The sequence below is a fragment of the Crinia signifera genome, chromosome 6 (assembly GCF_055691185.1).
Source record: "Crinia signifera chromosome 6, ASM5569118v1, whole genome shotgun sequence".
In the NCBI taxonomy this organism is placed as follows: Eukaryota; Metazoa; Chordata; class Amphibia; order Anura; family Myobatrachidae; genus Crinia; species Crinia signifera.
Window position 1 is genome coordinate 179,463,249 of NC_139222.1, and position 72,089 is coordinate 179,535,337.

Sequence of the window (72,089 nt, forward strand, 5' to 3'; positions counted from 1 at the left end):
TATCTCCGCTCGTCCTGTCATTTCTATTTGTTAGTCCTGTTATTTATTTATTTTTTAATCTTTTAATTGCTTATTTACTTTTTGCCAATGATGGATTTAACCTAGTTATCTAGGTTCAGTCCCCTGGGTGAGAATGTCTTCAGTTTGTACATCCATTTTAACTCAGTATTATTGATTTTGTGTATAAAGTCTCCTCCCCTCCAGTTCGGATGTACTAGTTCTATTCCTACAAATTCTAGCGTCTAGGGGTCACTGTCATGATGAAGTTTAAAATTTTTTGAGAGGTTGTGTACATCATATCCTTTCTTTATATTTCTTATGTGTTAACATATTCTTTCTTTCAATTGTCGTGTCGTTCTGCCTATGTATTGTTTGTTACACCCACATTTTAACATGTAAATCACCCCCCTGCTGCTGCATGTAATTCTTTGTTGTATTTTAAATGTTTCTTCACTGCTTGAGGATTTTAAATGGTTAATTGGTTTTGTACTTCTTTGTTTTTGATTTTTGCAACCCATGCAGTGCCCACAAAAGAAAAAAAACCTTTGCTTGATGGGCCTGAATCTATTGTTAATTGTGTACTGGATTTTGGGGGAATATGGTTTCGTGTAAATTTGTTTAACCCCTTCATGACAGAGCCAGTTTGTGCCTTCATGACAGAGCCCTTTTTTTCAAATCTGACATGTCTCACTTAAGTGGGGATAACTTTTTTTTGCTTTTACTTATCCCAGTGATTTTGAGATTGTTTTCTCGTGACACATTGTACTTCAAGTTAGTGGTAAATTTTCGTCGATACAGTCTGTGTTTTTTTGTGAAAAATACCAAAATATCGTGAAAAAATGGAAAATTTAGCAATTTGCAAAATGTTAAATTTTCTGCTTGTGAGACAAATAATCATACCACTCAAAATAGTTAATAACTAACATAGACCATATGTCTACTTTATGTTTCCATCATTATTTCAACTTCCTTTTAATTTTTTTGGACACTAGGAGGCTTACAATATGAATAGCAAATTCTCAAATTTTCATGAAAATTTCAAACACTGATTTTTTTAGGGACCAGTTCAGTTCTGATGTGACTTTGAGGGACTTGTATGTGAGACACCCCCATAAATGATGCCATTTCAAAAACTGCACCCCTCACAGTATTCAAAACAGCATTTTGGAAGTTTGTTAACCCTTTAGGTGTTTCACAGGAATTAAAACAAAGTGTAGGTGAAATTTCAAAATTTCTTTTTTTTTGCAGAGTTTCAATTTTAATACATTTTTCTAACGAATACAGTAGATTTTACTAGAGAAATGTGACTAAAAATTGATTCCCCCAATTCTTTTGTTTTCAAAAATATCCTATATGTGGCCCTAGTGTGCACGTTGACCAAACCACAGGCTTCATAATAGAAGGAGCACCTACTTGATTTTGGAGCCTCCTTTTTATGAGATTTTTTTTTAGGCACCATGTAGGTTTCTAGGCACCATAAGTGCTAAAAGTTAGGAACCTCCCCCACAAGTCACCCCATTTTGCAATCTACACCCCTCAGGGAATTCATCTAGGGGTATAGTGTACATTTCAAACCCCCAGGGGTTTCACCAATTTTGGTACAACTGGGATGTGAAAATGGAAAATTACATTTTTTTACACAAACATGCAGTTCTGGCTCAAAATTTTTCATTTTCACAAGGAATGAAGGAGACAAAGCACCCCAAAATCTGTGCCCCAATTTCTCCCGAGTACGGCAATGCCTCACATGTGACCAAAAAATACCAGTTGGGTGCATGGCAGGACTTAGAAGGGAAGGAGTGATTTTTGGATTTTGCAGCTCAGATTCTGGTGGAATTTTGGTGGGTGCTATGTCGCATTAGCAAGACCCCCCAAGCACCAATACAGTGGAACCCCCCCACAAGTGACCCCATTTTGCAAACTACACCCCTCAGGGAATTCATCTAGGGGTATAGTGTACATTTCAAACCCCCAGGGGTTTCACCAATTTTGGGACAACTGGGATGTGAAAATGGAAAATTAATTTTTTTTACACAAACATGCAGTTCTGGCTCAAAAATTTTCATTTTCACAAGGAATGAAGGAGACAAAGCACCCCAAAATCTGTGCCCCAATTTCTCCCGAGTATGGCAATGCCTCACATGTGACCAAAAAATACCAGTTGGGTGCATGGCAGGACTTAGAAGGGAAGGAGTGATTTTTGGATTTTGCAGCTCAGATTCTGGTGGAATTTTGGTGGGTGCTATGTCGCATTAGCAAGACCCCCCAAGCACCAATACAGTGGAACCCCCCCACAAGTGACCCCATTTTGCAAACTACACCCCTCAGGGAATTCATCTAGGGGTATAGTGTACATTTCAAACCCCCAGGGGTTTCACCAATTTTGGTATAACTGGGATGTGAAAATGGAAAATTACATTTTTTTACACAAACATGCAGTTCTGGCTCAAAATTTTTCATTTTCACAAGGAATGAAGGAGACAAAGCACCCCAAAATCTGTGCCCCAATTTCTCCCGAGTACGGCAATGCCTCACATGTGACCAAAAAATACCAGTTGGGTGCATGGCAGGACTCAGAAGGGAAGGAGTGATTTTTGGATTTTGCAGCAAAGATTTTGGTGGAATGAATGGTGGGTGCTATGTTGCATTAGCAAGACTCCCAAAGCACCAATACAGTGGAACCCCCCCACAAGTCACCCCATTTTGCAAAGTACACCCCTCAGAGAATTCATCTAGGGGTATAGTGTACATTTCAAACCCCCAGGGGTTTCACCAATTTTGGTACAACTGGGATGTGAAAATGGAAAATTACATTTTTTTACACAAACATGCAGTTCTGGCTCAAAATTTTTCATTTTCACAAGGAATGAAGGAGACAAAGCACCCCAAAATCTGTGCCCCAATTTCTCCCGAGTACGGCAATGCCTCACATGTGACCAAAAAATACCAGTTGGGTGCATGGCAGGACTTAGAAGGGAAGGAGTGATTTTTGGATTTTGCAGCTCAGATTCTGGTGGAATTTTGGTGGGTGCTATGTCGCATTAGCAAGACCCCCCAAGCACCAATACAGTGGAACCCCCCCACAAGTGACCCCATTTTGCAAACTACACCCCTCAGGGAATTCATCTAGGGGTATAGTGTACATTTCAAACCCCCAGGGGTTTCACCAATTTTGGTATAACTGGGATGTGAAAATGAAAAAAATACATTTTTTTACACAAAAATGTACTTCTGGCTCAAAATTTTTCATTTTCACAAGGAATGAAGGAGACAAAGCACCCCAAAATCTGTGCCCCCATTTCTCCAGAGTACGGCAATGCCTCACATGTGACCAAAAAATACCAGTTGGGTGCATGGCAGGACTCAGAAGGGAAGGAGTGATTTTTGGATTTTGCAGCAAAGATTTTGGTGGAATGAATGGTGGGTGCTATGTTGCATTAGCAAGACTCCCAAAGCACCAATACAGTGGAACCCCCCCACAAGTCACCCCATTTTGCAAAGTACACCCCTCAGGGAATTCATCTAGGGGTATAGTGTACATTTCAAACCCCCAGGGGTTTCACCAATTTTGGTACAACTGGGATGTGAAAATGGAAAATTACATTTTTTTACACAAACATGCAGTTCTGGCTCAAAATTTTTCATTTTCACAAGGAATGAAGGAGACAAAGCACCCCAAAATCTGTGCCCCAATTTCTCCCGAGTACGGCAATGCCTCACATGTGACTAAAAAATACCAGTTGGGTGCATGGCAGGACTTAGAAGGGAAGGAGTGATTTTTGGATTTTGCAGCTCAGATTCTGGTGGAATTTTGGTGGGTGCTATGTCGCATTAGCAAGACCCCCCAAGCACCAATACAGTGGAACCCCCCCACAAGTGACCCCATTTTGCAAACTACACCCCTCAGGGAATTCATCTAGGGGTATAGTGTACATTTCAAACCCCCAGGGGTTTCATCAATTTTGGTACAACTGGGCAGTGAAAATGAAAAAAATACATTTTTTTACACAAAAATGTACTTCTGGCTCAAAATTTTTCATTTTCACAAGGAATGAAGGAGACAAAGCACCCCAAAATCTGTGCCCCCATTTCTCCAGAGTACGGCAATGCCTCACATGTGACCAAAAAATACCAGTTGGGTGCATGGCAGGACTCAGAAGGGAAGGAGTGATTTTTGGATTTTGCAGCACAGATTTTGGTGGAATGAATGGTGGGTGCTATGTTGCATTACCAATACAGTGGAACCCCCCCACAAGTGACCCCATTTTGCAAACTACACCCCTCAGGGAATTCATCTAGGGGTATAGTGTACATTTCAAACCCCCAGGGGTTTCATCAATTTTGGTACAACTGGGCAGTGAAAATGAAAAAAATACATTTTTTTACACAAAAATGTACTTCTGGCTCAAAATTTTTCATTTTCACAAGGAATGAAGGAGACAAAGCACCCCAAAATCTGTGCCCCCATTTCTCCAGAGTACGGCAATGCCTCACATGTGACCAAAAAATACCAGTTGGGTGCATGGCAGGACTCAGAAGGGAAGGAGTGATTTTTGGATTTTGCAGCACAGATTTTGGTGGAATGAATGGTGGGTGCTATGTTGCATTACCAATACAGTGGAACCCCCCCACAAGTGACCCCATTTTGCAAACTACACCCCTCAGGGAATTCATCTAGGGGTATAGTGTACATTTCAAACCCCCAGGGGTTTCATCAATTTTGGTACAACTGGGCAGTGAAAATGAAAAAAATACATTTTTTTACACAAAAATGTACTTCTGGCTCAAAATTTTTCATTTTCACAAGGAATGAAGGAGACAAAGCACCCCAAAATCTGTGCCCCCATTTCTCCAGAGTACGGCAATGCCTCACATGTGACCAAAAAATACCAGTTGGGTGCATGGCAGGACTCAGAAGGGAAGGAGTGATTTTTGGTTTTTGCAGCTCAGATTCTGGTGGAATGAATGGTGGGTGCTATGTGGCATTAGCAAGACCCCCAAAGCACGGTGAAATGATGAACCTAATAATCCATAGATGTGTGGTATATTTTGAAACACTCCTTTATACATAGGCCGGGTTTGTCGGGGCAAGTTTCACAGTGGAAAATAGTTTCCTTTCTTATTCCCTTTTTATAGCAAACTTTGCACCTTTTTTGTGTCCTGCCCTTTCTTGCAGTGGAGGGGATTTCGTTGGGAAAATGCTGCCCTGGTACAATACGGGGGCCAGTACTAGAAGTACTGGGGCCCTCTGCCTGCTGATTCCCAAATGTTAGGCTCTTTATGACTTCCTCTTGAAAGTGCATAAATGTCCCCCTCTGGCCGGTAGAACGGAATAGCACGTAAGCGTTATACAGTGCCATCTGGATGATATACACGGCCAGCTTCTTGTACCAGATATTTGTTTTCCGCAGGGCACTGTACGGCTTCAGTACCTGATCTGAAAGATCCACTCCGCCCATGTACTTATTGTAATCTAGGATACAATTTGGTTTTGAGGTGTGGGTACTGGTACCTCGTACAGGGATGGAGGTGGTACTGTCTCCATGAATTGTTGTCAGTATAAGGACATCCCTCTTGTCCTTATATTTGACCAACAACATATTTTCGGTGCATATTCCCCTGCTTTCACCCCTTCTCATTACTTGGGCAATGTGCGTTTTGGGGAGGCCTCTTTGGTTCTTGCGCACAGTACCGCAAGCTGCTGTACCTCTTGAACCAAGGGCCTTAAACAGGGGGATGCTGGTGTAAAAGTTATCCACATAGAGGTGATAACCCTTATCCAGGAAGGGGTGCATTAAATCCCAGACAATTTTTCCACTAACACCTACGAGGGAGGGGGGGCATTCTGGTGGTTCAATTCTTGAATCCTTCCCTTCATATACCCTAAACTTGTGGGTGTACCCTGTGGTGCTTTCACACAGCTTATACATTTTTAGGCCATACCTTGCCCTCTTACTGGGAAGGTACTGGCGGAATTTAACCCTTCCTTTAAAATGTATAAGGGACTCGTCGATACTAATACATTTATCAGGGATGTATAGCTCTGCAAATTTGGCACTGAAATGATCAATGACCGGCCTGACTTTGAATAGCCTGTCAAAGGTGGGATCATCTCTGGGTGGGCACTGTGCATTATCGGTGTAATGTATAAATTTATGGATTGCCTCAAAACGAGCCCGGGGCATGGCCATACGGTGAAATGGGGTGCTGTACAGAACATCTGTACTCCAATATTGCCTAATTTGTGGCTTTTTTACTATGCCCATATGTAACACCAGACCCTAAAACGTCATCATCTCTACTGCATCTACAGGGGTCCACCTAGCAAATGATGACGTGGGGTTTTGAGCAATAAACTGCTGGGCATATAAATTAGTTTGGTCCACCATTAAATTTATAAAATCATCAGAGAAAAATAATTTGAAAAAGTCAATTTCTCTGAGACCTGTTGAATCAAATTGGATTCCTGGGATGGCCAAAAACTCAGGAACCTGGGGCTCAAAATTGTCTGGTGGTGGGGTCCATACGAGATCAATTATTGGGGGGGGGTGTCTCAGCTGCTCTACGGGGGCGTCTTTGAGGGGGTCCCTCATCATCAGAGGAGGAAGAGGAGCTTAAGACAAATCCTTCAAATTCCCCGCTTGCCTCACTGGCTGTGTCAGAGTCAGAGGCAAGCATGGCATATGCCTCCTCCACCGAATACATTCTCCTGGATGACTGGGATGACATTTGGGATGCCATTTATATTTTTGTGTTACTGGTAGTGAAATGTTTCAACACGTGTATAGTGTAGGGGGGGGGGTACAAACTTTATTTCAACCCGGCAGGGGAATGTAGTGTGTAGTGTGTATGTAGTGCAGAAAAAAAAAAATACAAAAAAAAAAAAAATTGAAGGGTTCAAAAAAAAAAAAATGGAAGGGGTTAAAAAAAAAAAATGGAAGGGGTTAAAAAAAAAAAAATGGAAGGGGTTAAAAAAAAAAAAAATGGAAGGGGTTAAAAAAAAAAAAAAGGTCCTGCGCCAAAAATTGAGCACAGATGTTGGTCAGTAACGTCCGTCACTGAACAGCGCTCAAAGGCAACAGGAATTTGATCCAAAAAAAAAAAAATAGATCAACCCTGTGCCGAAAAAGCTGATCAGTGATGTACGTCACTGATCAGCGCACAGTGGCCACAGGACACACACAAAATCACAGTGTGTGTAAAAAAAAAATGTAAAAAAGACCCCACAGCACTCACAAAAAATAAAAAAAGGTGATCAGTGATGCGACACTGATTACCAGTGAGGGGCAGCAGGTGCACAACCTTTGGTGGTACTGACAGGTATATATAAAAAAAAAACCTCTGTACCCCCAAAAAGTTGCTGATCACCTCAGATATAGTGATCAGCACAAAAGGCGGGGGCAGCAGACACAAAATTTAGCACTCTCTATCACTCTCTGTCACTATCTCTCTCTATCTCTCTATCTCTCACTATCTATCACTCTATGACACTGCAGCAGCAGCACTGACAGGTATATCTATATATAAAAAAAAACCTGCGCCCCCAAAAAGTTGCTGATCAGTTAATTTATACTGATCAGCACAAAAGGGGGGGCAGCAGTCAGTTATATAAAAAATATATAGCACAATCTGTCACTATCTCTCTATCTCTCTCTCTCTATCTCTCTCTATCTATCTATAGCTCTATCACACTGCAGCAGCACAAAATATAGCACTAGGCCTCTCTATCTCTCTCTATCTCTCTCTATCTCTTTCAGTTATATAAAAAATATATAGCACAATCTGTCACTAACTCTCTCTCTATCTCTCTCTCTCTATCTCTCTCTATCTCTCTCTATCTCTCTATCTATAGCTCTATCACACTGCAGCAGCACAAAATATAGCACTAGGCCTCTCTATCTCTCTCTATCTCTCTCTCTCTAACTCTCTCTCTATCTAATAAATCGCAGCAGCACAAGATGTCACAGGATGTCACAAGATGTCACAAGCATAAGCAATATCAATGATCAGGTAAGTATTTTGGATGGGTTCTGGTCAGTATAGGCGGCAGCTGGGCACGGTGACCGCACTGCACGCTATTCCAGACCGGAATGGCGTCTGCAGTGCAGTCACCGTTAGTTTAAACCCCCCTCCATGGCTGTGATTGGTCCGTCGGTCCGACGAACCAATCACGGCCTTTGGGGGCGGGAGGGGTGAGGTGGGGTGACACCAGTGTCACCCTTACACCCCGCGGTGATTGGTGCTGTACTTTACAGCACCAATCACCTCCGATCCCGTGTCACCGGCGAACGTTATTCGCCGGTGACACAGAAAACGCTGTGAATGGCTGTTCACAATGAACAGCCAATCACAGCGATCGCCGACGGGGGGGCGGCATCGCCGCCCCCCCTGGGCATGCACGGACATGTCTGCTGTCAGGGACAGCAGACATCGTCCCTCTGTCACTGCGTCTCTAGACGCAGTGACAGTTTTAAGCCATGACGTATATATACGTCAACGGTCGGGAAGTACTTCCCGGCCATGACGTATATATACGTCAAATGTCGTGAAGGGGTTAAGGTCTGGTGCTTTTTAAAAACTATTTTTGGTTTCAGTTGGAGATGATCAGCCAGGGTGTCATCCTCTAATAATAATGGCCAGTGCTTGGCTATGATTTTTCTTAGTTGTCCTGACTGCTCAGAATACTATGTGATGAATAGTACTTCATTTGGATTGCCATTTTTATCTGTTTCTTTATTTTTGTATTGTAATAGATCCTCTCTATTTACTTGTTTCATTTGTTCAAACGCTTCATTGATTTTGTGGTCTTTATACTTTTTTTCTTTGAATTGATTTCTTAATTCCTTCCCTTGTTCAATGTAGTCTGTTATTATGGAACAGTTTATCCTGACTCGCAGAGCCGGCCTTAGGCATAGGCCAACTAGGCAATTGCCTAGGGCATTTGGAATGCCTAGGGGCATCAGCAGCTTCTGCTGATTAAAATGATATGCAGCATGCCTATATTCTGTGTGTGAGTGAGGCTGTATCTGCATATGACATAGTGTATTCATGGAAATCACTGTAACATAGCATTCCGTATGCAGGTACAGCCACAGTTGCACACAGAATATAGGCATGCTGCATATCATTTTAATCAGCAGAAGCTTCTTGTGTGTGCTGGTCATAACAATGCAAATAAGACGAATTTTCAGCAAAAAAGGCATCGAATGGTTGCGCTGATTCTATTTAAAATATTGCGGGTAGGGACACCAAAATGATGACTGCTATGATGAGGGTTGATGGTGCTGGGAAAGGGGAGCAGGGTCAGAGACGGAACTAGTGGTGGTGCTAGGGGGGCAACAGTCAAAATCTTGCCTAGGGCATAATTTAGGCTAGGGCCGGCTCTGCTGACTCGCATAAATTGGCTGGTGGGGACTGAATCTAACCAACTGGGGTGGTGCCAGCTCGTGGATAATATGTAGCTATTTACGTCTACGGCCTTTTTGTATGTTTTTGTGTGTATCAATGTGTCCTCTGTATAGATGTTCAGATCAAGGAAATTGACTTCTTTCTTACTGTATAAGGTTGTGAAAATGAGATTATTTTTATTGTTGTTTATGTGTGATATGAATTTTTTTAGAGAGTCCTCGTCCCCTCTCCATATGAAAAGCACGTTGTCTATGTATCTTTTCCAGAGCACGAGATTCGCCTCCAGCTACCATCCACCGCCCCATATATGGCGATCTTCCCACCAGCTCATGAAGAGGCTGGCATAACTGGGGGCGAATCTCGTGCCCATCGCTGTCCCAGTGGTTTGTAAGAAGAAATTGTTCTCGAACCATACATAATTGTGTGTTAAGATGAAGTTTATACTGTCCAAGATGAATTTTGTCTGTTCTGGTGTTAGTTCTTGATCTTGCGTGAGGTGGTAATTGATACTTTCTAAGCCTTGGTCGTGTCTTATTACTGAATATAAAGATGTTACATCTGATGTTACCAGCCAGAGATCTTTGTCCCACTGTGTGTTTTTGAGTATGTCCAATATATGTGTAGTGTCCCTTATGTATGATTTTTGTTTGTGTACATATGGCTGTAGCAGATTGTTCCCACATCTCCCAGACATCTGCTGACTCGTGACTTTGAATTTCTCTGATTCCCTTTTGTAACCAACTTATAGAAACTGGCCTAAGATAGTGTGGGGGACGGTGTTCCTGATTGGCCCGAGGCTTGGATCTTGAAAGTGATCACATGGCTTTTCTCCAAATATAAGAAGTTTATTTTGCAACACATGATTAACTATGGGTGGGTGGTTTTTGGCTAGGTTTTTGGGCGCTGCTTATGGTATTATGCTGCCTCACTGTCACAATAGAGACTATTCCTTAAAGTCCCCACACAATAATTTCATTGGGAAAAGAGAGGGGTTAGTGACTATGTGAATGGACCCTCCAACAGCAAAAAGGTTTCTAATATATAGCATATTTTCTGCAATAAAGAATTTCATATTTTGCATGTATGTATGTCCAAATAAAAACCTTTAAAGACAAAGATAACTTGATGAATGTCTCTCTTTGAGAATAACCGTGAGTACCGGTACGCCAACTAAAGATACCTTGATACGAATATTATAACGTGTTTTCATGTAAGTGAGTTACGCCAAACAACATAAACCTCTCACCCAATTGAACATTAAAAAACCCAGATAGGCTTCATTGCTATTTAAAGTGGGCACTTGCAAACACACAGCACAAACTGAGGAAGCCGCTGACTTTGATTGATTGATTGATCAAAGGTGGAGAAACGCGTTTTTGTAGCTGTGTTTGATCCAGATACCGCTGAACCACAACTCTTCATTGCTGCCAACCACGCCAGCTGAGCTGCACTGTTCTTTAGGCTGCTACTCATATCCCTCCTCGGCCTCTTCAAACATCTAGCTGAGTGGAGGGTGGACTGAGTTTTGGATACCTACTAAAGGCTAAACTGTGGAAACATCTTTGCAGCCTAAAGCTCTATTGAATGAGCGGGACTGGTAACTATAAGATCTGACTTGCTTAAATTATGTCAAGATTGAGAAATGAGCCATTTTAGTCTATTACATATGCCAAGCATTTTATGTCTTATGTTGTATGTCTTGTCTGTTGAGTGTTGTACATGAAGTGCACCTCTCTGAAATTTGAAAAATATTTTATTTAATATATGAATTGTTTTATATGTTTTATTTTAATAAATATTTCTATTGAGGAAATTTGCATTTGTTATCTCCTTTCTGAACACAGCTGTGCTCCTTGGATATGCATGTGAGCCTAGGCAGCATGCATTATTTCTAAATCAATTTTGTCCGCACAGAGGCACACAACCTCTGATATAGGGGAGCTGCAACAGTGTTCAGGTGCTTTACGATTAGTATTATAAGTGTGCCTATTCCTACTATCCTACCAGCGCCCCTAGGTGACCCCAGGGTCACAAATCTATAGAAACCCAGATAGGCTTCACCTCGCTACATAAATGTGTAAGTGAGGTAGAAACCTTCCGTCACCTGGGACAAAAAGAACATTTTTGTCTAAATTGATGAACCTATCCTAATCATTTTCCCTGCAAATCTCTTGTCTTCACATATTCAATGAGGACACACCTACAGAACACAGGAAAAGAATAAACAGGGACAGGACCAAGATCTGAAGCTAAGTATTCAAGACCACTATGATTAAGTTGGTATAGCGCCATCATAGCCACATGATTAACTATGATGGCGACCCATCCTCCCATTCCTTCCTATTCCTATACTCCCTTCCTTTTTTCCACCAGGTTTAGTTACACTTACAAATGATTGGTCCACATTGTACATGATCATTGTTGCTTCCTATTTTTCTGCCGACTGTGTTTTCTTGCATTGTACATGTGCATCTTTAAGTAAAAGATTATTAAAAATAACGTTTGCTTGCTATAGTTCTAGCAGCTAAAATAGATTTTTCTTTTCAAAGAAACTGGAAAAACCTTTTTTTTTTAACCTTTTATTCAAAAATGGAATTGCAGACTTTTCACAAAAGGGCATAACATATTTTACATGGTTTTCATTTTTTAAAAACTGGAAAAAATATACATAGTTTTTTAGTTCAACACATACCTTTAAAAAGTTGCATAAAATATATATATATTATATATTTTTTAACAAAGTAAGGTAGGTATTAGGATAACCCTATAATTTATATTACAAAACTTGCAATGAACTGGCCTGGAAGAGAAAACAAAATATATTTATATTTAAGGCATAATCTATTTCCCTTCATGACCTCTTGTATCTTTGTATTTCATTTTGTATATCCACTGAGAAGATTAAGGCACACACTTGATTTATTGCATAGACTGAAGCCAACTATTACCACCAAAGACCAATAAAAAAATATTAAAAACAAAAAATATTTTGCCGTCCCCCTCAGTCTTTTAGAGATTTTATTCATCAGAACTATGAATGGTCAAGTCCCATCACCACACATAACAGGGATTACTAATATTTATAATAAACTGCAAATGCTATTAAACACTACAGGTGGAATATATATATATATATATATATATATATATATATATATATATATATATATATATATATATATATATATATATATATACATCATTTGCCAAAGAAAGTGCTTCCAGAGACATGTGGAAGATGTCTTTACATGCAGTGGAATAATACTGTAGGGGTTTTCACATCCAGATGTGTATTCATACACTGTGGTTACAATCATAATTTTGTTCAAAATGTGCATCCTATTTGCACAAACAGAACAACCGGAAGTGACCTAATTACTTTGTTTGATTACACTAATCAATTTGATGTAAGACCCTTGTTCATCTTTGTGCAAATGATCCTGAATCTGTATACAAAGTGCCATGATGCAGCCGTAAGTTTCAAATGCGGCTTTGTGCATGCTAAAAACTAATTCCTGTGTGGTTAAAAATGGAGCCCAGCGGCTATAGAACAATGTTAGTAGTATTTTATATGTGTCTGTGATGTGAATATGATGCAAAATTTTAAGAAATAGATGGTACTCATCCATAAGAGGCTCAGTCGCTCTGCATGTCTAGCGCCTCATGGGGTATTAAAGTATGACATCACACCTATAATAGACTTTACACCTTACTGTAGTTTTAAATAAAGCAATATATATATATATATATGTGTGTATATATATATATATATATGTATACATACAAATAAATCAGGAAAGTAAATGTCCTGGGCCCTGGTTGTGGAGAACATGTATCATGTTAATAAATATGACACATGAAGATGGAATTTCTACACCACAGTGTTTAGTTTATTAAAAAGTATAATTGTGTCCAAGAAGGACTTGGTCCCCTAATATATATCATAACATGCCTAGCTTTTATTCCAGTAACACCCTAACATAATATTTAACAATGTCCTCTTGATGGTTAAGATTGATTACATGGGAATTGTAGTGGTGGTGCACATTAAGTCAGTATTGTAAGATGCACCATAATATTTTCTATTTACTGGTGGTAACCTTTTACACAGTGGTACTGCAAAACAAAAACATTGATAAAAATTCTATTTGAAAAAAAAAAAAAAAAAAAACAGAAACAGGAATTGATTAACAGACTGCCACTACAATATTACTGATACTTAAAATATATTAATGAATACTTTCCATAGACTATGAATTCATATTTATATTAAGCTCATAATTTATTTCTTTTACAACTACTACAAAATGCAATGTAACTTGTAACAAAATTGTATAATGTACAGACATTTTGTATTTTCTAATAGAAAACCTTCTGTTCATGTTAATAGTAATATTGGATCTGAAAGTAAAACAAAGTAAAACTATATCAAAACCATCTCCCAAGCCTTTTTCTTCTTCTTCTTCTTCTTCACGGAAATGTTGGCAAAAAGGACAATTTTTTTTTCTAATATAAATGGAACAGCAATATTCTAAATTTTAATAAAACTATTTTCTGACAATATTATCCAATTCTGAATTGCACACATGTAAATACATTGACACAATTTCCTTTGGAGATTAGATCCTTGACTTCATAAGACTAATGTATCAAACCCTTTAAAGATGTTCTACTGTAGCTATCATTTTATAGAAATTATTTGAAGGATGATAAGTAGAAGCTGATTGGCTGCAATGGGCAACGTCTCTGCTTCTATAGGAGGTTTACCACATCTCCCCTAGAACTGAGATGGACATTTCATTTTAAAGCCTTCATAAGAAAGTAGTAACATTTTGTTAAACTATTTTAGTATGGTATGGTCATTGTGAATTGCAGTAATCACATCAATCTTAAGGTGCATACACACACAGTGAGATTTTGGCTGTGTATGATTTTGACTGTGATTTCCCTTAAACTCTGTGGAGCCCAGAACCATGCAATCTTAACTAAGGGGGTTATTCTGGTCCTTTCGCACAGACCGTTTGTCCACAGGGGGACTGATGTTTGGCCTATGCGCATGTTCAGCCACATTTCTGTGCACCCAAGACAGCATGCGGGGGGCATGGGGCGGATAGTCAAACCCATGGGAACGTTCAGCATTTCATGGGCATTCCCATGAAAACGCTGGGCGTTCCCATGGAAATCACCCGGTAATGTGGGTGTCGGGGGCTTGCAGCTGACATCACTGATGTCAGCTGCCCACCCACTTCCTGACAAAAGGCCACACATTTCTAAGGTTACCTGAGTGTAACCTTAGATGTGCGTGGGCCTTCCACATCTTTCGATGGTTGGCGACCATCAAAGGATGTGGGTGTTCTCCGACAGTCGGCGAATGGATGTTTATGTTAAACATCCATTCGCAGCCACTGCGAATGTACGTGGCATGTGAGGGCATTTGTCCATGCAGGTGGCAGGCGCCATCTGGTGGACATGCAAGGCTGCGAATTTGCAGCCTTGCGAATCAACCAGAATAACCCTTCTATATTTGCTTGAGACTATTGCAGATTTTGACTGTACTAGAGCACTAGACTATATACAATCTAGTCAAAATTGGCTTGCCTGCAGTCTTTATTTTCTAGAGATGATGATCTCACAGGGGCGAGCATTGGCATCGAAAGCTGTATACACACTGTGCGATTTGTGCTAACTCTTTTTCCCATTTTGACTGTATAGTCAACATTGGAAGCTCAAATCGTACCATGTGTATGCAACTTTATGGTTATAGTCTGGTATCTGGATTTTTTTGGAGAGGCCTGTGTCTATAGCCTATTTCTTACCTGTCAGTGACAGCTGCCTTTCTCCTTAGCTCAGCACAGGCTGCTGTGTGCTGCAGTCCGGTAGACCACTGAGTGTTGCAGCAGTCTCCTCTTCATGCACCTGTATGATGTATGAGAGGGCATGTCAGGGTAGCAATAGCATTGATCCCCCGGGTTGGATCTGCCCCTGGCTGAGGTGTGTAAGGCATAGACCTGTGTAGCGCAACAATTTATTTTCATCTATTTTTGTAGGGGGTGTGCACACACCTCCATAAGTAGGCCACACCTTACACCCTAAGCCAGTACCCAGGGATGTCCCTAGCTCTCTTTGAGCCTTGGTGCAACTTTGGGCAGAATGTAATTGAGTCTCTGAATACATCAGCCGTGCCATTCCTGCTTGAGCACTACAAGAGAGTATTATCATTTCCTTAGGCTTAAGTTTAAGTGTATGACTAAAATGGGCTATAATTCAATATTCTTGAGAGCATGAGGAAAGATAATATTTTTAGATACTATGGGCCAAATGTAATAGGGTGTGACAATCAGAAAGTGAGAGATTTTGGAAAGTTTTCCAATTTTTTTAAAGCAAATTTGTTTACCAAACAGCGCTACCTTGGTATGTTCCCATAAGATAATACACCAATAAGTGATACATTAGTGATACATAACTTTGTAAAAGCAGGTTGAATTTCCAATATCAGGAGTATTCAGTCTGAAATGACATAAAAATACCCTTTGTTCCCTAATAATGGGACTCACAGTAAGGGCACACAAAAATCATGGTGTAGTACTTTAAACAAATTGATATTTTAATGTGTGCATTAAACTCACAAGAGTTGATGATTTAAAAGCATGACAAGTAGAATCCCGAGCACAAGCTGCTACCAGACTCCCAGAGCTCCTTTCCCAGAAGATGTAGGATCCAAATCTGGAAATTGGTCCTCCACAGGTTGCTGGAGATGGATGATAGCAGTCAGCCGGCACAGACATCCAAAAAGAAATCACCACACACTTAATGCATTTCGGACCCAAAGGTCCTTCCTCAGAAGTGTGGTGCTATACAGTAAACATAAGTCTTTTATATCCCTACACCAGACATTAATGTCTGGATGTTCCATTAATATACATGGCAAAATCAACCCGTTTTTCAGTGTAAATGATTACACTTTAAAAAAATGGGAAAACTCTCTTAAAATGTTTCACTTTCTGATTCTCACACCCATTACATTTGGCCCTATGAGTTACAACCTAATTCTACCATATACAGCACATACTTTTTTATTAGCCTTATCAAAAATTTAAGTTTATTGGCTTTAGTGGGAGACAAAATGGATGTCATTATTTATTTGGCCCTAGTAACGTTTACTTATGGCATGGTAACAGTATCCAATACTTTATTTTTACTTATGTGCATAAACCCTTTTGAGGATCATTCTGTGAATTGATCGCTAAATAAAAATATGCAAAGGATTCTGGGAAATAACTAATGTGCCTCAAGACTTCTCTACTGACAAACTATAATTTTTATTTTCTGTTTCAAATGGTTAAAACAAAATCAATAGAAACAAAATATAGGACTTTATCTTAACTTAAAAAAAAACGAATGTTGAAACACACGGAAATGTTTTTAAACACACGAATAACTGTTATATATCTATGCTGACATAAAGTGCGATTCTTAGAACTGAATGGAATGGCTTCTAAGTAATTCTTAAAAATAAAATCTGTAGGCGCAATCTGTGATCATGCTACAGTAAGTCTTAGCAGTGCACAGTGAACATTTATACAATAAATGAAATGAAAAATGGTGTAGTCAACCTAAAAAGCTACTTCTACCTATATACAGCATGCAGAAATGTATTGCTAATTTGGTGAACATAACGATTTATTTTATAAACACTTCCTGTAGTTTAAAAAATGCTTTGAAACACATACAAAAATTGCATCATATATACATTATAAATGTTACAACTAGGTGTAGAAGTTTTTGCTTTTACTTTTACTTTAAACATTTTTGATGGACTTAAATGTGTTCTATTAAATCCATTACAAATTCAGGAATGGGGTTAAAGTTAAACAGTCAAATTCAAACAAAACAAAACCAAAAAAAGAAACTTAGTGTGTACTTTCTTCCAGTAGCGTAAATACAAAGTAAATTTGAATGTAGTTGTCAACCACTTATTATTTGGAGTGATGTCTATACAGTATCTCTATAAGCCTGGCTAACAGACTACATTGTGTATTTACATTTTTCTATAATTTATACAGTCCAGAAAATCATACATATATAGGTAACAATTTCATGCACATGTTCATACATACATTTCAAAACTTATGTTTTGTAGTTTACATGTACAGTACAGTATGCATGGGTTGGGTACATTAGATATACAGGAGCTTGTTTAAATTCAACATTGGACATCCAGGCTAATAACGCAGTGTGACAAAAAAATCTTGCCTACAGTATGTCCAGCTTACATTTAGAAGAAAACTTCCAGAAACAGAAGGAAAGGTGTATCAAGAAGTGTATATAGCATAAGGGGATAACTACATGATACTGGAGGAGATGTATAAAGCATTGGAGGAAGATAAAGTGAAGTAGTTCCCCAAAACAACCAATCAGCTTCTAACTGTCATTTCAAAGACCAAGATGATTGTTTTGTTTTGGCAACTTCTCCACTTTATTAATCTCCAAGGCTTGAAACTTCTTCCCCACTGTCGAGCAATACAGTAGTAGTAGTAGTAGTAGTAGTAGTAGTTTCACCATTGGTTCCAAGCAGTGAGTTTTTCCCTACCTTACAACATTTAAGAAACTTAATATCATCCATGATTTAAAATTTAGGGGAATTTTGTAATAGGTCTCATAATCACTGAAAAAAACAATTTTGACACGGTACAATTGCTGGGTGTGATGAGATGCGTGCTCCCATCACACATCTCATCGCACAGCTCAAAAAAGTATGTGCTTCACATACTTTTTGTGCTAGATCTCATCTCATTGCATTGCAAAACCGATGCAATGCGATCTAGTCCAAATTGTATACAATGATTGTACCGTGTATGGGCACCTTTAGAATCAAAATAACCCAAAACACGGACAATTAAGTGATATATATATATATATATATATATCTTATTGTTGTGCAGTATCCACAAAATGATAACTTAAGGGGATTCCTTAAGGCAGGCGGAAGCAACCTTTGGCTCTCCAGCTGTTGTGAAATTACAAGTCCTAAAGCATGCCCTGCCACAGATTTGCTATAAGGGAGTGCTAAACGGTGGCATGTCATGCTGGGACTTTCACAACACCTGGAGGGTCAATGGTTGCCAATGCCTGCATTAAGAAATTTTATTTTGACTTATATATGTATTTTAAGAGCTAGGTTCAATTTTATGCAATTTAGGGGCACATGATTGTCTAAAAATAAGTTGTGTTTTTTTTAACTAATAAAGCTAAAATAATGCTTTTAAAGGGACTCCTGCTTAACTATAACACTGCTACGCAGGAATTAAACCGTATTAAAAGCACAATGTCTATAGACAATCTTTGGTCTAATGCCATCTGATGTAGTTCAGACTTCTCTCTACTGAACAAACATGAAAGTTTAAGAAAGAGCAATGCATAAAAAAAGTTTTTGCACACGTTTTGTACTTTTTGGTGTGCATATTTGGTAAATGGGAGTTACTCCCTTTTTTGGTTTGCTTGTTTTGAAGAAAATTGCTGTGCTTTATAAAATCCTAACTTGCAGCATTAGAGCGCAATACTGCTCTTTTGCAGTAAAGGCAATATGGAGTTTTATTGCTAGTTACTGTAGAACATTTATGGATTATGTTTAACCCCTACCAATTGCATACAAGCCTAAATGTCTTGACAGAGCTGGTTATTGGTAAGGTCACTATCTGGTATTTTGCATTGATATCTGTTTAACCGGAAATTCATAAAGCCTCTACCACTGTTCTAAGTGCAAGTCCATTGCATTATTTAAGTTGAGATCTGTAACATCTAGGAAGTCGGTATTGAAAATGTTAGGACCAGTAGTGGCAAGTGACCCCAAACCTGTGGCTGAACTTGGTGGCGTTAAGTCCAACCACTCCATAGTTTCCCAAGGAGATTCAGTAAAACTCAAATGATGGAGGGCAGTGCTTTCTGCAGTTGATGGGGACATTTGGGTCTCCATGGGAGATAGAGAAGTTTCCAAGATTTCTCGGGATGGGAGTATATCTTCATTAACTTTTCCTTGAAACCCATTCATAACCCGGTCAAAATGTGCGTCTTCATTCCCAATCTTAAGCAGTGGGATTTCAGTGGATTTTCCGATGGGGCTGTGAGAATTTAGTAAGACTTCAAGGTGACTGTCATTGTTTGAGCAGTTGTCATATGGAAGGTGAGAGTTTGAAGCAGACACATTTGAGTTTCCAGTTGACACACTTAGCTGAGTAAGCTTCTGCCCACATGGCCTCTCATCTTTGGCATTGGCTGGCATTTCTGAAGCAATATAATGGAGAATGAAATGTAATCATACAGTTATGACTAAGGTAACAAAATGTTATGTCAATTCCAAAAGTCACTTTTGCATTTCTATTAAGCAGCCAGTACTACTCAGATGCCCCAATATCACAGATGTGTGGACAATGTGACACACACATGAATGGTAAAATACAGGTGTAGTCCAGTGGTAAGGGTAAGTACTGGATCAAACAAATAATGAATACATTTCTGGTTTCTGGACAACCTTTTACACTGTACTCAGGTTCAACAGATTGTTTCTATGAATGAATTCTTACTTTAGAGTGACACATTCAAATAGTGTAATTGGCAACACAGAATCTAATGTCAGTTCAAGTTGGTTGAAACTGACTACATTGGGACCAGGTCTACATGTGTTTTATTTTAGAGGACAGAAATGGATTCTCCAGATAACCATTTCTCATCAATATAATAAAACTAGCACACATTTTAGACCTTTCACTTCAATCTGATTATCAGCTGCTTATTCTTTATATAATCTGGTAATACACGTGTGTCACCACATTGAATACATATATGCAGTTCTCACAACAGGCTAAACGGAAAGATTCCTTCAGACAATGAGCGGAATGCAGCAAGCATCGCAAGCAAATTGCGATGCTTGGTGCCAGTCTCTGCACCAAGCAGAGCCAGTCTCTGGTTCTAGTAACTGTGCCAGTCTCTGGTGCCAGTCTCTGCTTCTAGTAACACCATAAGCGTGAAGAATTTGGCAAAGGACTGCTCTTGCGGAAAGTGCCGTCCTTTGCGATGATAGAACTTCTAAATTTTGGACCTGGAGGCCTATCACGCTCTGCCTGGGATGCTGGGAGGGATCCGGTTGGATCCATCACAGCAGAAATCTGTGATAGAAGCCCATAGGCTTCTATGGCCAACACCAATTTGAAAATGGCATTACCCACCACATCCAAGCCCCAATAATGTATTGCGTTCTGAGCCAGGTGCATATGCTGACCATGGCCAAACCTCAGAGAATTGCATTTTCTGAGGTTTGGCTGCATTTTTCCCTTTCCTGCATCTCTCCCTATATGTGGTTCAATTAAGACTGAAATGTATTCATGTACATATTTGTGAAAGATGCAATCTCATGTTGTAATCTTTTATTTGGTTGCAGTCTTACCTCCACTCTCAATCAGGACATCAAGAAGTTCATCCATCTGTTGACTTCTTGTGATTTGCTGTGGAAAGACATGATTATGGTTAACTAAGAAAGTTTTTGTCAAATTATTGTATGTACAGTATGTATCGTCTCTCTATATATATATGTCTAGTGTCCGTTAGTCTCCGAAACACTGCCATCTGCTGGCAGAGAGTTAAACTACATCTCTTTCTCACACATACACAAACACAGAAGGTAGCAGACTAGCTTTCAAAGCTTTTTCTTCGAGTGGGCTTACTAATTTCATAATAATGGTTAATGTAAAATTATTTCAGCCACATTAAAAAGTTGATGTTCTCAAATTCAATACATTGTGTATTCATGTATCTCCAGCTTTAGCTATCTTTCCCCAGTGCTCCTCATCCATAGCCCAATAAAACAGGATTCCCAAATCTTAATATGTAAACAATGGGACACCATTTTCTTACATTTTTATAATATCATAATTTATAAATTCCGATTTGCAAGAAAAGAGAATGCAAAAATATTCGCTGGTGTTGAAACAAGCACAGTTCTAAAATGTTTGTAAAATGGAGTAACATTGTATATGCTTTACAATCAAATATTAAATAGGCTTGTATACCAAATAATTAAAGTTCAATAGCTAACTACCTATCAATGACATCACTGGATTCCATGGTGACATTTTTGGACCAATTATTCAAGATTCCAAGACAAAGAATAGTGATATTTAATTATGTGATTGTATTTTAACATGTACTAATATAATGGTCTTGTTAATTTCCCAAAACCTTTTTTTTATTTCTTGAAAAAATAAAAAAGGCTTACAAAATATAATAAATTACCTAGAACTTATTACCTGTCTGACTGCATCCTCATAGGTGGGGAGCTGCTTGGAAACTGATGAGGTTGCGTTAGAGAAAGTCGTACATGGGGTTGAAAGCTTTTGACCTGCCTGGGGAAATGGTTGTAAAGCAGTTATCTGCAAGTAAATACAGTATAATTAAATATGTGTATTTTAAATTTGATACTTAACTATGAATTTTAAGTTTTTCTGTTATATTTATTAATATATATTTATATTTATAAAATGTGAATGCAGAATAAATTTACTTGTACGGAGTACTGGATAGAGTACACTTTGTTTTAAATATTTTACTTTTGATTACAATTTGACAATTTTGCACTTTTGGAACTGGCTTCAACTTTTATATATAAATTTAGCTAAGATTTATTTTCATGCAAAATAAAAAAAGGTCCAAAACTCGATAAATATCACCATGGTTTTATCCATGTGTCATTTAAAAATAAGTACTTTTTTCAAATTGAATGGCAATTTCTAAATGTGAAGACATTTCCAAACACCTCCAGCACTTTTAAGCGATGCATGCAATAGTTTTTATTATTTATTTCCATAATTTTCTTGACCCCCTTTTTTTAAATTTTGCCTCATTTCAAAATTATTTGTAATAGGCCTCTTTGAAGCACTAAGGACACAAAGTCAAGTTACTGTAAGAAACCTTGAATCTGTCACATGGAGGAGCCTTAGAAACTTTACATTTACTCCTCTGTTATTAAATACACATATATTAATTAGAACAAAGTAAAATTGCAGTGTCTTTTCATGCAAACCGAGTTTTCCAGTGGAACTGTCCTTTTTTGCAATGATTTCCGTAGAGTAATCTTCAAATATTGTGTGTGTTTTATCATTCTGTGCATTGACATTCTGTACTTTCTTTGAAAATTTCCATTTCACTAAATTGATATACTGTGAACAGAGCAGTGAGGATGTTGGAGAAAATTTATTAAGATGTGAGTTCTATTTCAGATGGGTTGTTGCTATGGGCAACCAATCAGATACTACCTATTGGCTTCTGCAAGATGCAAAATAAATAAGAAGTCGATTCTGATTTGTTGCCTATAGCAACATCCTATGTGAAATGGAACTCCCTCTTAGTAAGTAGTCCTCTGTTGTGTGGGTTGATTAAAGATGGACCTGTAACACTTTTTTGAAATTTAGTTAGTATTTATGTCAAATTTTCCAGCCAAATGAGGAATAAAGTGACTACATTGGGGAAAAGTTTTGAAAAGGTTGCTCATTCTAGATTTGACAACATATACACTATAAAAATTGCAATGACACTTAAAAAGGTAAATGGCTTAATTTCAGTGGTTCCTAATTGCATATTTCGGGGGAAATCCCAGTGATCTGCTGGACACCCTCATACATACTCTATGGGGGGTATGCAATCTGCCACTGCTATTTCCGACGGGGGAAATAGTGGTGGCTCCCTATTCGATTCTGTCTTTAGCGTCAGCATTGAAGCGGGATCACGGCAGAACGGGCCCGACTTTATATGGCTGTCGGGCCAGTTCTGACAATAACAGCCGTGGATTGTCACGATCCCGGGGGCAGATCGCCAATCCATGGCCGTTTTGCGGCCACGCCACCTTTGCACCGATCGACAGGCGGGACATTGAATCACGCTTGTCATTCTGCAGTCGATCAGACCGCAAACAGGCCAGGATCATGGTTGTCAGGAGGGATCGACAGCCGTGATCCTGGATTGCATACACCCTATAAATGTTATGAGTTGCTTAATGTATTCAGAGTTATTATAATATGGTTGCAATGATTAGAAAATGGCAGAATCATAACTTATTTAAACTTTTTCTAGTCACTGTTATATTTTTTCCTATGTTGTATTAATAATTCTAGTCACTGTTATATTTTTTCCTATGTTGTATTAATAATTCTTGCCAAAAATGTATGAAACACCTTAAGATATGAAGGGTTAGGGAATCAGGTACAGATCTTTCTATTTACATGTTACTTGTTGCTTTTTGCATCTAGGAGGCACTAGTTTCTATTACTCAGAGCCATACATTATAATTATATGGTTTACGCTTTATTTAATGACACAATGGTTATTAATACAATTTTGCCATTTTTATTTAGTTATACTTTTTTTCATCGTTTGTCAATAACCTTTGTTTAGGAAACTAAATAAACTTCTATAAATAAAATATATTGACATTTTAGTATCTAGAACCAGAATACAGCATTAGGTTCACAATCAGATACAAACTGCAATGTTTTAAATTCTCAGCTGAATCAAAATGGTACACCCCTGAAGATCCTACCTTTCCCAGCACTGGTGGACTCTTTGGAGGTACTCCATCTTTATTACTCTGCTTATTTTCTGATTGTTCAATATAAGGTGGCTGTAATGTGTTCTGGTTTGGAGAAAAGCATACGGTGCTCCCAGCATTCTATGAAAACAAAATTGTAAGACGAAAGTTAGTTGTACTTCTTTTAGTGATAGCAGTAGAATAAATATTAGACTTCTATTTAATTATGTTCTTGACAGAGTTAGAACCTACTAGTTTAATAAAAAAATCTCAAAAAGTCAACATATATACTTATACAGTATTTACAGTAGCTACAGTTATCTTCCTGGCTAGTTATTTTAATATGGGTTCCCTAACAGAAGTGCATTTTTTTACAATTTAAAAAATATTCTGTAAGAAATACATATTTACCCATCAATTTATTTAACCAAAATAAATACATACACATTTGCCATACTGTATAATGTAAAGGACATGTCACTAAAATGAAAGCATATATAAACTAACATCTTCAAGTAAATATGAGACAACCAAAGTGCACATACATGTACTTTACTGTTTTTTTTATACCTGGGCTGTGTGAATCCGATGGTTGATATGTGGCGATACACTGCGTGCATCTCCTTGAGTGCTTGGCGATACAGACAATAGGTAGTGGTTGTTAGGAGATGGGGGTAGGCTGATGTGCTGTGGACTATTTGTAGTTCCAAGTGGAGAGTGTTGAGGAGAACATTGGGGACTTAGGAATGTGGAAGACATGATAGAGTTTTGGTTTGAAGTCTCCATGCAATGGTTATTTATCAAGCAAGGCATGGGCTGCGTAGTGCATGATCCCATCTTCTCATTTGTAGTATGTGTCTGTGTTTTCATAGCCATTTGCTTTGATGCAAAGGGACAACTTGACACATTTTCCTGTTTGATAGGTGCCCCAAAAAAGTGATGAGATGGCAGAATCTTGTCTTGAGGCCCACAGCTCCCTTTCCGTTTTTGTAGCTGCAGCCTCAACTCTTCAACTTGTCTTTGTTCCTGCTGAAGCTTCCAAGTCAACTCATTGATGACTTTCTGCTTCTCCACCAACATTTTGTCTTTTTCAGCATCAATGCCTTCCAGTTCTACTTGGTAGCTACCACTGTTGATACTGCTCATTAGACTTTCCTCAGCACTTAAATGGATAGGGGAAGGGTGTAGACCAAACTGTGGAGAAGACATTTGCCCATCACTGAAGGTATCAGGCAAAGATCCACTAACAGAGAGGTCAGACGAAGCTGGCGATATTGGTGGGGTGGAGCTAGTGCTACCAAACTGATAGAATCCATTTGACATAACTCCTGCTGATGGGTGTGTTTGGTAACCAGAAAGTGAGTTATTTGGTGTTACTGGGAAAGTGACTGTTGTAATTTCACCGAATGTTGGAACACTGTTACTACTGCACTCCTGGAAGGGTCGAAGTCGTTCCATCAGTGATGTCTTTGTACCAGAAACAGGCAAACCACGTATTCTAAGTTGTTGTCTTAACTCAGAAACCTTTAAAAGAAAAGTATTCTAAGATTTAGCAATTGTGAATCTAAATGTTTACTTTAAAAAGTTTTAAAATTATTATTGACATTATTTTAATAAAACATATTTCAGACAGATATTCTGTAGAACCAAAATGTTTCACTAAAAAATAATTTGTTAGCAGAGTCATACAATTATTAATACAATGTTTTTAGGCATTGGCAACATTAATTATTACAGTTCATGCAGTTCCTTAGTCAACTTTAAATTATTTTCTTAGAAACATACATTTTCAGGCAAAATGCATACAGTGTTTTGGTTAGATAATCCATAGACCTACTTTTAAATCATCCAGATTGGAGGGCAATAATCCTGGCTTCATAGATGATACATTGGTCTGGCCAGAAAAGGTGGTCTTAACTGGAGACAAAGATGGACTGTGAACTGTTGGCGTGTTGGCATTCCGAGTCATTTGATCATTTGGCTGCCTTTAAGCAAATACATTGTTACACGAAACAGTCCAAATTAGGTCAGCAATTTATACATTGCATTTTTCTAATTAGTGTAATTGTGTATTTTTATTGTACTGGTATTGTAAAATTATTTAGGAATGAGTAAGTTCCCTTACAGTACTAGTGACTATCCAACTCATAATATAAAGCATCTTAGGTTTATCAATGAAATGAAAACCCCACCATGTAGCTTAGCAACCACTAAACATACCTACAATCTTTAACCATTAGATCATGCATGACCAAAGTATGGCCTCTTTGCCTGTTCGGAAACTACAAGTCCCATTATGCCTGGCCACAGTTTTGCTATTAGTGACTGCTATACTATGGCAAGGCATGCTGGGATGTGTCGTTTCACAGCAGCTGGAGGGCCACAGTTGGCCATGCCTGCATTAGATGGTATGCATTCAATCTACACGTTGTGATAAGGAAAAATAATATATTAAATGGAGTTGAGCACGTACTTGAGATGTGAGTGGTGCATGCCTTGGTAACTGAAATGTTGTTGCTGTTGTTGACTTAGGATCTGCAGTTGAAGAAAGAGCTGCTGTTGTTGGAGGAGCCGGGCATAGGCAGAGTCCATGGGTGGAGGAGATTTCTCTGCCTTCTGATCTGGAGGAATGTACTGGTGATATTTCAGCTTTTTCACCTTTGGCTTGATGTCTTTTGGCTTCTTGTGCCTGTTCTTAGAATCTGCTGCAGACTTCGTCTAAGTATACCAAACAACATCAAAGGATATTGCTGTACAGTAGTTCTACATTATATAATATTGTATGTATTACCCAGAAACCCTCAGAGCTATATGCTAGTACTTCATTGGTGCATTTGTTTTGCATCTATTGTACTCATAGGCGTGCGCAGCACATTTTATTAGGGGGTGCACTGTCAAAGCAGTGTGCCTAACATGCCTATTGGGCGGATTCAGTATTGAATCCCGGCGGTCGGGATCCCGGTGTTCAGAATCCCGACGCCGGAATCCCGACAGCCGAAATGCCGACAAGGGGGGGACGTGGATCGCCCCCCCTTGCGGGCTCGCTGCGCTCGCCACGCAGCGGGCCCGGTGCCTCGCTACGCTCGGCACACTAATTTATTCTCCCCCAGGGGTGTCGTGGACACCCCAGGAGGGAGAAAGTGTCGGCATTTCGGCGGTCAGGATTCCGGCGTCGGGATTCTGAACGCCGGGATCCCGACCGCCGGGATTTTAACTGCATCCCCTATTGGGCATGTCTAACACCGCCAATCAGGCGTGCGCTCACTACAATATAAAACGTCTCTCAGCCACACCATTATATCGTGCCTATTTCAGTTTTAATCTTCTAATTACTCTGTAACAGTATGTGCAAATAAAGTCAACATCATATCTGGATGACACAGATATGTAGTGATATGACAATGGTGTAATACAATTAATAATGCAAAACACACATAATTGATTGGGGGCTTATTTTAATGGAATACAGGTCTAAAAAGTATTTGGTAAAAGGTATTGCTGGTATTATTAGCAGCAATAAGTGTGGGGGTGGGGGCACAGCATTAGGGGGTGCCTGTGCACCCTTAACACTCAATGGGGCAGATGTATTAATCCTTAACAAGAGATAAATGCAAGGGTGATAAAGAGAGATAAACGTCCAGCCAATCACCTAGTAACTGCCATGTTACAGGCTGTGTTTGAAAATAGTCAGTAAGGAGCTGATTGGCTGGACATTTATCTCTCTTTATCACCCTTGCATTTATCTCTTGTTAAGGCTTAATACATCTGCCCCAATGTGCGCACGCCTAAGATTGTACTCATCTGCTCAGTTTACTTGTCATCAACACAGATAAAATCAACACCTCCCATTTTAATATGGTTCAAAGGGACCCTCAATGCAATATACAATTATTGAAAAAAAAAATATTTTTCATGTTGATCATGTTAAAATTTTTATTTTTTAGCTGACTATAACCTAAAATAAATCACTAGAGGTTTTAGGGCCATTTAAGACAACAGTTATTAACCCTTACCTTCACTGCTGTAGAGATAGGTGTCTGAGGTCCCGTTGTAGACAGCTGGTTTTCAGAGTGATGTGAGCAGGGGTGACTCTGGAATGCACTCATATCCTGGACATCATTTTCATTTTCTTGGGTATGATTCTAGTATAAGTGGAGAACAAGATTCTTTCAAAATGCTTTTATTTATTCCACCATACAGCGAGACAGCAGACATGCCAGGTCTCTCAGACACCGCACCAGGATTAGAGGCAGAGAGTCTAAGATGACAGTCACACACAGCCGGCTACAGATTTATGTGCAGTTTATACTCATGCTTTCCCTATTCTACTGCAGTAATATATGGCCGCTTGGAATAAACTGCAAAATAAGTGTTCAAGGCCACAGGAAAACAGTTAGCGTTCTTTAAATATAGGAGCCAACTTTTACATTTAGGTTACTATTGTTAACATGGGGTCCACAGTCAATCGGTCAACACCAAAAGGTCGACATACACAATCATGGCACTGGAAAAAGGTTGAAACAATTAAAAGGTTGACATGAAAGAGGTAAACATGAGTTTTTCAGGTTTTTGGGTGTCAAAGTCCCCACTTGAGTACATTAACCCCCAATTAGTGTACGGTGTACCCTCGCATACATCACTTCACTCGCCATGCTCCATTCTCAATCGTAGTCCACATGGATGGTAAAGTATGAAAAAGTAAAAATAAAAATGTGAAAACATGTTGACCGTTTCATGTGTTGACCATTGCCACCTCAACCTTTTGCTTGTTTCGACCTTGTGATGCCAACAATATAGTGCTGACGAAGACAGTGTTGTTCTATCTTCCAGATACCCTACTAGGCTATTCCCATAGAATATTGTATTGTGAGAATTATTGCACGCTAGTCATACTAACAGGTCTCCACCAAGCGGAGATTACATCTACTGAGTTATGAATTCTGGATGTTAATTACAATATAATTATGCAGTCATGCATAGGTAATTATTTCCAGTAAATAGGTGTAGAGAGATACAGTAAGGACTAAGAGGTACAACACTAAATCAAAACAGAATAAAATAAATGTGTTGTTTGGAATTCATCCTATTTTAAGTAGTTTTATAAACAAGTAAGGAGTTGACAGTCAAAAATCAGGTTGGTTACTTAAAACCTTTATGATGCTTACTAAATGTATTGGTTTGACTTCCAATACTGTAGTTATACTATAGCTTCTGCCTGAAACTACCTGTTGAGAACTGAAATAGAAAATATTGCTACCATTTGTTGACTAGACTCTGATGAATTCACCTACTTTAGTAATATCAGTAGTCTGTCAAATATTCACTTGTCAAAGAGCACTAGTAAGTGCTCTTTGACTGTCACAGTATTACTGTTGACTTTGACAGTATTACTGTAAGTAATAAGCACTTTCTAAAGGAGTCCTATTTCCAATTCATGTATCAGGATTTACTATAGTAATACCGGTACTTATGTAATATCTGGACTCCCGTTTTTCTTATGAGACAGCGTCCTCTCGCGGGGCTCGCTGTGCTCACCACGCTTCGGGCACGGTGGCTCGCTGCGCTCGCCACACTATATAAAGTCAACTCCATGCGTAGTTGGATAGTAGGGGTATGAAAAAATGGGGTGCATTTAACATGGGAGTCCAGATAATACATAAGTACCGTAATACCAAATATGATGATTTGTTATATTTTTTAAATATCATATTTGAGTGTAGTTACCATTTAAGAGTAGGTATAGACATGAGAACCAAATATATTCTTCAGTAATTCATATACAGAATACAGTAAGAGTTTTTATATTATGTATGAGGAAACTAGGAAGAGACAGAGGCGACAATTCGATAATCTGTGCAGTGTCTGGAAAATGACATAAACACTGATATTCCAACTCTGTGCAGACCAGATGAGACTAAGCATCTAGTGATTGCGTACTTGGCAGACACCTAGTAATAAATCTGGAGAGGGCATTTCTTTTAATCAGGATGTCTTGAAATTCTGTCCAGCTATGGCTACTGAAAAGATATTCACAAAGGCTTTTTTTTGTGTGCAAACTGTTAGAATTAAAATTTAACCCAAAACAAATATGCTATACAGTATAATGGTCTAAAAGAAAAAAAAAGAGAGATAATGGAAACAAATGGTCACAGAATGTGTATTTTATAAACATAATTTTTTTTTGGCTATAACGAAACCAATTTTTTATAGTTTTCTTAATTTTTATAGGTAGAGTTCTAGAAAAGTTCTAGAAAAGAATATGGAGTACAAAGGGCTGTGGTTCAATAGATCTACAGTAAAAACATAGTCAATTAAACACCAAATGTTCCGTATACAAAAGGTCAACAAGGTGAAAATATCAACATTGACTAGGTGGACAGTGTATACTATACAGTATATAGATATAGTCTGAATAGAAGGGGAACAGTTTTATATAATGAATAATACTAAATGCAAGGTTTTAGAAGCACGTGATTGCCTCTCAGCATAAGTGGTATATTGTATATTACAGACAAGGTAACAACTGCTGTCGATTTATGTAGTTCTCGTATAAATAAATTGAAAAAAAAAGGTCAACCATTCACATAGATTTCAGGGCAGACAGAAACTCCCCGGGTGGGCTGAAAACATATTTGTTTTCAGATTTGTGCGACTTTGAATTTATTTAGGTGGGCCTTAGACCTCCAAAACAACAAAAAAAACATGATATAGATCATAAAAGTACTTTGTGACGAAAAATAATAACTGCTAGATTGTGAGCATGATGCCCTCACTACAAGCCTCCGAGACCAATCATATTTTATTAGCTCTCTGCAAGTAGACATAGCACGTAGACAATACTTTGGCTGACTGCCATTAGAGCCTGGAAAAATCAAAGCCTCTTATGCCAAGTACACTGTGTAACAAAGACACAGGAATGAAGAGTAAGCCGGCTGAGCCAAAGGTCTGTCAAATATGGGTTAACAATCCCCCTATATACCCTGTGCAGAACATTGCTATCTTATGAAGCATTATTACAACGCAGAGCGTTTACTAGCCCCGTCTAATTTCAGTCAGTAATCCAGATTTCTAAACAAAATGATGGACATATTTTAGTTTAATGTGCTTTATGATGCAACTGATTTTATAAATTGATAAATTCACCTCTTCTAAAGGTCAGCACTCTAGGCATTAGTCATGCAGTCCAAGAAGATTTGGTCTATAGGTTTTGTGTCAGTTTTGTAACTGCATGAGAGCTTAATGGCACATTTTAAGGAACAAATCAAAATGTATACAGACAGCCTTGTGTACCGAATATTTATATTTCAGAAGCTTTCACTATCAACTATCAATATAAAAGTCTATTATTGTGAACATGTCACTTCAAATAATTTTTTTTTACTTACTAGTATATTTAAAGCTTATTCTATATTTTGGCTGCCAATTGTTACAGAACAGATGAGCAATATGCATTTTTATCTGCCTTGTTATATTCTCATTGATAATTTTGCCTTAGTGCCAATGGCATCAGTATGTAAATGAGGGTGTGAAGGCATAACAACCATGCATTCTATGACAATTAGCATTCTAGTTTAGGAATAGATAATGAAAGCTTTTCTTTATTTTTAAAATGTTTTTCTTATAATTTTTTTGTTCCTTTAAACCAGTGGTAGTCAACTCCAGTCCTCGAGAGCTACCAACAGTTAACATTTTCCAGGTCTCCTCAAAGAATTACAAGTGAAGTAATTAGCTCCACCTGTGGATCTTTTAAAATGTGTTTTTTGATGGGAAAACATGAATTACAGTATTGGTAGCTCTCAAGGACTGGAGTTGGCTACCCCTGCTCTAGACAAATGTTTAAGGCTGGACAACACTAGAATGACATATAATTTGTTCGAACAATGAACCATTTATCGGTAGTGGGCTGTCTGTTGTGTATACACAACATGTCTGTAAACTACCGTATTGGGGTAACTATAATGGGTCGAGGTTGTGCTACTCACACAGGCCCCGGGGTCCAAGTGTCCCACACCACACACTTACCTATTCGTATCCCTGCAGTGGCTGACTGAAAAATGTTGTGGTGTACACAATAGAGATGACTCTGGGAACACGGCACAGTGCCATGTTCATACACAGGCTGCAGGGACTGACATCACAGTCCGGCAGGCAAATTGAAATGCTCCTTCAGTTGTAAAATCTGCACAGACATATCAAGTGGCCACTTGGTAAGTGTTTAAGCTTACCACATTGGCTGATATTTCGACATATCCAGCAGATGGCCATGGCCATGTTTTTCGTGGTCCCATGCCTAGACACACTGATGAAATGGCCCCTTATACAATATCAACAAGTCAGAGATACCAAGATTTTACATTCTTTTTGTATTGTAGCTTCATAACCTCAACAAGGACTACAATATATTAACAGTTATTAATATAGCACAGCTATATTATGTAAGCGCTTTACAGATAATATTCAAAACATTCACATCAGTCCCTGCCCCAGGAAGCTTACACTCTATATTCCCTACCACATGTACACAAGCATACATAAATTGTATGGTAAATTTTGTTGGGAGCCAATATACCTACCTGTATATTTTTGAATTGTGGGAGAAAACCAAATTACTCGGAGGAAACCCACACAAACATAGGGAGAATATACAAACTCCACACAGTTAGGGCCATGGTGGGACTGACCTCAGTGCTGGTGAGGCACATCTCTGCTTCTGAACAAAAATGGTTGGTGATATTTGTGAAACTTTAGAATAACGAACCTGGTAAAGATAGCCTCTAAGGAAAAGGTTTCTTAAATGTTAAGATTGGAAATAAATCGTACCAGCACCGGAGCAGAGTGTGGAGAACCAATGGCATCCATATGTTTGGTCTCTTGCGGAGATGAAGATGCAATTCCCTGGGAGTCATCACTTCTCTCTTGTTCAGGGGATAAAGCATCATTGCTGCTATCTTCTTCAAAAGCAAAGGCATCCACAGGCTTGGAATATGTGGTTGGACTGCCTTCAGAGATAAAAAAGAAAACAAGAATATCAATAAAAGTAGTCTATGGCTAAATATAAGAAGAGTGAAATAAACAAAATATAATAAATACATTAAATACAATTGCAGATGTATAATAAGGTACAGATGCATTATAAGGTTCCCTCAATAAATTGTACATATTATTTAAGAGAGTGCTTACTTAAATAATATTTACTATATATATACAGATTAGTGGTTAGAAACGAACTAACTTGGGAGCTGCTACTTATATGCTTTGCATGTGAGAAGTGTACATTTAGAAATTCTCATACGTTCTTGCCCCTGATTTAGTCTTTTGATTTTCATTTGTGTCCCTCAATAAATTCCATGGATATCAAAAACATGTGCAAGTTTGTAGGATAATTTTTTTTTAACCAATCTTTTTAAATATATTTAAAACTGTAAACCCCCCCCCCCCCCCCCCCTCAGTATCTGTCTAGATCAGGCATGTCCAAACTCTGGCCCTACAGCTGTTGTGAAACTACACATCCCAGCATGCCTTACCATAGTTTTAGTATTCCCTAATAGTAAAACTGTGGCAAGGCATGATGGGACTTGTAGTTTCACAACAGCTGGAGGGCCATAGTTTGGACATGCCTGGTCTAGATCGCCATTAGAGCCAGTGGGAGACATACGTGGTGGACTTTGCAGGGCTTCCTTGCAATAAATGTATTATCAATGCAAAAACAAATAAATTGTCATGTATCATTTCTCAACCTCAGTAGATTCATAACCTTAATGACAGGCACTACTGTGTGGTATATTTTGTATGGTCACACTCTACTTTGTGATAATGGAACATCCATCTTAAGTCTAATGTAATGGCCAGTTAGGAAGAATATATAGTGAGTTCCGAGGTATCATGGCCTTGGAGATAAACATTTTTTCCTGACCAGCACATCAGGAAGTAATGTGACCCAGAGCTTAGATAATCCTGCTGCTTCTGGATCAAACTCCATTTTGTTCTCATTAAAGGAGAGCTCAGAGTGCTGAAAGGAAGTTGGGTAAATGTGTTCATGATATCAGCCCTCAGCTATGTGCCAGCTCGCAGCACAGACAAAGCTGCCTGTTGCATTAAACATCCTAGCATCTGATGTGTGTGACCTCTAGCATGTATATACATCACATCTGCATAGAGAATGTATATACATCACATTTCAAAACTTACAAACCAAACCTGAAATAAAGACTCGGAGACTTAGGTTTGGCAGAAATTGTTAGCTGATTTATTTTAGCACTTTTAAGCTAGATTAATTTATTAATAATTAATTAATGGTGGCCCAGAAAGAATGGCTAATTAACTAAGCTCCACCCACAAAATCTGCATACGTAATCAAGCCTACCCTAACAAGCGGTATCCGCTCGACCTACTGCATTCACTACCCACCCATCTGGGTGGGGTCACTGCCCCCGAGCGGTTGATCGAGCGAAGGCCTAAGCCAATGAGAGACGAGCGCACCGAAAAGCAAAAATATACGTAGCATCATCATTTGAATAAGAACTAATTCTATTAACCTGACGTTCTTTCCCGCCTATCAGCCAACGCAATTAAACACCCACCCAACCATGATAACACAAGGGAGGGAGGGCGGGAAAACCTTCAGGAAAGAGAGGAAGACTCCTCCCTTTGCTGCCCTGATATCCCAGCTAACACTGCCCTTCCCTGAGTCCTTATTGGACCCCCAAGTCACATGCTTCCCTAGGTCACACTCCAACCCTATTGCAGACATTACGTTAATCGGAAATTAGTGTGGAAAGGAAGAAAAACCCTAATAGTCAATGAGATTACATTAATAACTCGACTACACTTTGCAGTATCAAACACTATTTATCTGTAAGAAGTTAAAGGCAGATATTTATACTTTTTGGACTAGTAAAAATGTAATTCCACCGAGACTGTTTATAAGAAACAATCCAAGCATCTCAATTTCTGGACTTATTGCAGTAACCAAAACTACAGCCAAATGCCAATTTTTTTTAATATAATGATCAGTGCAGTGCTTTTAAATATACAGTAGTATATATGTTAAATATCCCACTATGTATTAGTCCCCTCCCCTTTAGAATGTAAGCTCTCACGAGCAGGGTCATCTTTCCTCATGTGCCGTTCCTTAAACCATCTCCATACTTCCTTCGATGGCATCTAATCCCTCAGTTTTATGCAATTTAATACTTATTTCAGTGCAGTCTGCTGGAGCAGCTATGTTTATATACCCTGTACTTGTCTGATACTGTCTTGAACTTGAAGTCACAATTTGCTTACTTGCTTATGAACTCTGTTATTGGGAGCTGCTGATTTTATGTGGCGCTATATAAATAAATTATAACAATAATAATAATAATAATAATAATAAATGCATTAAGTACTGTATGCAGCTTCTAATTGCATACTTCTCTGTTGGATTACTATAGGTGAAGGCCTTTTAGCAGCACCTAGAATCTTCTAGAATACATACAGTGGTTGATGATAGAGCCCTAACAATGTGGATTCTGATGCTAATTGGTACTGGCAAAATATTTGTAGTCACTCATCTAGAGACTACTCAACAAGTACTCTGTTGGAGACAAGAGTAGAAGAGAACATGATTTACCTTTCATGGCATCTTTCACAGTAGATTCCAAAGGAATTATGTTCTTTTCCACCAATTCCAAAGGACCAGGTCTGAGAGCAATCCTTTCATTAAGGTCATCTGCCAGGCGAGCCCTTTTCATTTTCATCTGGGTAGCCTGAGCTGAGCCTTCAGCTGCTGAATCTAGGACAAAATTAAAATGTAGGATCATTTTGGTACAATTTGTTTTCTTGTTTGTTTGATAATTAATTTGGAATATTTGTTATACTTTTATCTACTAGAAACAAGCATCAGACTTACCTGGCAGAATTTGCATATTAATCAGATCAGACCTTTCTGGCCTGCTTCTGACCTTGTGCTTCAAATAATCTTCACTCTAGAAAAGAGTCATAAAATAAAATATATATATATGAACATAAAACATAAGGAATAGGGAGAATCAGTATATCAACAAAATAAAGTCCATAGTAAGCAACTGTTTGTCGGTTTGTTCAGGATAATTTTGATTAAGTTTTCAATAATTTATAGAGCATTTGTTGGGAAATGTTTTTAGGTGTATTAAACATTCAGGGGAGCTAAGCAGTGATGATTTTAGTGATGAATGGCAGTGCTCTGGAGTGCACACAGTGGCCAAGAGTGGTACTGCAGTAGCTCATAGACTTCAGGCAAAATTAATGCCCCTGATTTACCTGCTTCCATGAGTTATCAGCGATATATGCAAGTCTTTCCTGTGAGTGTTTCTGCCCCCTGCCTCCCCCAAGTGCCCCCAGGTGTCTTCATTGTCTAAATGCATTATATAGTAAAACTGTGGATGCGAGCATATGCTACCTGGTGTGGCATAGTGACGACGCAATATGTGCGCCCGGCAATGTTGGACATTAGGTTCATTTAATAAATCAGAGATATTCCATTACTTTTCGTAAGTAGGAAATGCTTGGAATTAGGAATTTGCCATTTCTTATATATCCCTTGAGAATGAAGCTAGTCTTCTGCCTTGTGACTGCATCTGTGTTTTTGCAGGTGTGAGAGAGATAGAGATGTACTGTAGTTTCACTCGCTGCTAACAGATGGCAGTGTTTCAGAGACACAAGGCATATACTGTATATAGATAATTAGATCACTAGGTACTAGTCAGTAAACATAAACTGTGTTTCACAGAGATATAATAGTGCTACTCTGGGTAGGGCAAGTGAGAGTATCACTCCATTGACTACTATACTCCCTCCCTCTATTTAATGAAAAGTAGGTTAGTAATAAGTTCTATTTTGCCAATCTTATGGGACCCACAGGGTTACAGATGGATAGAAAAGGGTAAAGAACATTTTATCGACATGACATCTTTCTGGTCTTTGGTTTCGGCTACTGTATACCTTCATAATTTATCCACTGATTTAAAAAGCAGGAGGTAAAATATTATGATTAGTGGGAGAAGAGTGAGGGACGCATTTCCTGCATTCAGAGATCAGCAGTCCCAGAAAGAGACTTTATTCTCTCTAGATAGACTGGTCATCCATGTTGTAAGGATGCCTATTTAATAGGGTCAGATTCTTTTCCCATCTCCCCTCCTGTCAGACAGCCAACTTCCTTACTGCCCAACTAGAAAAACAGATTTCATTTAACAAGGTACATTTAAGGTCAGTGAAATACAAAGTACAAAGTTACAAGGGTACATATGCATTTTTGTACATAAAAAACGCTATCCCATTTCCACAAGTAAGTACTAAACAATATAATTTATGGTTAACACTACTGCATTGGAATAAACCCAAAAATAATGTCATGGTTTGCAGAGTTTATTTCTGTTCTTTTTATGATGAAGATATTATTGCTTTGCTGACTACAGATTATATACACTGTTTCACAAGCTGGTCCTTACATGAAAGGCCAAATAATGTCACAGTTACTAGAGGCATGGGACATTTTCATATGTGAAATATTCACCTCATCCTGCACTTGGCAGTGACATTTCCCACAGTACTCTTGTGGAATTTGACTTCAAGTGTTCCCAGTCCTATCAGAACCCAAATATGGGACAGAATAAATAGGTCATCACTGTGTAAGTAATGATATAATGCACATTGTGGGGCAGATGTATGAAACAGAGATAAGGTAGGAAACGTGAGCCAGTGGAGAAGTGGCCCAGGGCAACCAATCAGCTGCTCTGTATAAATGTATATTATGCCAATTATAGATGTTAATTCAGTGCTGATAGGCAACTTGCCATTGACTTACTTCTCCTTCCTTATTATCACTGCTTAATACATCTGCCCATTTGTGTTAAATGTGATTTATAAAAAAAAGGGTACTTGTTTCTTAGCAGGGCGCCCAGATTTCCTATGTACGCTTTGGGCTCGGTGTCTCCCTGCGCTCGCCACACTATATAAAATCAGCTCCACGCCGAAGTGGATAGTGGGGGTATGAAAAGGTCGGAGGACACATTCCGCCGCACCTCGCGGGGATCGCTGCGCTCGCCACGCTTCAGGGTGATGTGGAGAATGGTGTTTTACCATATGAACATCTCACATCTCACGCCACAAAAAAGGGCGATGCGATGTGCGATGCGATTTCACTCAGGGTGCAGTGAATAAATTAACTAAATTAACTACTAAGATCGCATCGCACATCGCATCGCACGCATCGCAAGGCACAAAAAGCCATGCGATGTGATGTGCGTTGCGATTTCACTATGCAGAATAGCCCACTAAGCAAATAGCTTAGTGGGCGCCCTGCTAGGAAACAAGTTCCAAAAAAAGTATACAATACAAGCTTGTGGTTTATTCTCTGAGTGCTACCTATATATTACATACATCCAGGGCCGGCGCCACCACTAGGCAAATCTAGGCATTTGCCTAGGGCGCCGGCCACTGGAGGGCGGCATTTTGTGCCGCCCGGGTACCTGTCCTACGGCGCTGTGTATTTAAATCTGGCGGCGGAGGCAGCGGGGGTCCCTGCAGTTCATTAAAAATCACGAGCGCTATCCGCCGGGCTATGCGGAAGCGCTTCTAGTGTGAAAACTCTGGCAGCACGGCGCACGCTGATCTCAGCCAATCAGCGTGCTGCCAGTGTTTTCACACTAGAAGCGCTTCCGCATAGCCCGGCGGATAGCGCTCGTGATTTCTAATGGACTGCAGGGACCCCCGCTGCCTCCACCGCCAGATTTAAATACACAGCGCCGCAGGACAGGTACCCCCCCCCCCGGCACCGGGCGCCCCCACCCCGACTCGCCTGGGGCGCTCCGGTGCCTTGCACCGGCCCTGCATACATCTGTGATTTATCTGTGCTGAGGTTGCAAGGGGTAGAGGCATGTCTATGGTTCTAGTTGATTTACTGTTCACTAATCCACTTCAGTATTTCAGATATACTGAAATGAATCTGTCATTTAATTTTTTATTTTTTATTTGTCTGACTACAAATCCACCTGTTCGCCTAATGGATTTGGTACTGTATATACACATGGTAACTTTACCATAACACTATGGGGTCTATTCATTGAGCAGTGAAAAGACCTTTATTAGAGTACTTATCGCTTGGCCATACAGTATCTCCCTTTCCCAGACTCTGCTATTCCCCCACCCTCCACAGACTTCCTCACTGCTGCCCTGACTTGTGAGGTGACCTTGTGCATACACAGACAGGACCTTCTTTAAGACTCTGTGGTTACACATAAAGAACATGAATACTTGATGCCATATACAGTGAAACGTAACAATTGTTTTTTAACATACTTTATGAATAAAGCCCGATACCTCTGATAGTATCAAGGTGATGCCACACAATGACAAAGCGTATTGAGACTTCACTTATTGGTCTGTGTTAAGCTATTCACATTTGTACAAATTATTGCAATTTAATTGGCCTTGCTGTTATTCTTTATTCAAGTTTAAATGGGATTATAGGTGTAAAAACAGGCATATATCTTTATTTTTTAGGTTGCCATTTGAGCAGTTAACAAAAGAAGAAGTCATTGTAGATATCTTGAGTAAAATCATTGATGGTTTATCTCACTAGCTGTATTAGTATTGTTACACGGCAACTGGCAACCTTTTTAAAACATAGTGGTGCAGTGATTTATTATTGCACTAGGAGGCGCCCTTGTTCACTTATAGTTTCTTGATTATTAGATTTCATTGTGGTCTGGAAAAGATTTCTGCCTTACTTATTGAAGGACATCTATCTATCTATCTATCTATCTATCTATCTATCTATCTATCTATCTATCTAGGCATATTCTCATATGAGACTTGTATAGTCGGCATTACGTTTGCACAGGGGGAGAAGGTGGGTTGGAGGCGGCAGGGGGCGTTCACATGCCAGGGTGTGCCCAAAGGATGTCAGATGCCTGCCCAGTTCTGGGACCGAGACGTCACAAGTCTAGGTCAGTTCAGACTGACTTAGATTTGTGAGCAGGGTAGAATTCATTCGATGGTCGTGACCATCAAATGGTTTTGGCCCCGCACGCTATTCTGTGAATGGATGTTTATGGAAAACATCCATTCACAAAGCGGAGGGGATATTTACTGGGCGGTGTATGTGTGTATGTGAGTGTGTGTGTGTGTGTGTGTGTGTGGGGCATTCGCACGCCTGGCGGGTTGTCTTAGAAGGCTCGCTAAACAACAAAGTGCCCCTGCCTAGCGAGCCAACCAAAATCACCCTCACTGTGTATAACTACAAATCTGGAAGTCCAGTGTGAGAAATAAAGATACAGAAGTATAGAAGTATGTACAGTAGTGTCCAGATATAAATATTGCTTCTGATATTTGAAGAAAGCGTATACATTACAGGCTGTACCTTGGTTCGTTCCAAGTTTTTCCTCTGTTCTTGGAATGCAGCTGGACTCTTGAGGGCTACAACAGCAAACAGAAAAATAAGACCGATTAGTATAAACAATATTATTTATATTTTGTACATCTGTGCTACTGAGGAAATCTTTTACATCAGAAGCATAATGTTTCCATCCATAATCTTAGATCAAAGGTGGCCAATGAAGGCCTTGCATACAGAACTATTTGCTTCTTTCCGGCCAATCCTCTAATGGATTAGTACATGAAGCCTTAAAGAGTAACATATTCATAATTCAAAGACGTCGTACTGCTCCTGTCAGTGGGTGGTATGTTCAATACACTTCTACCAAATGTTATCTCATTGCAACAAAGTCACCCAACCAACAGCTAATACCAGGAGCTTTCTCAGCACATACCGAGGGCCAGATGCACTAAGCTTCAAAAGTGATAAAATGGAGAGTGATAAACGGCCAGCCAATCAGATCCTACCTGCCATGTCACAGACTGTGTTTGCAAAATGTCAGGCAGGACCTGATTGGTTGGTTGTTTATCACTCTCCATTTTATTTTATTTAATTAATTAACCTTTTGAATGCCAACATTTTTGTTAGAGATGCGCAAAATATCCTCTAAAAATGGCAACATCTCTGTGAGAGATATGCAAAATATTGGCTAAATACTATGCCAGCGTCGCTCACATTTCTTATATAAGTGCAAATAACACAATGTTGTGTAAAAAAAGATTCTATTTCCTATATAAGGTAAACGTTACAGGTCATTGTGATGAATAAAACTGTTTGCTTGGCAATTTTCACATCTATTTTGACAAATTCACTCGGCACTCAAAGGGTTAAAATACTGTTCCTGTAAGATAAAAATATGGAGTTCATATTGCTTCAAGCTGATAGAGACAGTAAAGAATGAACAGGATTAAACCCCTACATTTTCTTTCATGAAATTTTAATATTAAGGAGTGAATCTATAATATTCTGGTTAGTATATATATATATATATATATATATATATATATATATATATATATATATATATATATATATATATATATATATATATATACACGTCGGATTGGAGCAGCACACCTGTACTGAGAGTAATCCATGACATGACTCCGACTCGGTTTCTAGCGTGTTCCACCACCAGTCGATACATATATATATATGTATGTTGGTTTACGCTGTGCTCTCCTGACAATCTTATTTACATTGATTAAGCTCTCACAATTCAAAAGGTTTGTGAATTGCATATCTGCAATGCATGGGTGTGACACCACTGATGTTATAAGGACAGGGCCGACTCCACCATCAGGCTACTTTAGGCAGCTGCCTAGGGTGCCGGGATCTGGGAGGGGGTCTGCCTATCACAAAATTAAGTAATCTGATGTCTATGAGGAAGACATCCTTGTTGTACTTATTACAGGTGTCAGCTGTGGAACTTCTAAGACGCCAATTCAACACTTTCACTTGAGGGGATGAAAAGTGGGAATTAGTGATGGGGGGCAGTAGGTTGAAGTTTTCCCAAGGGTGCAGAGAAGCTTTACACTGGCCTTGCATTGGGAGCATGGTCAGGCTCAAAAAGACCAGCAATTTCCCATGTCACACAGAGTACACAGTGGCATAATGCACACGTATATTTTTATATACTCTATTACTATGGAATAATAAAAAAAAAAAACAGTTTTCAGGTTACAGGCCCCTTTCTTTCACCTACTGTACAACAGTAACGTTTCTTCAGCATAGAGAGAAACCCCTTTCACAGATCTGGGTAATAGTACAACAGGGAGACATCAGTCCTTTACAGGCACAGCTGTATGTACTGAGTATAACACTTTGGTAATAAATGACACTTTATAACCCGTGTATTCTGGTTAGTGACATTTCATCAGCAGTGATTCCAGGCAAGATGGCAAAAATATACAATAGACCAACATTAGACTTTTACCAAAATAATATGGAATACTAATGTATAGCACCCTAATCTTTAACAACAACGGAACATTTTACATATTATATCCTGCAATAACCCTTGTGCTTAAATAACCAAATTACCAATAACAAACAAATGAATGAATGGGTGCAAACCAAATGATTTTATTTGCATGAAAAATATGCATTTAAACCCAGAACTGCAACAAAGACATACCCCCCCCCCCCCCAGTTAAACTCAGATCCTATTACATGTGGGACCTTATACTGGTCCACACGCAAAACTGTGAATTTCACAGCATTGCATGTGGATGTAGTGCCACCCGCTGCCTGCAGGGCTGCCCCACCTCCCCCTGCACGCTGCCTGAATCAAATGATTTCTCCAGCACTCGCAGATGTAAGACACCTCTATGATAATATCAGAATCAGGTCAATAATTGTATCATTTACGGCCAGCAATACATTCTGGGATACACAGACATTTCCTCTGCCACCTGTTTATCAGCTTCAATTCTGAGCCTTGCAGATTTTGTCTTGAATCCATCAGTTTTCTTTAACTTCCATAACTTCCACTTCTTGTTGTTTCTGACAGTGACAATTCCAAGCTGGATGCATTTAGATATCTCCTTACAGTCTTTTCTTGCTCTGCAGCAGTCAGTCATCTTTATTTGAATGCCCCCAGTCAGCTGCTATAGGAGCCAATGCACCCTTTCTGTAGAGATGCTGCACAATATCCTGAGAGGTCAAAAGGGTCAGTACTCATGAAGCTGTGGAATGCTCTTTTCCTGGTTTAGTTTAACGTCTAATGATTCCATTAGGTTAGGAAGTGTTAAAAGGAAAAAAAAATCATTTATGTATACATTGTCGGAACGAGTGACCAAACCTTTGTAGCTGCCACATTTACTTTGATTTTTTTAAAACCGAAATGTGGTGAATAAATGGTAACGAAGGATAGTTTCCAGCTGACCCGCATTCAGTGGGACAGTCACATTTTTCTGGGACTGTTCCTCTGTTCCACCCATTGGCCGCAGTGTCACGCAGATGAAAAAGTTGGGTGAATGTACAGTAGTAACTGATAACTCAATAATGAATAGAGCCATGTGAAGTTCTGCATCATTTTGCATTTACAGACGATGGAAGATGTCGCTGATGATGTCCATGAGTGCGTACACACCAGACGATGAAGATTTTGTTGTTCAAAAACACAAAAATATATATATATATATATTTTTGAAAATAACATAACCACAGCAACACAGGACGACTCTTTCTAAAAATTCATAATGTTACTTATCATAAAAGAACAAAATGGTTAAAATGGTTTGTACGTCCATTGAGGATGAAATGCCACCCTGGTATACTCACGAGGCATGAGACCATGATCCACCAGATGCTGACGGTTTCTTCTCTGCTGAAGTCGTAACTGTAAAACTATTAGAAGAAGAATGTCAAGAATAAGGACTTCCCCAGTCAGTTGTCTCCAATGGAGAAGGATCTGCTGCTAGAAAAGAAGGTGCATGCACTTTCTTTTACAATTGTTGCCTCTCATTGGCATATTAAGGTTAGATGTCAAAAGTCTGATTGTTAACAGAGTTAATGATGGGGATAATTTCATGCAGAACAAAATCAGGATTATTGGGCCACACCAAGCTGGACAATTTTGACGTTAGGCATTAGTGGTTTAAGATCAGACGCTAATACGAAATGTGTTTTCGCTGTAAATTATCACTTATAACGCTAATGTTGTTGACATACTGTGTGGTCCTCTAAATATATTTAGATTGCTCTCTGTATATTTCAAAAGCTCTATTATGCAGGAAGACTGACATTGGAATTCGAATATCTCATGGTTTACAGATAATCATAAGGATAAACTATACAGTTTATATTATTTCATATGATTTGGTCAAAATGAAAAATTGTTTTCAGATATTTGAACTGGATCCACAAGCAGAAATCTCAGAAGTTGATGGAAACTGCAGCTTAAAGTGCACCACCAGAAAAAAAGTTTGGATTCACAGAAATAAGCAGGGTGGATTCAACTATTAAATAATTTATCAATAATCTGTGAGGAGGAAAGACACTTTGGATAAACAAGATTTGATTGGGGCCGAGATCTACCCCAAATATACTGAAATAAAGTAACAGGTCTACTGTAGAAAGGAACAAGTGAAATGTACATCTGATTTCAGAAAATTAATGGAAAAAAATGAAAGAGGAGCAAACTTTTCCAAAAATTTCACAGAATATTCTTCTTGTTTGGAACGGTCATGTACTTGTCTTGCATGAAAATTCTAGTATAATAATACTGCACATACTTCTTAGGTATTATACGGAAACCGTGCCACACCATTGTGAATGGACAGGGGTATTCCATTTCCACTTTAGTAGCACAATTCGGCACACAAATTTGTGGAATGCTGAAACTAAAGCACCATTTGAAGATTTGGCCCTCTAAAAAACAAAGAAATTCACACTAAAAATATTTTTAAACATCTCAGGTATAAAACTAAGGAAATATTCTGATGACATGGCCAAGTCTTGTTCTTGGTAAATATTTTATAGGAAACATTGGGCACAACTTCCTGGAAGCAGAAGTAAATGGTTATATATAATAAATGTATAATGCTTTGGAACCACTAAGTGGAGTGAAATAAAAATCAGGTGGTCATTTAATACCTGCTATTTAGTTTGTGCTGAACTTAAATAGCCATTGGCTTAGATGTGAAATTAACAACCATAATAAAGCAGGGGTCCGTTGAAGCGACTGAGAAGTCACAAAATAGGTAAGGTAGGAACGTGCTGAGCAGTCACATAAAACACAAGACTATTCTTCCCCTTCTGTGCATGGAAGGAACTGTTCTTCGTATCTAACTAGAAACAGATGGAAAGAAAGTGGTGACAGCTGCAGGAACTGTATGCTGGATGTACAAGAAGTCATACGTTATAAATAATAGGTTTAGCAGCAACAGCAAGCACACAGCGCACAGAGGTTATGCAAAAAAATATTTATGTAGGAAAGAAAGATTTCTTTCATCAAGTCCATGTGATTTCATAGTGCTGCTTTCAAGGCTGTGAATACAGTAGTTGGTTCAGTTGTGGAAATCGATTGATGGATATTGTCCAGCATACAAGTATTAACTGTAATGTGGGCCTCCACTTCCCATGATAAATTATCAAAGAGGTTTTTTTGCCTCCGGCTAAGTACAGATGTTGCAATGGCTTATTTTAGAAATGCTGGTCATAGGCTTTATCGTATATGTATAACAGACAGAGCCGATTTCCTATAGTCTAAATACATGTTTACCAAAGATGTCTGGTAACCACCTGATATACTGGTGAAAAAATAAAAATATGAGACTTCTGGGTAATGCACACTATTGCCATTTACTATTCTGTCAATACTTTTCTCACTTGATTTTTAGAGAATGATACAAGTTTGGGCTGACGCATGATAGTCCCCTACAGATAGACTCAAAAATGTAAGCTCTCACGAGCAGGGTTCTCTTCGGTCATGCTTTGCCATCTCTTACTTACACCATAATCCTTACAATGGCACCTAGCCCTCAGTTTCGGCCACCTTAATGCTTATTCCAGTGTCTACTTTTTAGGCTCTGCAGAACCTAGGTAGCACCAAATAAATAAATAATTAATAATAATAATACTAATAATAATAATAAGTCCAAAACACAGGAAAAACTGTTTTGAGAATTTTTGCCACATCCCTTTTATACGAAGCTCCGGAATGTGATAGGCAAAGTCATCTTTAGATGGATTTGCCCAATAGAAGCCTATGGGATTCTTTTCAGATTCCATCTGAGAGGATGTGTATCTCATTCTGCACATGTCTTTTTAACTCAATCAGTTCCCAGCTACCATTTTTTTAACACACGACAGGAGCTGAACACATTTAGGAGCTGAACACATTTAGGAGCTGATTGATTGGAGCACCATTTATCATACACAGGGCCAATACAGGCTAGGCTTCAAAAAGTGATAACGTGGAGAGTGATAAACAAACACCCAATCACCTCCTGTCATTTTTCAAACATGGCAGTTAGGAGCTGTTTGGATGGTTGTTAGCCATCCATCTGTTTTGTCACTTTTTGAAGCTTTGTACATCTGGCCCACAATGAGGTTTAAGACTTGTTGATAATTTAACCTTAGTTAAGTGTTCTGCAAATGAGGAAAAGGAGGCTTTTCTACATTTACAGGCTGTATTCGAACAAGTTAGGAGTTGATTAGTTAGTACTTTATATCATTCCACTTTATCTCTCCCCAAGCTTTAATACAACTCTCATCCAATGTATATTTAACTAACAAAATAAAACAATATTATGTCACCTTGGGATTCTTTGAGACAGACACACACACACACACACACACAAATTACATTAACATACAATGTATCAGCAAACTAAGCATGTGGTGCAGAAGGAATACGGATAAGGCCAGTCATGTCCAATACTTCTGAGTACTGAGACAACCCAATCCAATTAGGTGTTGCTATATAAATAATGGACAAATCTACAAATCATTAAACTGTTCATTAAGCTATGTCTTTTAACGTTACCATCATGCATGGGGGGCTTTGCTATGGTTTTGTTAGGAAGAATGAATCCAGATACAACAAATTACCCATATACAAAAGCATAGATGGGGTTTTATGCAAAAATATTCAAAATGAGCTATACATGTTTTGACTTTACCTCAGTGTTAATGCATGTAGGGATTTAAAGGAAACATGTCCAAGGAAAATCGAGAATTGTTTAAAGTAAGCTTACAACAAAAAAACAAAAGTCAGGCAAGGGAAAAAAAAAGTCTAATTACAAGACCCTTAAAACCCATAAACATGAGTTTTCTTTCTCATAAAGCGTTTCAAAGGGAGACACAGAGTCTTTCCAGACAAAGGTTAGCATTGGTCTATCTGGAAAATATGTGATGGCATTCTAAATTATCAACAGTCATAAGTTGCCAAAGATGCAGTCATGATGACAACATGGGGAGAACCGGCGCCCTATCAGGTCTCCTTCACCTTGTTTAGATTATTTTTCTGCAAGATAGAAGTTTATTTACATCACTAGATCAAATATAATCTCCAGGACTGTGATAGGATGGTGTAAACAGTATTCTTAAGCGCAGTTTTTGTCAGAGTGACCCAGTTATGACTATATTTATGTAGTGGCATACAGGTCGGTTGATGGTGAATTCATGGATATGGAATGTGACAGAAGATAAGACTTCCTGGGCCTACCCAGCCTGACATTTTCCTAGGTGCTAAAAATTGCGGACTGTTTAATCCTACTTGTTCTGTTACATATATATACATTAAGTCACATTGTTTTATAAAATAAATGTTATTGTTATAGCTTCTAATTCTCTTTCATGTAAGCACAATGCTGTTTTTTAAGCAAGAATAAATATTACACGCCAACAAGAAAATCACTGTATTGATATATTTACATTTTAGATGTAATTTTTTTTCCTTGGGGAGGAAAGGCTATTGTATAGATTGGCTGCACTTCTGAAGAGTTCTCTTAATACACGATGGCCCCATATGCGTGCTTAGATAAGCAGAGTGTCTGCACATGCAATTTAGATGCCATGCAGCATACGCACAGCCTATTTCCAGTATTCACGGTGATTGAGTGATCCCCCAACATTCCCTGTGTCAGTGAGACAGGGGACATGGTCCGAACAGCGAAAGAAAACATGCTTGTGCCTAGTTCACATTTTACAAATCTGACAATTACTGGAGAATTGGAAAATTCCACAGAATTACAAGACACAAGGTACCAGAAATGATAATTTACAGCAGGCTGGGGTCAATTGATGGGCTGTATGGTTTTTCAACAGTTGAAAGACCACACCTCAATTCATCTTATATGACCCCCCTCTTCAACATTCCACAGGGCCAATGCTGAAAATATGAAGTGCTTAGTTGACTGATGTTTAATGGATCCTAATGTACCATTTGTCATTTTTAGGATCCAGAGAAATTCAAAATGCATTAAGAGAGCGCAATATGCATATATAAAATTTCTAGTATTTAACACAGCAAGTTTTATTTAAATTGTCAGCTAAAGGTCACCCAATTCCCTCACTTCCTCTAAAGTCTGTGCAGTATTCACAGAGAAACAAACGGAAGACTAGTAATAGATGTGCATGCAGGTGATTCCCTCAATGCGATTAGTTATCTTCCACCTAATGAGTGTTTATAGACCTTCGTACATGTACAGTAGCTTTTTCTGTGGAACATCTGCATCCCAAGTAGTACCCAAAAAATCTGCGCATGCAGCTCAATCTGACTAGATCTTCAGTGGCTGTATGCATTGCGGGGGTCCTAGTGACATCATTGAACAATATTGTTAGCCGATATTGCTCAGAGTGCATGCCAAGTGGCAGAGCCAATTTAGTTAACTACATCAGGGGTGCCGCTAATCGGCTAGTGTGCATGGGGCTTTAGTAATATATATATATATATATATATATATATATATATATATATATATATATATATATATATATTAGAGGTGGTTGAGGACACTAGGTTTTGTCTTATCTGAACCCAGGTCTCAGGACCCAGTTGTTCTTGTAAATCAGTTTCCCAGGAGATCTCATGTGAGGCTAGTGGGGGTTGTGTGTAAGTAGGAGGTGATAAATTTTGTAAATAAGACCCTTAGGGGAGGAGGGAAGGGAGCACAATGATGTGCAGAATAGTCAATCGATGTCATAGAATACGGCATATGACTGGCTGTGATTGGTGGCAATAAGAAATTAAGTTAAATATAGAAAAATACAAATGTAGGAACAGAGTCCATCCCTGCAATGGGCTATAAAAAGGTATGGTTACTAAAGCAATCACTTCACTTATTTTTCAGGAGCTGGCAGCACTACAGATGGAGCCTCTCTTGTTCAGCTGGGGACCACCAGCCTGCGCCAGCCCCCGCCATCCACTGGAAGGGGGCGCGCACGAGATGCTCACGTGCCCCGTTGCAATGGAGCTCTCCGCCGCCTCCCCATCACTCCCTGCCGGTCCCCGCCAGTCCCCACTCCCTCCTGCACCTCCCCTAACCCTGCCTGACTACCTAAAGTGGAGACTGGCAGGGATTTCGATGCTCACCGCCAAGTGACGGGAATGCTTGTGAGATGCCTGCGCATCCTCATCAGATGTAGCGACTCTCTGCCAGCTCTCGCCAGTAGAGGGGATCTGCCGAGGGCTGGGGATGTATGACAGGTGCTCCATCTCTATGTGCTATGATTCTATGAACTATTACCTAAAGCTATTCATCACTTCATAGCTTCAGTGGATATCAGAGTGGTGCGGCTCAGGGCGGGACTGGCCATCTGTCCTGTTGGACCGGTTCGGTCACACAAAGAGCTGGGCTCAAATATATATAATATAACATTCAATATAACATTTAAATATATATAATATAACATTCTAGTTGGACTGATTTAATGATAATTATTATTTATTTCAGTATTAAATAAAGAGCACAGTTTACACACCAAAGAATATGCTCAGTGTACTTCTAATTCTGAAAACAAATATAAATGATTATTTTGAAATAGAAAAGAATAAACCATATTGCCAGTGTGAGGTATTGTACTTCTGGAGCAAGAGCTCCTTCAACATTTCTGGTTGATGTTTGTTAATATAATATAACCATCAGCTCTGGGACACACTCCCAAAGAGTAATATTTACAGAGAAAGTGTCCCTGTACAGAACACAGCTGCTGTATATACATAAGTTACTTTGCAGGCCCCGGAGCTGCGGCAAGGGTTAATGGGTCACACCACATCATTTTACTGACTGGTGCCTCTGTTCCTAGCTTTCCTGACAAGCAACCAATAGCAGCATATTAGCGATTAAGAAACCTTGCAGATTTTCGGCCAGCCATTACCGGGCAGTCAGCTGTTGGGCAACAAGTACAGTTTATGTAGAAATGAATACATCAGCGTCATTCAAGCCAGCTGAGTGGCCGATGTTGAAACTGTACTGATTTGTAATGCAGCCATAACGGCGGATATTACAGGTCAGACTTAACTACACAACGGCTTCTTCAAAATAGTTTATTCTCTGCAGTTTAGAAAACCCTGTGTTCATGTCTTTCAAAGCCTCAGTATGATACAGTACTACTGTATGATTGGCAAGGCCTAGGCTTACCTGTACTCGTCACCTTGTGAGCAGAACCAATATTCCGCCAAATAATTATTTAAGGCGCCATCGTTAGTTTTATTTGGAAATAATTAGGCTGCATGTCAGCCTTGCTCTGCCCTTTCCAGATCTGTTTTGCAAGCACTGAGATACATGATGATTTATATAAAACTTAATAACGCCTATAATCTAGATTTATTGTGAGAACATACATCCTTATCTATTACAGTAGGGCGACTATATTCATACTAACAGCCTCTTACAAGAACATAGCTTCGGCCAGGCATGTCCAAGCTGTGGCCTTCCAGCTGGTGAAAGTACACATCCCAGCATGCTTTGCCATAGTTTTAACATTCCCTAACAGCAAAACTGCGGCAAGGCATGATGGGACTTTTGGTTTCACAACAGCTGGAGGGCCACAGTTTGGACATGCCTGGCTTAGGCTCAGATACTGGTATCATGGCATGTGCAAATAATCAACTTGAGAAGGAGGCAGGGCAGGAAACAAACATGTTTTTCCCAGGCAAAACAGACAGCAGGATTTGCAAAGTCTGGTCATCATATAAGACTAGTTTTATGTACTTTTTATTTTATAGGCGTGTGGGGGCATATAGAAATCAGATTTTTTTCTCAGCAATCGCCTTGGTGGTGGGTCTCGGAAGACAAACACAATTAATCTACAAGAGAAGCATGTCCAAGATTTCAGGAATGTTGGGTCAAGTATCCCAATGGATGCAAGAAACATTTGACGTAACTTATTCTATTGGAATTCCCTTGTCCCTGCAAAGGAAGGTTTAACCACTTCTTAGTACAAGTGTACATATACATTATCTTAGATAATGTTATTTCTAATCTGGCTTCGCAAGCTATAAACTTTTGGAGGAGATGTACTAGGCCTTGAAAAATTATAAAATGGAGAGTGATAAACCCCCAGCCAATCAGCTCCTTACTGTCATGTCACCAGCTGTGTTTGGAAAAGGACAGGTAGGAGCTGATTGGCTGGTGCGGTTTCACTCTCTATTTTATCACTTTTCAAGCTTAGTACAACTGGCCCTTAATCTCTAGAAAGCTACTTAATTATGTTTCATTATTCAATATCATGAGCGGTAAGGTGAGATAGTGTGCATTATGTAATCATTCCCATGGATTTTCCAAATTAATGAACATTTAATCATTACAGCATGGAGAGTCTGAGCAAACAATTGTTTTTATAAACACATGTAATAATCAGAAAAAGTTAAACAATAATCTAACGGGGTATATGTCAGAATTTAAAGATTCAAATTCACCAATTGATTGATAGGATTAACCAATAACAGTTTAGATATGAAAGTAGTATTCACTTTGCAACAACGTTTTACAGTAAGCTCTGCCATGCACATGAAGTAAAAGGGGCATCAGCTCAAAGTAATCAGTAATCGATCCATTGCCAGTGTCGCAGAGTCAGCTCCCTATTTTTTGCATCAGCCAGGCGGGGGTACAAATTTAAATGTTATGGATACATGGCATTGTCTGTATGGACCATACATGGAGTAAGACAACTGGAGAACCACAGGTGTCCAGAACTTCCTTATGCATCAAAAGTCTTTAAATACAAAGGGGTGGGTTAGAACTACAAATGGGGCCCCATATTGTATGGTAGGGTTCCCTCTAGATAGAATAGATATGCAGTACATGCCAGAAAGTATAATGATGGGGTCTTTCACTAAAGAGGTGGTTTATGTATAACACTATTTATCAGAAGCACTAGTAACATTGGCGTATGGATTGATAGCTTAAGTAGATTCTGATCAACATCAATATACAAAGAGTTTGTAAATGTTAAACACAAACTTACATATTTATTTTCTTCTTTCAGTATGTCGCAAAAGTTTCCATTGTGCATTCCTATTCCTCACAGTTCTGCTCACTGGTACAGAATGAACCCCTTCCTCATCCATCTGTCAATATTATAATGTCCTCCTTAGTAACTAGACTAAATAACTGGATAAAATGTGAAAAAGATTCATGGAAGTTTTGAAGGAGTAGATTTTTCAAAGTGCTAACCAATCAGCTCCAAACAGAGGCTGTAAAATTGCAGTTAGAAGAAGCTGATTGGTTGGTACTTTATCTCTCCTCTTATTGGGTGGGATGCACTCAAGTGAAAATGCTGCAAAAGCCCCATTTTCAGGGTTTTTACCGCATTTTCACATGCACTAAAGCTGCTCCGCCGGGGTATCGCTGCAGGGTTATCGCCAGAAAAAGATGGCAATAGCTTATGGGCTTCTCTCTGACAGCGCTGTGTGAGGAATCCATCACGGATCCCTCCCAGCATGCCCCGCGGCTGGTGCCGTCACTCTAAACATGCGCAGAGGGACTCCCCGGTCTCAGACCCAGAAGTCCAGGGCCAGATCTGCATTGCAAAAGAAGGCTCTTATAGCAAGAGCTGTCCTTTGCATTAATGATGGCATACGTTAGTGTATATGTGATTATTACCAATTTGGTAGTCGGCGAAGTGGGGCGGCAGATTTAAGAGCATCCCTCCCATTATCTCTATCCAAGCTTCATGGAGGCTTGCACGATCTTTTTTATTTGACATTTTGCCAACATATTGAGTCTTAAAATGTCCTACTGCGACTTACACTATCTGTTCCTAGCAAGAGAAGCATCATTGGCGTTCCGCGTCTTGGACTAGTACTTCCCAAGCTATGCAAAAAGTTAATTACTACAACAGAAGTTACGCAAAGCAATAACTTCACTGACATCATCATCCATAAGCAATTCAGAAAACGGTATTACACGAGTGTATAAGACAAATATTAGTTACTGTAAGTATACTGTAAGTCCCTTTTCCAGTTCATAACCTTGTGGTTTACATTATAGGGTATGGGGTTTCTTACAACAGATGGAGCACAATTTGATGAGACAAATAGTGCAGTCCAGTAACCCCCCCTAAGTACAGTGAATGCATTAGATTGTGCTATAATAATCCTACTCCTCCATTATAATTCTGTGCTAGAGGTGAGTTAAGAGTTAACAGACCTGTCACTGTTCATATGGATAATTAAAAGGTCTTTGTGTTGAGTAAAAAGTAATGTTATCAATGACCGCTGTGAATACAGGTATTATTTTCTGGTATATATACTCATTTAATGGCAATTGTGTGTTTAATTGCAAGAAACGCCACAGGACCACAATTGTATAGTTATTAAACAGGTATTAAAAATATGCATCTGAATGATTACAAAAAGATTTGAGGTATTATAAAAGGCCTTCATTTCTAAGCAATCAATCTGAAACTTAAAATTCAAAGCCATATCTACAGTATTTGCCGTATTGAAGTTACTGTGTAAAGCTTGCCGATCTGGGAAACGTTGGATGAACTTGCGCTTGGACGTGTTCTGAAATGCTGGTGTAAATGAAGAATAGGTTCTTCCAAAGGGATGCAGCACAGCTATGTCTTTGTCAGCCAGCCAGAATTACATTATTACATCTCTACCCCTTGTGTGCTGCATACATCTTCCCTCGTTTGTCATTGTGAGCAGGCCCTCAATGAATTACTTAGTAATTAGTATGAGAAAAATGATTCAGAGTAAGGGTTACTCATACTGATTTCACATTGCAAACCTGCTTTCAACCCGTTTTTGTAAATGTGTCTTAAAACGGGTCAAGAGCCAGTTAAACCCCTTTCATATTGCATGTTGTAAACGGTATATTGCAGCTTCAATACCGTTTATGTACCTTTCAGATTCAACTAGTTTCACCCATAGAAAGCCATACAATGTAATTTTAAATGTTTATTTCCTGCTTGTGGGCGAGGATAATGCAGGGAGATAACCTATCACCCTTGTGTGGTTATCATTTGTAGCAAATACCGTTTCTGAGCTGTTCAGACTGCAGGGAAAAACGGCTCAGAAACCTGTAGGATCCTTCTTTTAACACGTTTCAAAATACCGGTATTCTGTAACCGGTAAATTGACAATGGAGCTTTCACACTGCAGCTGCTCCCGTTTTAAAACGGTAAAAAAACGGCAATATACCGTGTTAAAGCTGCAATGTAAAAGGGGTACCAGATGAACCTGTTGCAATAATGTGCTCATGTCGTGTTTCAAAGCAAGCACAGGGAATAAACTACTCTGAAAATGTTCTGCTGTTTAGATGCGTAACAGCAGAAACGGTGGTCCACAGTGAGCCACATTTTTATGTGAGCAATGGAGGTGCGTAATCAACACGGCCTGATTTCCAGAGCACTTTCTTTATACGATTGAAACATAGCGATAGAGTATTACTGCAAATGTCTCATGTCAACGGCAATTAAGACTTGTCATTTTAAACAAGACCTTTTTTTGTTCAAACACTCTTACAGGGTTGATATTATAAGGGCACACACAGAAAGATAGGATCCAGATAATCTTGACAATTTTTCTTTAAAACTGACCTTAAAATATGTGGTCTAATGGCGAAACCCAAAAGCTAAACTATCGCAAAATTCAGTCCCATAAGCCCCATTACAGGTACACTTGCTGGCGACACAAAAAACGGGTAAAAAGAACATATAATATAATATATATATATATATATATATATATATATATACAGCACTATTCCCTGGGTACATATATATATATGTAGAAAGGCAGCACACTCTATATAACAGAATAAAGTCCCGGGGCCCTCGCAAAGACCCCACTGGCTGGGAGCCCAATATATTCCACACAAAAAGCGCGGCACTCGTAAATAACGGAGGTGGAAACAAGTACATATCTGCAATGTTTCAATGTTTTATTTACATCATCATCAGACAGGGTGAAGGACTCTTTTTTGGACCAAGTGGCCATTTGAATAGCCCTTACAAGTCTCATAGGGATCAATAATCCCATTTTAAAGTTCTGATTGATCCATTTCATGCAGCTGTAGAATGGAACTAAACTTATATGGAGAAGCAACATTATAATGATGGGTATAAAATAAATACTGTGCAATAAAAAAGAGCCTACAGTAGCATAAATATGTGTTACCTAAAAAAAAAATTCTTATGTAAAATGATAAGTTTATAGCACAAGACATTAGGGAATTCTTTATGTATTTATTTAATTCTTTAAATACTTTAACCCCCTATAACTAAATGAGATAATTATATATGTAAAGGTACATTTTTGCTACTAGAATTGGAATTTTTTATAAAATTAATTTTATGGATTATTTATTTTCTTTGTAATGTTTTAAATACCAACAAATCCCATCACAGCTAAAGTGTTAATAACGGAACACTTATTAATTGCCGTCATTTCCGTGTTGTCCCACAAGAGGGCAGTGCTGCCTTAGAGAAAACCTTTAGCTAATGCATTAGAGTACAGTACATAATCCCTGGGTTCATTACATCATTTATCTTGCAGAGTAGGTACAACTGACATTGACAAGCAGCATGTGACAGGAAACAGTGCACCCTTATCCGAGTGTCACCTTAATGTTTGTCACTGGATAGAGGCACAGACTTTCCAACTTCTGGTACATGATAAGGAACTGGATGACCTGTTTCTACTCATAAAACATTCCTCAACACAAAAAAAGTTTGATCCCATGTATTACATATATTAATTAGCTCAAGAGCATAAAATATTGTCCTGGTACTGTGTCCGTAATGATGCATATAATATGCTTTACAGATAAAATCTGTGGTGACAAAATTGGACAGGTATCTTTCAAACCCACTTTATACCCCAAATGCATACAGATTGTTTGTAATATGAAACGCAAAGGAACCTGTATTTATTGTTCATTTTTATGAAAAGGAAACACTAGAGAGGTCAACCTGTTGTTACTAATGTTTTCTTTGCAGGTTAAATATATAAACTATTAGTTATTTGTTATGATGCGGTTAAACTGTTGCTTGTAAATTGCACACTTTAAAAAAACACCTGTTACAATGCAAATGTGAGTTTGTTATCAAATTAGGTATTTTACAACACATGAAACTGTTTAAGTATTAGAAGAGAAAACATTCAATACAGAATTCAATGGACGCATGTTTGTAGTTAATTCATATTTCATGCACTGGTTCAAAAAGATACCACACATCTTTATATACTGTACACTAGATTTTTAAAAGTTAATACTTTATACTTCTCTGGTTAAACAAATGAAGTAACCAAATCTCAGTAGTTAGGCATATTTTAGATCTTTATATGCAGTATTTTTAAATATACTCAGAATATACCGTAGATATATATATATATATCTATATACATATATATATATATATATATATATATATACCTAAACGAACAACATCAGGTTTGCTAAGTGCTCTAGACATCAAATATATTGCTTATTATACTTTAAGTTAGAAAGTTGGAAACCTGGCGTGCATCTTTTATTTTGAAAGTGGAATTTTCGTAACGCTGTCCCCACTAATGATGTATATTAGGAAGAATGTGTATACATGTGTCTATGCCTTCATAGAGACAAATGCCTGTATACTGTAACTGTTTGCAAACTCTCCAAACACAACATTTTCCATTTAAAAGGCTTAACAAGGCTGTGGTAGGAAGTGGCTTGCTCCACCGGATAATGCTTATTTAAGTAGCATGCAAACAGCCAAGAAAGAGGTGCTGTAGGCTAAACTCAGCATCTCTTCAACAGCTATACAGATATTGCTCTGGCTGCTGAAACTGGAGCTAGAACTGTCAGCTCTTGAAGCACTAGAACACAGGGAATTGCTACTTATTAAGCCCCAACATTGATAATAATGGCACGATTTGTCTTGTTCCATTTCTATGTATAGAATGTGTATTATGATATATCATGCCAAACATTATTGCTATATTTTAGTAGTTATCATTTGAAATAAAACATAAACATTGTTTGGTTTTCCTCAGATATGACACAGCACTGGCTGCTGCAGAACCTCTTGGACATCAGACCTGGTAATTCTTTTTTTTTTTTGGCAGTATAACAACTAATGCAATTTAGCGCATTGATACCAAGTAAACGTGAAGAGCCTCTGCAGCAGCTGTGGCCAGCTATCTTGCTGTTCTCACTAGGATGCCCTAACCATGCAATCAAATCGAGTCTGCTTTAATTTTGAACCGCTGTCAAACGCTCTTTTTTTTTTTTTTACTACCTACAAATCAATATCCGTAACACATTTTTAAAAAAGATCATATTTTTGGATGCTTCATTCGCATAACGACAAAAACATTATATTTTTATTTTTAAAATGTAACAATAAAAAAGGTCCGTGTTCAGGTCCCCCCTACCTGATCTGAACTTGCTCCGTATCAGTAAAGAATGTTCAGAACCAAGAAGAGTCATGTTGTTCCTTTAATTGCAATTCCAATGTCAAAAATGAGTCCTTAGCAAGACCACCATGAGGAAAGACAGCAAAACATCCACTCGCCCCCAGCCGGCTCAGCTGCTTCTAGATTAGCAGCAGAAACTTTGAAGCTTCAGAGAATTTGGTCCCATCAAACACTGACCTTGTACAAGAGGCAAATGCTTCTCGTTCAGCTGTGCTGGATTAATTAAGTTCCATCCTTCTGGATTCTCCTCCCAGTTACTATAATCAGCATCACTCTTCCAGCTGATGTCATTGTCTAGGAGAAACATGAGTTTGATATCTGATCTTCATCATCACCAGTAAGACCTCCAGAACAAACTTCCGACCAATCAGCTTCCAGAGCCCTCTCTAGCAGACAGAATAGCTCAGGGACCTCACAGCACTTCAGTGTTAGAGGCAGTGTTATACCAGTGAGTTGCTCACACAGTGCAGCATCTCTCCGAGCTGTGTGTGTGTAATGTGTAGGACATTTCATCAGGAGGAAATTGACCAATCTTGTACATGAGTGTAGTGTTTGAAGCGTCTGACAGCTATGTTTGTTTTTGCTTTCTGGAGAAGGAGCTTAGTACAAGGAATAGGCAAGACATTTGCAGCTCTGACCGGCTGGTCTGAATTTGACAACAGAGAGAAAGCTCTTGGCACATTTTAAAACACATCTAATAAAATACTTTCAAGTTCACATAGGGTGTTTCGTGGTACGTTACCTGTGAGTTTCATGTTCTGTTTAGTAACTTTATTTCCTGTTGGTTACATGCTCGGAAAATATGTTTAATAAATTGTACCTCTCAGATCTGTTTTTGTTTTACGCTTTACAAAAGTTTTATAATTTCTAATTATTAGTATATGTTATTTACATCCCCCCCCAGCATGGGAACATTTAAAGATTCACAGCATAAAGCACTGTTTAGTGTTGCATATGTTTGTTGGAGAATGGAATGTGATGGAAGCCTATATTTTTCACATTTTTATTTTTGTTTTGGATGCATCTTCAGCTCTGGGGAATTACTGTGTTTAAATTATCTTTATCATCTGGTTTACGTACAAATCAAAACCAGGCCCCTAGTCACTTGGAGCCCGTGAATTGCAAACTAACCAAGATGCAAATATAAAATGTTAACTTTTATTGTCCACACTAATATGTATCCTTAATATGTGCAGAAAATAGGGTAATCTTTATAAAACTTGTGTTCAGTACACAATAATCTCACTGTTAAATTATTTCAGCAACAGTTCAGCCTTATTTGAATTATTGGGCGTGTGTTAGATGAATTGAACTAATCAGCACCTTCAGCAGTAGCTTGCAGCATGCCGAATGTACTGTGCATGTGCAGGTATGTCCATCAGTGGCGGCTCCAGAGGAGACGCTCTATCAGAGTTCAAAATTCAAATAGGGGAGCCACACCCACTGCCAGTGAGTCAGTTTCAAATGATAGTTGGTGGCAGTTGGTGTGGCTCCCCTATTAGAATTTTGAACTGTCCTGTAGCCCACCTCTGGAGTCGCCACTGGTATCCACCATGTTCCCGAGACAATATCCCTACTACATAATTGCAGCAGCCATTTTGTCTGAGATTGTTTATTGTGGCTGCAGCTCCGACGTAAAAAGTAAATAAACAAGGGAGCAGTGGGTGTGGTGTGGACCCCGTGGACCCAGGGGCATAGGCGCACTGCACACATTGCACTCATTATAGATATGCCAAAGCATAGGAAATCACAAGTTCGGGATACCTGGAAGAAAATGTATACACTGTGAAAAGACACACATGCACCAAAAATAGAGCAAGTTGCAGCCACTACAAAAAAAAGAAGACATTTGCAACTTTGTCTACCTTTAAGGTCCTTTGTATTGTAACAATGCGTATTTTTGTTATGTAGCACCTGTCTCTTACATATAACCACACAAGAGTGCAGAGGTCATGTTTCCGGTTGGTAGTGGAAAGAATCACATAGTACTTAAGACAAAAGCAATACAATTTTAATAAGTTATCATAATGTACCCAAGATAATGTTCATGTGCATGAATATTTATTTATTGTTTATTTATTAACAGTTTCTTATATAGTGCACACATATTCCGCAGCGCTTTTCAGAGAATATTTGAACATTCACATCAGTCCCTGCCCCAGTGGAGCTTACAATCTATATTCCCTACCACATGTACACACAAACAGACATTCTAGAGCCAATTAGCCTACCAGTATATTTTTGGATTGTGGGAGGAAACTGGAGCACCCGGAGGAAACCCACGCAAGTACGGGGAGAATATACAAACTCCACACAGTTAGAGCCATGGTGGGAATTGAACCCATAACCTCAGCGCTGTGAGGCAGTTATGCTAACCATTACACTGTCCGTACTGCCCATATATATAATGACAGACACCTTGGACATAATATAGAGTTAGACGCAAACATAAAATATGACTGGAGAAAAACGGCTTTTATAGAGATGAATGCAGATGTGTATACAGGTGTAGAAAATCTTATTTAGAATAACCCTAAGGGGGTAATTCAGACCTGATCGTACGGACAGGTATTTGCACAGTGGAGATATCGATAGACTACACTTGTGTATGGTCCTTAGTACACCTACACGAGTCAGTCCTGGGATAAAAGCCTGCTATTGTTTTAAATCATTGGCTATTCGTAAGTTGATTGACAGATGTAGGTGTCTGGGGTGGTAATCGCCGTTTCATGGGAGTGCCAAGAAAAATGCAGGCATGCCGAAAAAACACTGGGAGTGACAGGGAAAATGTGTTTCGGGGGAGTGAGTGTGACGTCAGCAAGCCGTATATGCCTGTATTTATCTCAGCCGCATCATAAGTCTCTGGCTACTATGACCGGTGCGCAGTGGAAAAATCATTCGATAGTGAGCAGCTTTCGAACGGTTGTGAAGATTTTTGCACAGCTGCAGGGCAGGGGCACTATTCACACTGCTTTCCGGGGTAGTGATTATGAACAGTCAGTAGCACTGACCATTTGGACAACTGCAGCAATTGATTTCTTCAGTTGCAGTTGTCATTGCCCATTCACTGCAGCAGTGCTGTCCCTGGCTGTGGTGGCTGTTGGGTCCAGGCACAACAGATCTTGCACAAGTAGATCGCACGCATGCCAGTGAGCCAGCCGGGGGTGAAACACTAGGCTGATGTGCTGTGTAAGGCCTGACAGGAATTGTAGCATCCAAGAACATTATATATCTAGCTGCTGCTACTTTCTGCTTTGTCTCAGTGAAGAGACAAAGCAGGAAGCGTTATACAAGCATGATACGTGCAGGCATAAGACATTTACCCCTCAGTCAAAGTAAGTTCCAGTACTACAGTACATGCAAGTATAGAAAACAGGAATACGAAGGGCAGAGCATCAACAGTTTGCTGCAGGTTTCCTATAAATAAATAAAAACATATATGGTATTCAATAAGTGCCCATGTGTATTCACCCTAGCAAGACTTTTACGCCACACACTGAGAAGTTGACCAATCTTGTATGAAGCTTCTTACTAAAAAGACAGAGGAACTAACTCTGAGTTAGATGCACCCATGTCTCCATCTTTTGCCAGTTGCACATCTGCAAGCTTATGCAAATTGTGCTACAGGCAGACTAGATGGGCCAGGTGGTTCTTATCTGCCGCCAAATTCCTTGTTTCCATGTAGCTTCCTCAAGATTCCGATTTTACATCCGAATTCTGAATCAAAACACCTGAGGGTGGTTTTGCAAGACCAAATCCAAAACAAAACAATGAAATTAGAACAAAACCAAAACAATAGACTGCGCACATCTCTAATTTATAATATGAAAATGTAGCCTTAGAATTCTTTAGGAAGATTCTGATGATTGTATATGTACTCATAATTCATTTTATATTATGTCACAGATGGTAGCCTCCTTCTGTACAGATGACAGGACTGCAATATTAATATCAACAAACAAATATATGCAAAATGAAATATGTTCCAATTTCACACATTTAAGCAGGACACACACGTGCAAATAGAATGGCTGTCAGACCGAGAAGCATTTTACCTGACAGCCCAGTATTGTGGTTATACACTGTGAGATATTTAGTAGTACAGTATATTACCCATTAAAATCTGTGCTCCTCCCCTGGGGAGGAGACATGTATCTGTCCCTTTCGATGTGAAGGAAAAGGGGAAATGGGGGTGTGGCCGACTTGCAAAATATTACATTGGATGGACAGCCAGATAATTATGGCTAGATAATTATAGCCAGATAATTGTAAGGTATATGCTCAGCAATTCTGGGCATATAGGAAGTAAGTTCTGATACAAATCTTTTTTCATACATCAACTGTTGGATTCTCCTTTAAGATTCATCTCTGAGTGCAGGAAATAAGGATCCGTTGAAGGATTTCACGTGCCTGTGGTATTTTGATAGATTATCCCCATTTGTCAGTGTGGACAGCGAGGACACCTCCATGAGGGACACCTGCAGCTGGTTGTGGGGGAGATGAGTGAAATGACAATGAATATATTCTTAGTCAATAACCTGTGGGCAAATTTACTACAAAACTAAGATGGGGAAATAAATCTTAAACCACAAGAATTTCACCACTGAATGATGTAACAATTCAATGAGATAATTTCGCTCTGCAACAAACTGTTTTGAAAGCACTTTATTTAACCCCTTCAATGATATTTTAGGTAAACCTTCATATAATGAACTTCAAGACACAGACCTTCGGTTGCAGCAGAGGTAATATAGATCTGTCAAATGGATTAATACATTTTCCCCATTTCTATATTTTCCCCTGCAAACTACAATTTACAATTTTCATAAGTCGAGAACTCACCTTTATTTTTAAAAAGATAAGTTAGAAGCTGTGGTGTACTAAATACGTGTGTACTCTACCATTGAAATAAGTAGGTATAATCATTCAAGTGTACCTACAGTATCATCCTGATACTTTAGAGATGATTTAGAAAGTGCTAATGGCAGAGGCATGGTCCAGTATGAATTTAATCACAAAGTTATCTGATTTGGAGCCAGATGCACTAAGCTTCATATGTGATAAAACGTAGAGTAATAAACAACCAACCAATCAGCTCCTGCCTGACATTTTTCAAACACAGTCTGTGACATGGCAGGCAGGAGCTGATTGGTTGGTTGTTTATCACTCTCCATTTTATCACTTTTGAAGATAAGTGCATCTGGCCCTTAGCCTGTTGTACATAAGGTTTCCTTCTAATTACATAGGTTAGTAGAGTAATATGGTGGCATAAGGAGCAGATGTTTACAATGGGGCAGTAAGGGTATCCTCTAATAAGTGAAGAATAATTACCGTCTCTCCCATATATAGTAAAGGGATGTGGTCTCATAAGAAAGGGGAGTGTCTACACAAAAGTTCCCCCAATTCAAATAATGCCACACAATGCGGCAAATGTATTATTCCTCCGGTAACATTTGTAAAATAATGTGTCCCGCTTCTCCTGCATAACGTGGAGAAGCAGGCACTTTTTACTGCCTCGGGCACCCATTACTCGGCGGGCTGTCCCTAGCACTTTTAATACATCTGCAAAAACGTAATCCCCCAGTTAACTAGCATTAAGTGCAGAAATGCACTTAACGCTAGTTCATACATCTGCCCCCAGTGTCAAAATCTTTTTCACATTACACTGATTCACATTACAGAACATTATAGTGTTCCTTATTCGTAATACGACACACTATATTGCCCCTTAGTCACATTATGGCACACAGTACTGTTATTTACACAGTAGTGCCCCTTACTCATAATGCCCCCAAAAGTAATGCCCATTATCTATAACACCCACAATAGTTGTGCCATACATAATGCCTACAGTAGTAGTTTCCCTTACACATAACACATACAAAAGTAGCGCCACTTGTAAATATCAATCGCGGTAGCAGTTCCTCTTACACATTGGTTGAACTCGATGGACTAACGTCTTTTTTCAGCCTTAATTACTATGTTGCTATGGGCCTTATTCTAGTTCACTCTTTCTAACAAAATCCTTCTTAGATGGACAAAGCCATGTGCACTGCAAGGGGGCAGATGTAACATGTGCAGAGAGAATTCGATTTGGGTGAGTTATTTTGTTTCTGTGCAGGGTAAATACTGGCTGCTTTATTTTTACACTGCAATATAGATCTCACTTTGAAGTAAAACCCCACCCAAATCTAATTCTCTCTGCACAAGTTACATCTGCCCCACCTGCAGTGCATTTGGTTTTGTCCATCTAAGAAGGATTTTGTCAGAAAGAGTGAACTAGAATAAGGCCCTATGTTACATAATGCCCTCATAGTAATGCCATTTACACAGAGGGCCTTATTCTGCTTGGTACGGTGGGACCGTATACGGGCGGATCAGGTTTTTTTTTCATCTGCGCATGCGTAGCTTTCGCTATGCGCATGTGCGGCAACCTCACACCGCTCACGGACAGGTCTCTCCGTGCGAAAAAACCTGTCCGCAAGAGTACGGTCATTGTGAGCGGCATGGGGGTGTTTTTAGGGGAGCGGCTGGAATAATGAGGAAAACTGGGCGTAAACATGGGGTGTGCACCAAAAATGTACGGTGCTACAACCGCTCGATCGGCGAATGCACCGTGCATTTTGGGCCAAAAACAGGCGGACGCCAAAGATAGCTCCAGACCACCCCTAGAGATACCGTATGAGAGCGGATGCCTGGGTCTGCTAATTAACGCTGATTACTACACCTGAATGTAATAAGCAATGCTGCAGCCTATTAAGTGAAAACCATGATTTCACTACCTGCAAGCCACACACAGCCCTCAAACACATTGGAAGCATATATCTTTCTACACTTCTCTACATATAAAGGTTGTTTTAATTTTAGGTAAGATTCATTCTAAGACCTGCTTATATTTGTCAAGGTAGTTATTTTATAACCATCTACACCCATTCAGAAAGTGTTTTTGTATACTTTAAAAAAGCAGGACACTCAATTCACAGAAGTCGACATGTGTCAACTTTTTCACTGTAACACCAACATAACTTTATTTAAAAGTAAAACCAATGTGGGGTCACATAGATTAAAATGATTAAAATGCAACATTAGAACATAATAAATATACATGTAATGAGGGATAATTGTTGTTTTATTAGGGTGTTTATTAAGGTAGACAATTGAGTTAATAGAAAACAATTATTGAATAACAGTTACAATAATTAATTCATTGTCTTAATTATAGTTGAAAGACAAGATTTGCAGTGCCATATATGTGAAGGGTATGCCACCGTGCACGGATGTACGCTCACTCTCACGATCGGTGACACATGCTGAGTTTTCCATTGAAAAAAGGCGAGACCCGTCCGTGCACTGTGGCGTATGCTCAGATATACGGAAGATGTCGGTGTGAAAACGGACGAGACCCGTCCGTATACAGTGGCGTACGCTCTGTTGTACGCCAGTTAACGGTGTCTAAGAGGAGACCTTGTCATACAGCTTGACAGGCATAGTGGTGTAGGGAAGCAACAACAGGGTAGCAGAGTGAGAAGAGCACCTCTCCAGTCTGGCACCTGAGATGCACATCTGTGGCTTCTCAGATCTGCTGCATGCGTCCAAAGCCACAGCATCGGATCAACAGTGGAAATACCAAGTGGCCCATCTGACATTTGAGTAACCTTAATGTTACTTAGAATGACCACTACATTTAAACTGCCATGGCCAAGGCTAATGCATCTGCATTAAATGCAAAGAAAGGCAGCCATTTTGGGGGATGAACAAATATTAATGCGAAGACTCATTAATTCCCTAAAGAAACCGGACTATGGGCCTGATTCAGACCTGATCGCTCATCTGCAGCTTTACGAGTAGTTAGTCACTGCCCAGACAGAATGAAAACCGCCCTATGTAAATCTAAATCTGCGAGTGAATTGCCAAAATGTTGTCCACCCCCAAAAGCTGACTTCCCGTCAAGTTTTGAGGGGATTACGATTAGATATTTTTGCTATTTCAGCCTCTATTTTGGCTTGCGCATGCTCGCTAATGAAATGGATTGCCAATTTGTACAAAAGAGATCAACTTTGAATAAGGCCATATATCCCCTCTCACATTTGTCGCCCTTGATTCATTTACTAACCCAGGCTCTCCTGTCCCTCAAAATACAATTATAAATGTCACATAATTAATTACCTGTAACCCAGGGGTGTCGAACTCAAATTCATCGGGGGCCGCATCAGCAGTTTGGTCACCCTCAAAGGGCCGGTTGTATCTGTAGGTCCCCCTGTATAATTATAATGCCATGACACCAGAGGCTGCTCCCCCTGTATAATATAAAATGAATGCCATGACACCACAGGCTGCTCCCCCTGTATAATAATAATGCCATGACACCACAGACTGCTCCCCCTGTATAATATAATAAAAGTAATGCCATGACACATAAATGATTATACAGGAGGAGCAGCCTGTGGTGTCATGGCATTATTATTATTATTATACACGGGGACACCTCAGGAAACAGCAGATATATATATATTTTTTATTGTGAGTGTGATCCTCATCCTCACTTACTGTTTCTCCGTCTGTCCTGCAGCTGCTGCGGCTTCCAGCATTTCTTCACTGCTTGCTGCGGCCACACTGTCCCCGACTCCCGGTCCAGCTTCCCTGCCTGCTCCTACTTCTCTACAGACGCATGGGCGGGCGGCGTCATCATCATGACGTCCCCACCCAGTGTCTGTCACTGCCGGGCATCAGAGGGAACAGGCGGCCGGGCCCTCCTCCACGTAGCCGTGGAGGCTGGCGGCCATGTTTCTGTAGCCGCATACATATGTGCCTACAGGAACATGGCCACCGACAGTGGAGGAATAGGTAAGGCAGCCGCGGTGGGGTGGGTGAGAGGAGGTGGCCTAGGCAGGAGCTGGGACACACTGCCCTGCGTGCTATCTCCTCGCGCGGGCCACATGACGAGGTCTGGCGGGCCGGATTTGGCCCGCGGGCCTTGTGTTTGACACCCGTGCTGTAACCTGTTCAACATGAGTTCTAGCCATCAAGTAAGTTATATATATATACTTTTTATTTATACAATTTTTAACAGGCACTTGTCTGTTGGTGTGGCAGAAATCACCAGAAAAAATGGTTTCATACACAGTAACGCAATCACTGAGAAAATGGTGTAGGCCCCATGTGCCAAGAGATTTGCTCATGCACAGAAGACTCTGGCACAGTGCCAGAGTGTACATGAGACATGTGTCGGCAAGACAAGGGTTGGTCCCGTTGGAGACGAGACCCCAGTGTCTTAATCTGCCCCGGTTCTCGTATCTTATCAAGTACTTAGAATAACCAGTATTAACATATATTAGTAGCATTTTTGTAATTCTTCTTAGAAATAACTACATTTACATTTCAAGAGCAGGATGTTTTAACCATGATTCATTTGATTATTTAGCGACAAACACAATTATGTGATTTCATGAGAACGGAGTAATGGCCTATGAATTATTGGTGTAACTAGCCGGCTTTCCAGCAAAGTAAAAGACCCTCAAGAACGAGATGGTGACAGAACAGTTTCCTGGAACGATTATATGTTGTGTGCTGTAGATATGTGACTTGGAGGTTAAAGCTTGAGTGTCTTAGCACAAAGCCATTGAACCCTCTGACTCCATGAGGGAAATTTAATAGGATGAGAGATTCGGAAAGTGAGAGATTTGGTAAGAAATCTCCAGGTTTTTTTTTGAAGCTGCAATCATTTACACTGCAAAACCAGTTTGATTTTGAAGTGTAAATGATTGCCGCTTTAAAAAAACCTGAAGATTTCTTAACAAATTTTTCGCTTTCTGAATCTCTCATCCTATTACATTTCACTCCATGTTTTGCCATGACTGCCTCATGGAAATAGCTGAGATAGTTTGGCGGAAATTTACTAATAGTTCTATTTCACATGTGATGTTGCTATAGCAACCAACCAGAATCTACTTCTTATTTATTTAGCACCCTCTACATCACGGGTGTCAAACACAAGGCCCGCGGGCCAAATCCGGCTTGCCAGACCTCGTCATGTGGCCTGCGCGAGGAGATAGCATGCAGGGCAGTGTGTCCCAGCTCCTTCCTAGGCCACCTCCTCTCACCCACCCCACCGCGGCCGCCTTACCTGTTCCTCCACTGTCGGCGGTCATGTTCCTGTAGGCACATATGTATGCGGCTACAGAAACATGGCCTGCCGGCCTCCACGGCTACGTGGAGGAGGGCCCGGCCGCCTGTTCCCTCTGATGCCCGGCAGTGACAGACACTGGGTGGGGACATCATGACGATGACGCCGCCCGCCCATGCATCTGTAGAGAAGTAGGAGCAGGCAGGGAAGCTGGACCGGGAGTCGGGGACAGTGTGGCCGCAGCAAGCATTGAAGAAAAGCTGGAAGCTAAAGGAAGGACAGACGGAGAAACAGTTAGTGAGGATGAGGATCACACTCACAATAAAAAAAATATATGTATCTGCTGTTTCCTGAGGTGTCCCCGTGTATAATAATAATAATGCCATGACACCACAGGCTGCTCCTTCTGTATAATCATTTATGTGTCATGGCAATACTTTTATTATATTATACAGGGGGAGCAGTCTGTGGTGTCATGGCATTATTATTATACAGGGGGAGCAGCCTGTGGTGTCATGGCATTCATTTTATATTATACAGGGGGAGCAGCCTGTGGTGTCATGGCATTATAATTATACAGGGGGACCTACAGATACAACCAGCCCTTTGAGGGTGACCAAACTGCTGATGCGGCCCCCGATGAATTTGAGTTTGACACATCTGCTCTAGGGCATAAGATGTAGAATAAGGATATATGACGTTTACAGAGATGGTTAAGACATAAGGTAGAGGGTATATGTGGCCCTACTCCTAAGAATTTACAATCTATGAGGAGTATCATGCACTGCAGTAAATGATACCGTATGAATGTTTTTGTCATTAACTTGTATATCTTGAATTATTCCCGTAAACACTGCCACAAACTACGTGTATAATTTGTGTGTAAATGTCTGGCTAACAGTACATTCTTGCCTACTTTCCCGAAATGTCCAGACTTCTGAATTTCAGGGAGCTTTACTCGACCCTGAGGGATGGTATAAAAGGCTCCTGGCTAATGCTCACTTCCAGTTATAACAGTTTCTTATATAGCACATACATATTCTTATAGAGGATATTTGAACACTCACATCAGTCCCTGCCCCAGTGGGGCTTACAATCTATATTCCCTACCATATGTATACGCACAAACAGGCATTCTAGGGTTAATTTTGTTGGAAGCCAATTAACCTACCTGTATCTTTTTGGACTGTGGGAGGAAACCGGAGTACCTGGAGGAAAACCACGCAAGCACAGGGAGCAAATACAAACTCCGCACAGTTAGGGCCATGGTGGGGATCGAACCCATGACCTCAGCGCTGTGAGGCAGTAATGCTAACCACTTCACCATCTGTGCTACCCCAATGTAATGTGATTTACTCCCCCCCTTCCTTTCCCACCTCTAGTACTAGCATTCCTAACTGGCACAAAGTCATGATGAGGTGATTCTCTACACCATGTACTTCCCACCTTTACCTGCCCATACAGCTCTCATGGAGGGATGGAGGTCATGTGGTGTAGTAAATGCTCTATTCATTGATACTCTACCGGTTGTGCTTACAGCCCATTTATACATCAAGCACATTCATTGTCAAGTAATAGAAAATCCATAATAACTGACATTACAGACATGCTCAGGTGAAGTTTGTGAATGATTGTAGTTTAATGAAATCTGCATGATATGACATGATACAAATGGCTTTGGATTGGGAAGATACAGTACAGATACCTTGAGCCTGTCTCTATGTAAGGCCTGGAAGCCATATGTCTTCTGAACGGCACACATACTATGTAAACTGTTTAGAAAGTTCCCCGAGAGACTTCCCAGCCTTCCTGCTTTAACACAAGTGAGCCCAGTGCTGCAGAAAGCCTCTCCTGGTTCCATCTACAATGTCACAATCATATTATGTCCTGTGTTAAGAGATGCTTTCAGTCTGTCAAACTAATTAATGTTAAACTCCATATTTTATTATACACAAGGGTGAAAAAAGTCAGTTTGGTTGAAAATGGCCAGATTCTTCCACCGAAAAAAAATCGCTCAATACATCTGGTAAGGAAAAAAACATCTGAAAAAATCTGATAAATTCAAGATATTTTTTGTAAATAATATAACATATACATATATATTCATTGGAATGCCACTAAAATTGGCCAGTGCTGTGATGGTATTTTTCAAAACAAAATGGAAGATTTGACAGGCCAATATCTCTTTTGCAAAGTGCACGGTGGATGGGGGACGTGTGTACATTCCGAGGACCTACTTAACTTTTTAAATAAACTATTTTAATACTTTTATTGTACAGTGCAGACAATGTATACATGAACGCTTTGCAGGCTCTAAGTTCCCTTATTTCGAGAGCTCGCAGTCACACTTTCTGCACACGCCAACTCAACATTCCAAGTTGCTCATTGCACTTGTTTCAAGTAAAATTCATACAACTTAATAGTGAAGAACGTACCTATTTGGCAGTGAATAAAATGGGACTTCCATCTTTACTGGCACAAATTGGATGGCTACCACATTTCTATATGGACATTACAGTCTATAGCAGTGTTTTTCAACCACTGTGCCTTGGCACACTAGTGTGCCTTGAGCTGTTCTTAAGTGTGCCTCCAGATCTAGAGATGCCCAAACCAGTTTACAGCCACCACCAGTTCAACTGTTATTTACTGGTCTCTTCTTTTCATGTGAAGGGCCAATGCATTTTTGTTACCTGTGGGGACCAGAGTGATTGTTTTTATATATGGAGGGCAATAGGTTTGTTTTTTTCCTGTGGGAGCCAATGTGTTCTGCCCTGTGGCGATCTCATGGTGTGCCTTCGCAATTTGAAAATCTTATTTAGTGTGCCACATGTTAAAAAGGTTGAAAATCACTGTTCTATAGCATAGCTTTTACTATCAGAAAATAGCTTCAGCCTTTATTATTATTATTTATTATTATTATTATTATTATTTTTGTCAGGGCCATAGGGTTGTATACTGCCAGGCTCGGTAAAGAAGGGGGTGTGTCCTTATCACGGAGGAGTTACTACACCCCCTTAAAAAATAACAACTGCTCCATGCTGCATTGCTGACCCGCACAAGGGAACGTTGTTTACCCCACTGCCAGGGTCAGATTCAGGGAAGGCACCATCAGTGCAATCACCCCTCCCCCCTGCAGTCAAAGGAGACTGGTGCGCTCAAAGGCAGCAGCTTCGCTTGACCTACTGCAGCCCAGCACACAGCACCATGTTCTGGCGCTACTGCTGGCTGATTCAGTTTCTGAAACCTACTATGTCTGTACTTCGAGGATTTATGCGCAACGATTAACACATGAAAGCCAGAAGAATGCATTCAAATTCTACGTAATCTTTTTTTAGTCTGTGTTATTAAATAATGGTAAGCACCCATTGTATTTGTCATTAACACAACAATCCTTCACTCACTTCACTAGGTCGGAATGTATTAAAGAAAAAATGTGGTAAAAACCTAATTTACAGGGATTTTACCTCACTTTCTTTAATGTACTAAAGCCCTCCCCCACAGGGCTCCGCTGGAGAGGTTAATATACAGTAGGCTTCTCTTCGGAGTGATGTCAGAGGGACATGGATCCCTCCTAGCATGCTCTGTGGCTGCTGGTGTCATTCTGTGCAGAGAGACTCCCGTGTCACAGAGCCGGAAGTCCAGGGACATCACCATATTTGATGAGCTTGGCAAAGGGCAGCTGTGCCGATAAGAGCTGTCCTTTGCAATGCTTATCAAATATGGTGGTACCCTGGGAACAAAGGAGATGTTTTCTTTGGCTAAATGTGTTATGGCTCTACCACGCAGCAAAATTTGTCAATTAAGTGGATAAACCAGGAGAGGGCTTCTGTTCATGTTTCTAAAGAACCACTCCACACTAAATTAAATGGCAGTGGAACATAGGAAACATAGACTCTAGGCATTATTTTTTACAATATCTATGAGTAAATCAACTGCATCTATTTTCATAACTTGGGTGCCTGCATGTATGAATGCTAAACCTTAGATATTCCATTATTCTTGACAGTAAATAGACCCGGAGTGTTTATGATTTATCTAAATAATATTTAAAATTTTAGATTATTGTGTACAAAATATCCACATAGAAAATGTGTATTTTGTGTTGTCCTATAAATGAGATAAAACTATATAAAACTAATATTCCAAGTATATTGAATATTATGTCTGGAGGAAACAATAAATGCAAAAAGCTGATTAGAAATGGTTCCTTAATCAACTAAATAAGTGTTTT

The 72,089-nt window shown here is 39.4% G+C and overlaps 1 protein-coding gene across 3 annotated transcripts; it reads right to left on the bottom strand.

The window, feature by feature from the left end:
• Nucleotides 1–12,563: 12,563 nt before the first annotated feature.
• MYOCD (myocardin) lies at nt 12,564–57,972 on the bottom strand. 3 transcript variants are annotated; one of them, XM_083148320.1, is made up of 13 exons: nt 57,694–57,972; nt 40,359–40,414; nt 35,871–35,946; nt 35,592–35,753; nt 32,801–32,979; nt 27,994–28,122; nt 26,454–26,698; nt 25,818–25,965; nt 24,551–25,504; nt 23,993–24,121; nt 21,708–21,803; nt 20,849–20,906; nt 12,564–19,689 (listed from the first exon to the last, which is right to left on the bottom strand). In XM_083148320.1, exons 1-13 carry the CDS (start codon nt 57,746–57,748, stop codon nt 19,151–19,153), a joined length of 2,826 nt encoding a protein of 941 aa, XP_083004446.1. In that variant the 5' UTR covers nt 57,749–57,972; the 3' UTR covers nt 12,564–19,150. The 3 variants fall into 3 exon arrangements, with proteins under 3 accessions (XP_083004446.1, XP_083004445.1, XP_083004447.1); XM_083148319.1 differs by having other exon boundaries at nt 21,708–21,830; XM_083148321.1 differs by lacking the exon at nt 21,708–21,803.
• Between the last annotated feature and the right edge of the window lie 14,117 nt (nt 57,973–72,089).

Excerpts from the sequence above, each read along its gene's own strand:
- MYOCD (XM_083148319.1), bottom strand. The coding sequence starts at position 57,748 with ATGACTCTTCTTGGTTCTGAACATTCTTTACTGATACGGAGCAAGTTC. Across the intron at positions 25,505-25,817 it reads CCAATCTGGATGATTTAAAA|GTTTCTGAGTTAAGACAACA; the intron begins GTAGGTCTATGG and ends TTTCTTTTAAAG. Across the intron at positions 24,122-24,550 it reads ATCGGATTCACACAGCCCAG|AATGCTGGGAGCACCGTATG; the intron begins GTATAAAAAAAA and ends TTGTTTTCATAG.